The 72,089-nt window shown below is 42.2% G+C and overlaps 1 protein-coding gene across 1 annotated transcript; it reads left to right on the forward strand.

The window, feature by feature from the left end:
- The first annotated feature begins 792 nt into the window (after positions 1-792).
- Positions 793-38,745, forward strand: LOC110502510 (wings apart-like protein homolog). The gene is made up of 20 exons (XM_021580578.3): positions 793-1,493; positions 5,917-6,309; positions 9,042-9,771; positions 10,108-10,406; positions 10,611-10,732; positions 17,865-17,960; positions 24,276-24,440; positions 25,901-26,037; positions 26,235-26,346; positions 26,583-26,816; positions 26,916-27,027; positions 33,258-33,355; positions 33,519-33,595; positions 33,843-34,015; positions 34,273-34,388; positions 34,725-34,979; positions 35,101-35,314; positions 35,420-35,508; positions 36,469-36,564; positions 36,685-38,745. Exons 2-20 carry the CDS (start codon positions 5,943-5,945, stop codon positions 36,748-36,750), a joined length of 3,558 nt encoding a protein of 1,185 aa, XP_021436253.3. The 5' UTR covers positions 793-1,493; positions 5,917-5,942; the 3' UTR covers positions 36,751-38,745.
- The last annotated feature ends 33,344 nt before the right edge of the window (positions 38,746-72,089 follow it).

Consider the following 72,089-nt stretch of genomic DNA (forward strand, 5'->3'; position numbering starts at 1 on the left):
AAAGTTCATTAGAGTTACAGATACCAGCCTCAGAAATTGCAGCCCAAATAAATGCTTCACAGAGTTCAAGTAACAGACACATCTCAACATCAACTGTTCAGAGGAGACTGCGTGAATCAGGCCTTCATTATCGAATTGCTGCAAAGAAACCACTACTAAAAAACACCAATAATAAGAAGAGACTTGCTTGGGCCAAAAAACATGAGCAATGGACATTAGACTGGCGGAAATCTGTCCTTTGGTCTGATGAGTCCAAATGTGAGAATTTAGGTTTCAACCGCCGTGTCTTTGTGAGAAGCAGAGTAGGTGAACGGATGATCTCCGCATGCGTGGTTACCACCGTGAAGCATGGAGCAGGAGGTGTGATGGTTCTTAGCTGGTAACACTGTTGGTGATTTATTTAGAATTCAAGGCACACTTAACCAGCATGACATGGCCACCACAGCATTCTGCATCGACACACCATCTTATCTGGTTTGTGCTTAGTGGGACTATCATTTGTTTTTCAACAGGACAATGACCCAACACACCTCCAGGCTGTGTAAGGGCCATTTGACCAAGAAGGAGAGTGATGGAGTGCTGCATCAGGTGACCTGGCCTCCACAATCACCCGACCTCAACCCAATTGAGATGGTTTGGGATGAGTTGGACCACAGATTGAAGGAAAAGCAACCAACAAGTGCTCAGCATATGTGGGAACTCCTTCAAGACTGTTGGAAAAGCATTCCACGTGAAGCTGGTTGAGAGAATGCCAAGAGTGTGCAAAGCTGACATCAAGGCAAAAGGTGGCTACTTTGAAGAATCTCAAATATATGTTTAACACTTTTTTGGTTACTACATGATATGTGTTATTTCATAGTTTTATGTCTTCACTATTATTCTACAATGTAGAACATAGTAAAAATAAATAAAAACCCTTGAATGACTGGTATTGTATGTTTCAGTAAGATTGGATTTTTAGCATTTATAGGAATGGTTATCACCTGTACTTCCCATCCTTTCAGGCTGTTGGCCTGAAGTAGTACTAAATAGATTTAAATAGTGGAGTAGGGTGGTGTTATTTTGAATTATTATTACTTTTTTGTGAGTGTCGTGTTTGATGTTAGGGTATTTCTTTATTCAAGCAAAGTATAAGGGAGTTGTACTCCAGTCTAATAGGTGGCTGTAATGCAACATTTATTGGATGCCAACTGCAGTTAAACCTCATCGAAGAAGAAAGCGTCTAGTCTGCTGGAGAACCACACGAAGAAGAATCAGAAGAATGGGAGTCATTGGCACTAAAAAATAAATAAAGTCCAGAATCCGGAAAGAATTTAAAACAATACCGGTCATCTATGTACCGCTATAAGCGCAGTTTTTCCCATTGGTACATTCTGTATCGTGTTTGTAAACTGTGGCTATCTTTGCACGGAGTTAACGCTTGTTTTGTGTGATTACGCCGAAGTCTAAGAAGAGGCCTAGCCGGGTGCAGAAGAAGCGGTCCCACTGTCTGAGTTGAGTGTTTTTCCGGTGTTAGCGATATCGCACCATGTCTTGTTTTAACGTGTAACATTGCTAATGTTGAGAAATACATTTCCACACGTTTTGTTACAGAAAATAACCAATCATCTTCAAGGCTGCGTTTACTGGCTAGCTAACGTTAGAAAATGTAGCTAACTAGGCTAAAATGTAAACATGGCTAACTAACGTTAACTAACTAATGACAGCGTTTCTAAACCATCTTGCTAATGGCTGTTCTGTCGCTCTTCTTCACAACTGCCTAGCTTATCCTTGCATTGGCCCAATCAACCAGCCAGTCGTGCCATGGTTTGCAATGACTAACTCAGTCAAAGTTGTGTAGTTAGCTAACTAGCCAGTTAGCTGGCTATGCTACATCAATGAGGAAAATAACGACGTTACTGCTCAGTTACATTTAGAACTAGCTAAATAGCTATAACTGTTAGTGATAAATGCTAAATATAGTGTTAAAAGGCTAACGTTAGCTATATAACACCGTTAAGTATGTAGCCAGCAGATCCGACCCGTTTGCTTACAGCTGCATTAGGGTCGAACAGACTAATAATGCCTTATGTTTTTGCTGGATGTCTAGACCGTGTTTCCCGTACTTGATGCAGGACGGGTTGCATGCAGCATGTAAAAGATAATTTTCGACCATAGCTAATAATTAGAATGGATGAAGTTATTTTCATCTCTAGCAACATCAATACATTAAACTGGTTGTTCCCAAAGATAGTACTGATTTTTTTCAAATCACTAGCTTGCCCTGCATGATGGCATGCTAAATTACACACAGAACAGTTCTGTGCATATTCATTTTGCACGCCATTCTGCTGGATGGTTTTGTGAAAACTAGCCAACAGGGCACACTACCCAAGTGTAGTAATGTTGAATTGTGTCATTCTTACCAGAGACACATTTCCAGTCATTCAGCCAGTGTGTATCTTCTCTCTAACTACACAATAGTCATCATCATTTGGCCTCTGTATGGTTCCATCCCGATCATGGAACTTTTATGAACTTCTGTTTGTACCACCGCATGGAAATGCAGCGCATGAGTTGAAAATATTGAGCACACCACAGCCTAATGTGGCATCCCAAACGTAGCTTTGCGGACGGCTCCATTGACACTGAATGACTTCTGCCAGAATGCAAAGAATTTGACGAGTCTGGTGGACATGAAGCTTAAGTGGGTGTGTAGATTAAAGACACTGTAGAGCAGGGTTGCCAGGTCTAGCACAAATGTATATCCCAATTTGCAATTTGGGGTGCACCCTATTGGTTCCTGCATGAACCGCCTCGAGCATGGCATCCTCATGCTTGTGACACTTTTGAATGTGGTTCAAAAGGGAAATAAAAGTATTATCTGACTTTTTTTCTGCCCCTGCCTCCCGTAGTCCTCCCGCTAACACAACCCGTATGTTAGCTAGTTATGGACACCATATGCTAGCTAGCGTGCTAGTTAACTAGCTAGCACACAGTGTCGCTCCCGCCTGCTGTTTTCTGGTAATTGTGCCGTTATTATGTGCCAGATGTTGAGACTACAAAGTACACATTTTTGTAAATGTCCTGTTTGCGGGATTGACTTGTCAGTAGCCTATGCCAATGAAATGACAAAAGTGGGTTTATGATTGTAATTCAACTTTGATGGTTTGCTTAGCTAGATTCAGTTAGACTAGCCCCTGATTGGTCTACATTAGAGGTCTACCGATTATGTTTTTTTTTCAGCACCGATACCGATTAAAAAAGCCGATACCGATTAATCGGATTCATTTTATTTTTTTTATTTTTTTATTTTATTTTTATTTGTAATAATGACAATTACAACAATACTGAATGAACACTTATTTTAACTTCATATAATACATAAAAATCCATTTAGCCTCAAATAAATAATGAAACATGTTTAATTTGGTTTAAATAATGCTAAAACAAAGTGTTGGAGAAGAAAGTAAAAGTGCAATATGTGCCATGTAAAAAAGCTAACGTTTAAGTTCCTTGCTCAGAACATGAGAACATATGAAAGCTGGTGGTTCCTTTTTAACATGAGTCTTCAATATTCCCAGGTAAGAAGTTTTAGGTTGTAGTTATTATAGGACTATTTCTCTCTATACCATTTGTATTTCATATACCTTTGACTATTAGATGTTTTTATAGGCACTTTAGTATTGCCAGTGTAACAGTATATCTTCCAGGGCTCGAACCAGGAACACATCGACAACAGCCACTCTCGAAGCATCGTTACCCATTGCTCCACAAAAGCCGCGGCCCTTGCAAAGCAAGGGGAACAATTACTTCAAGGAATCAGCGAGTGACGTCACCCCGCTAACAAGCTAGCCATTTCACATCGGTTACACCAGCCTAATCTTGGGAGTTGATAGGCTTGAAGTCATAAACAGCTCAATGCTTGAAGCACAGCGAAGAGCTGCTGGAAAACACACGAAAGTGATGTTTGAATGAATGCTTACGAGCCTGCTGCTGCCTACCACCGCTCAGTCAGACTGCTCTATCAAATCATAGACTTAATTACAACATAATAACACACAGAAATACGAGCCTTAGGTCATTAATATGGTCAAATCGGGAAACTATAATTTCTAAAACAAAACATTTATTCTCTGTAAAATACGGAACCATTCCGTATTTTATCTAACGGGTGTCATCCCAAAGTCTAAATATTGCTCTTACATTGTACAACCTTCAATGTTATGTCATAATTATGTACAGTTCTGGCAAATTAATTACGGTCTTTGTTAGGAATAAATGGTCTTCACACAGTTCGCAACGAGCCAGGCGACCCAAACCGCTGCATATACCCTGGCTTCTTGCACGGAACGCAAGAGAAGTGACCTAATTTCCCTAGTTAAAATTAATGTTATGTTAGCAGGCAATATTAACTAAATATGCAGGTTTAAAAATATATACTTGTGTATTGATTTTAAAGAAAGGCATTGATGTTATGGTTAGGTACACATTGGTACAACGACAGTGCTTTTTTCACGAACATCACCTGTTTGGCGAAGTAGACTGTGATTAGATGAGAAATTAATGGGTACCGCATGGATTATATGCAACGCAGGACAAGCTAGATAAACTAGTAATATCATCAACCATGTGTAGTTAACTAGTGATTATGTTAATATTGATTGTTTTTTTTATAAGGTAAGTTTAATGCCAGCTAGCAACTTACCTTGGCTTCTTGCTGCACTCGCGTAACAGGTAGTCAGCCTGCCACGCAGGCTCCTCGTGGAGTGCAATGTAAGGCAGGTGGTTAGAGCGTTGGACTAGTAACCGGAAGGTTGCAAGATCAAATCTCAGCGCTGACAAGGTAAAAATCTGTCGTTCTGCCCCTGAACAAGGCAGTTAACCCACCGTTCCTAGGCCATCATTGAAAATAAGAATGTGTTCTGAACTGACTTGCCTGGTTAAATAAAAGGTTTACATTTTTTTTTTTTATATATAAATATATTTTTAATCGACCACAATCGGTGTCCAAAAATGCAGATTACCGATTGTCATAAACTTGAAATCGCCCCTAATTAATCGGCCATTCCGATTAATCGGTCGACCTCCAGTTTAGGGTAGAGGCGTCCCTAGGATCCCGGATAGCACTGACCATTGGACATGGGCATCTCTAATGACAAGCTAATTAGCCTACCTACTTACAACTGGTAAAAAGCTGTCACGATGTGCACGCTTGCTGCTCTGTCTCCTCTCACTCACATGACCTGAAATTGTCCTTTTCGTCCTCATGCTAGGTTATGGAAGTCACAGCAGCTCCTTTGTTGTTCAACTTGGTGCCATTTCATGATGGCTGCTGTGTATACTGCTAGCTAACATGAGGACTAAAATGGCAGTTTCTGAGAAAAACTAGCAGACGTTTTCTTCTTGGTTTAACACTAATGATAATGTGCCTTTCTCATTTATTAATATTTGTTTCGTATTTTACTTTTACCTGCTGTTGCTGACTCAGGCAGCGAAGCAGGCTGTTGCGTGAGTGGTGGGGAGGGGGGGGGGCATAGGGTGTGTGTGTTGAGAGAGCAGTGCAGTGGGCAGCAGAGTCACGTGAGTTAGAGGAGACTGAGCAGCACAATCATGATAGCTTTTTTTTTTTTTTTTCCCCAGTTGTAGGTAGGTAGACTATTTAGCATTTCTCATCGGCTCCGCTGTGCCTTAATCTACACTAGAAGGTGTTCCGACCCTAGTGCAGTTGTATGCAAGCGGGTCGGATCTGTTGGCTAGATAAATGCAGTATGTGACCCCCTCCAGTTTATTAGCTATCTGTAGGTATGCTAATTGTCTGATCACAAATAGTCAGGGAAAGACATTTAACCTATTTTGCCTGTAGACCTACACACCCTCCCCCAGCTTTGTGTGAGATAAATATTGCTAAACTAATATTGTTTTCTGGTGTTACAGAGAATATGTAACATACATCAATCACCATGACATCCAGATTTGGTAAAACCTACAGCCGTAAGGGAGGGGAGGCAAACTCCAAATTTGAAGAGGTCTTCTCCAACAAGGCCACACTTAGCACCAAATGGGGAGAGACCACTTACAAGGCCCAACTGGGCTCTAAGCGGCCCACTCTGAAGCCTGAAGTAGTCGAGTTACTCAAGAGGCCCCGGATTGAGGATGATGACAGCTCAGAAGATCCTTTTGGTTTTGACAGCGATGATGAGTCCAAGCCTGTCACCTCCTTCGGTCTGCCCCAGTCTAAACCGGCTGAGGGGGAGGCCAGTAAACTGCCTTCTGCTACAGCCACAGTACCAGTGGATACCAGTAGGAACTCCAACAGCACATCTACAGGTAAGAACTGGATGGCAGATAACTCTGACTGTTGGCCATAAACATGTTGGATATGTTCATTCGAGAGGATGCTCTCGGAAGTTTAGAATGAGATGTTGTGTGCACTTTGTCACGAGCTGGATTTCCATCCAATTAGCAACAGAGTTTCATGAGAACATTCTAAAATCTGAATAAAAACAATATGTGGCTTTTCCAGAGATGTTTCCATCAAATTGAGTTGTTGTGGATAAAAGGATGTGCTTGATGCTGTAGTGCACATAAAATTGGTTTCCATTGCTTTTTCAGCTCTACTGAGGGGTTTTGTTACAAAAAAAATGTTGCTTTTTTACAGGGCTCTAAAGTGCGACCAATTTGGTTGCATATGCAACAAAATATTTTGCTGTGCGATCAGGAGTTTTATTTTGGGAGCACTGAGCGACTAGGAAAAATATCTCCCAGGAAATAATTGTTGTGCTGATAAGGCTTCGCTGTACTGTTGTTTTTAGAAAAAAAAGTGAGTGCATATTTAATAGCGTCATGTTTGCACCATTACTAGAGCGAACATTGCTTACTTTAAAAAAAAATCTTAACCATGTCGTGGGCTGTTCTAAAACGACTTGTGTGTCGTTAACCATTTGTTTACACTTTGATCACATTACCTCATTGGCTAGCTAGCTGGCAACCTGGTAACCTTACCATTATATCCAAGCATTTGGGGGCACAAAAATAAAATAGAAAGGATAGCTCCTTCAGGAGATCAATGATCATAGCAATGAATGAATGACAGATCTCTTGCATGTCGTCACCACAAACCTGACGTTTTTAAAGAGACTACAATTTTAAATGTAATGCATCGCAATAGGAAAATTGTGCTTTTTTTTATTTATTACATTTTTTTATATTTTTTTTAACACAATGTGGACACAATTTTCCACAAATTACTTTGTAATTTCAATGACAGGTATTCGTATCAACATTTTAGATTTTATAATAAACAAATGTCTTTTACAGTGTTACATATTAGTTTCTAGGGCACATGTGCTTCAGAAGTAGCTAGAATTCATATAGTCCCAATAAATACTGAGTATACCAAACATTAGAAACACCTATCTAATATTGACTTGTCCCCACTTCAGAACAGCCTCAATTCGTCACTCTACAAGGTGTCAAAAGCGTTCCACAGCGATGCTGGCCAATGTTGAATACAATGCTTCACACAGTTGTCAAATTGTCTGGATGTCCTTTGGATGGTGGACCATTCATGATACACAGGGGAAACTGTTGAGCATGAAAAACCCTGCAGTTATTAATTACACTTTGGATGGTGTATCAATACATGCAGTCACTACAAAGATACAGGTGTATTCAGGGATTTCACCATGAGGCCAATGGTGACTTAAACAGTTACAGAGTTGAATTACTGTGGTAGAAAACAGGATGAATTGACAACATTCTAGTTTCTCCACAATAAGTGTAATTAATAACTTCATCATGTGCAGGGATATTCAATGTCTTCTTTTTTACCCATCTACCAATAGGTGCCCTTCTTTCCGAGGCATTGGAAAACCTCCCTGGTCTTTGTGGTTGAATCTGTTTGAGATTCACTATTCGACCGATAATTGTGTGTGGGGTACAGAGATGAGGTAGTCATTAAAAAAAATGAACGAGTGAAAAGAAGGAAGCCTGTACAGAATAAAAATATTCCATAACATGCATCCTGTTTTCAACAAGGCATTTAAATCATACTGCCAAAAATGTGTCAAAGCAGTTCACTTTTTGTCTTGAATACAAAGTGTTATGTTTGGGGCAAATACAACACACTACTGAGTGGTACTTTGTCCCTGAGTACCACTCTCAATATTTTCAAGCGTAGTGGTGGCTGCATCATGTTATGGATATGCTTATAATCATTAAGGACTGGGGAATTTTTCAGGATAAAAAAGAAACACATACAGAGCTAAGCACAAGCAAAATCCTAGAGGAAATCTTGGGTTTAGCCTGTTTTCCACCAGACACTGGGAGATTAATTCACCTTTCAGAAGGACAATAACCTTCTAAAACAAGGCCAAATCTATACTAGAGTTGCTCACCAAGAAGACAGTGAACGTTCCTGAGTGGCCGAGTTAGTTTTGACTTGTATGGTAATACCTGAACATGGAAGTCTAGCGATGATCAGTTTACTGACAAATTTGGTGTTTCCATCAGGCCTGTTGTGAAGAAAACAACATAATTATCCGACATGTACTATACTTGAATTAAAAGGTTGGATGGAAACCTGGTTTTGTTTCCACAGGTGCTTGTAGAATAATTGTGTCTGTGTGTGTGTGTGTGTATACAGTAGCTAAAGAACACCTGCCTGTCTCTTGTATTTCACTTTATTTATTGCGATTTAAAAATATATATATATATATATATTATGGAAGGAAAACTGTGTGTCTGTGATAATGGGATGTTTCTGGAGAAGATAAAGTGATGGGCTCCCCTGTGGGCTTTTAGTCTGCTGCCAGCTTCTGTGTCAGCTTATCTCGTCTCTATCTGTCCCTGACGGCTCACTAAAGATAAATCGGGCTTTACTGCAACGCCATCGTCTCAATAGGCCTGTACCCCTTTCATTTAGAATTAGATTACTGATTAGAAATGACACAAACCAAACAACCGTGTTGGAACAAAATCTGAAACAGTAATTTATAATGCTTGTCTTATAATGCTTCCTTTTTGTTAACATGCTCTTTTTGTCTCTTTTGTGCTCACAGGCAAGCAAACATTGTCCAATGAGGGTGCAGAAAAGAGTAGACAGTCCTTGTTCAGAAATAAATCAGAGAGTAACCAGAAGCCTATTGCTCAGTCCTCTGTTTCAAAGACTGTGCCCAAGGACCCCTATGTGGAATGGAGCCTAATAGGAACCCAGGAGTTTTCTACCTCCTCCCCTAGCATGGATCATCTCCAGGAAAAAGACTCAGCTGAGGCACCAGGGTTTAGTGGGGACTCCCAGTCCTCATCTTCCAAGGATGGGCTCTCCTCAGGTGGGATGAAAAGTGCTGAACACGAGTCTCCGGCCGAGCCGGTTGTTGACAACATCCCTCCCTCCCCGTTCCTCCTCAGGCCGTCCAATACTAGGAAATACATCCGGCCCAAGCCAAACAAGGTCTCCGATGTTCTAGATGCTTCTGCTACTAGCGACAGCAAACTGCCCTTAGCCACCAGCAGTCCGGCTGCACTGATTCCCAAAAGTGTGTCCACTGCCAGGGGTTGCACTAATGCTATCACAACAGTGGCCAAACCGGCGACTAAACCTGCTGGCAGGGGTCGAGTACGGGACTATACGGTGCTGCACCCATCCTGCCTGTCGGTGTGTAACGTCACCATCCAGGACTCCATAGAGCGCAGCATGGACGAGCTCATCACCAGCGCACCCCCTGCTGACCTGGGGGAGGCGGGACGGCTGAGGAAGAAGGCAGACATACCTCCAGCCAAACCCACCAGGTAAACGACTCCACTGGCTGTGGCCCAGACCGTACACTCAGGACTCTTGCCGTAGTTGCCTCCCACTGGTCCTTCATGACATGCTTGATACTGCTTAATATTGTACAACTGTATATTTACAGGTAAGCGCATAACGTCCCTTCTTATACACACTCAGCTCACCCTCATATGTGGTTTACCAAATGTTTCCACTATACCTAAACCTAGGTGAATCTGTTTTCTCGATTTAAGCACCTGTTCTGTTTAAGAAGACAATTAACCTTTGACTATTGTTTTCGTGTTTTTAATGTCAGCTGCTGATTTGAAATTAATCGATTCTCCTCTTGTAACCGTCAGGTCCCGAACCACCCAGAGTAAGACCAAGAAGGAGACCAAGCTGGAGTTCTTTGGCTTCGAGGATAAAGGTGACCAGGAGGGGGAGGAGGGAGTGGACCACGCGGCTGGTGGAAGCAGCAGCTACAAGATCAAGTACTTTGGCTTTGATGACCTCAGCGAGAGCGACAGTGATGAAGAGGAGGGCTCCCAGGCCAAAGAGAAGAGGAAGGCCAAGAAGGCTGCAGCAGCTCCAATGGCAGCTATTGTGGACAGCCCCCAGCCCAGCGACTCTCAGGACAGCCAGGGCAGCAGCAGTACAGGTGACATATACTGTTGATGTTTGTGTTTGTCTAAAGGCAATAAAGAGTTTAGCTCTATGAAAAACACAGGTGATTTGATAAGCTATGTCATATACAGTCTAAATAGGATGTGTTACTTTTTCCTTCAACATGTAACAGGATTTCTATTGTACATGTATTTCCATCATGTTGATTCCACCTTATTGTGCTGTTTCCCCCTCTCAGATATTCTGGAGTTTTCTGATGACTCGATCCCTGGTGGGTCTGAAGGGCAGAAGGGTCGCTCAGGAAAACAGGGGGACAAATCCATGGAGGCTGGCAGGAAGATCTTCAGTGGGCCCAAAAAGGTGAGGGATCTATGAAGTCTGATTTTTGTGTGTGTGTGTGTGATGGAGTGTGTGTATGGAAATAGTTGTTTGATTCACAGTGTATTTGTAGCGGTGCTCATGAGGTAACCCAGATAGAATTGCTTTCACTAAGGGGAGTGAGTACATGTTCAATAATGTTTCAAGCAGTCACGGGTGAGCAGTGGGAGAACGTTCCCAATAAAGGGATTTCTGTGCTGTGATATTGTTATTGATTCCTTCTGCTTTGCGTCTCTGGATATAGAACACTGCTTTTTTTTTTGCAAGGCAGATGAATGGGATAGGCATAATTACATGCATCTTCAGAAACATCACAAGAACCTCTCGCCTCAACTCAAGCATTTGACCAAATCAAGCGCAAAGTCACACTATTGTCATAGCACACATGTCTAGACTGACCATCAAAACGAGTGATTTTTAAGCCTTGAAAGAGGACCACTAGATTTGTTTTAATTCCAATAATAAGTATTAACTGCACTCCCCACAGTAGCTGAGTTTTTCAGGAACAATGGTTTTGGCACACACACACACAAACACAGTAAATGTGTCCACTCTGGTCTTGGCAGTGCGCTCTAGCCAACAGCTTGCAGATGCAGTGTAGAGATGGGCTACAGTTGAAGTCGGAAGTTTACATACACTTAGGATGGAGTCATTAAAACTCGTTTTTCAACCACTCCACAAATTTCTTGTTAACAAACTATAGTTTTGGCAAGTCGGTTAGGACATCTACTTTGTGCATGACACAAGTAATTTTTCCAACAATTGTTTACAGACAGATTATTTCAGTTAGAATTCACTGTATCACAATAACAGTGGGTCAGAAGTTTACATACACTAAGTTGACTGTGCCTTTAAACAGCTTTGAAAATTCCAGAAAATGATGTCATGGCTTTAAAAGCTTCTGATAGGCTAATTGACATCATTTGAGTCAATTGGAGGTGTACCTGTGGATGTATTTCAAGGCCTACCTTCCAACTCTGTGCCTCTTTGCTTGACATCATAGGAAAATCAAAAGAAATCAGCCAAGACCTCAGCAAAAAATGTATAGACCTCCACATGTCTGGTTCATCCTTGGGAGCAATTTTCAAACGCCTGAAGGTACCACGTTCATCTGTAAAAACAATAGTATGCAAGTATAAACACCATGGGACCACGTAGCCGTCATACCGCTCCGGAAGGAGACGCGTTCTGTCTCCTGGAGATGAACGAACTTTGGTGTGAAAGGTGCAAATCAATTCCAGAACAACAGCAAAGGACCTTGTGAAGATGCTGGAGGAAACAGGTACAAAAGTATCTATATCCACAGTAAAACAAGTCCTATATCGACATAACCTGAAAGGCCGCTCAGCAAGGAAGAAGCCACAGCTCCCTAACCTCCATCAAAAACCCAGACTACGGTTTGCATCTGCATATGGGGACAAAGATTGTACTTTTTGGAGAAATGTCCTATTATCTGATGAAACAAAAATAGAACTGCTTGGCCATATTGACCATCGTTATGTTTGGAGGAATATAATAACCGTAATAATAATAATAATAATAATATAATAACCGTGAAGCACGGGGGTGGCAGTATCATGTTGTGGGGGTACTTTGCTGCAGGAGGGACTGGTGCACTTCACAAAATAGATGGCTTCATGAGGAAGGAAAATTATGTGCATATATTGAAGCAACATCTCAAGACATCAGTCAGGAAGGTAAAGCTTGGTGGCAAATGGGTCTTCCAAATGGACAATGACCCCAAGCATACAAAGTTGTGGCAAAACGGCCTAAGGACAACAAAGTCATGGTATTGGAGTGGCCATCACAAAGCCCTAACCTCAATCCCATAGAAAATTTGTGGGCAGAACTGAAACGGCTTGTGCGAGCAAGGAGGCCTACAAACCTGACTCAGTTACACCAGCTCTGTCAGGAGGAATGGGCCAAAAATCACCCAATTTATTGTAGGAAGCTCATGGAAGGCTACCAAATACTAATTGAGTGTATGTAAACTTCTGACCCACTGGGAATGTGATGTGAAATCATTCTCTCTACGAGAGGTCAACCGATTTAATTAGGGCAGATTTCAAGTTTTCATAACAATCTAAATCTGTATTTTTGGACACTGGTTTATTTATTTTATTTATTTATTTTTTACACCTTTTTATTTAATCTTTATTTAAGTAGGCAAGTCAGTTAACACATTCTTATTTTCAATGACGGCCTAGGAAAGGTGGGTTAATTGCCTCGTTCAGGGGCAGAACGACAGATTTTTACCTTGTCAGCTCGGGGGATTCAATCTTGCAACCTTACAGTTAACTAGTCCAAAGCTCTAACCACCTGCCTCTCATTGCACTCCACGAGGAGACTGCCTGTTACCCGAATGCAGTAAGCCAAGGTAAGTTGCTGGCTAGCATTAAACTTATCTTATAAAAAACAATCAATCATAATCACTAGTTAACTACACATGGTTGATGATAGTGCTAGTTTATCTAGCGTGTCCTGCGTTGCAGCGTGTCCTGCGTTGTCCTAATCGATGCGGTGCGTATGGTTGCTCCAATGTGTACCTAATATTAACCAGGTGAAATTGTCACTTCTCTTGCGTTCATTTCACGCAGAGTCCGTGTATATGCAACAGTTTGGGCTGCCTAATTTGCCAGAATTTTACGTAATTATGACATAACATTGAAGGTTGTGCATTGAAACAGGAATATTTTAGACTTAAGGATGCCACCCGTTAGATAAAATACAGAACGGTTCCGTATTTCACTGAAAGAATATACGTCTTGGTTTCGAGATGATAGTTTCCGGATTCAACCATATTAATGACCTAATGCTCGTATTTCTGTGTGCTATCATGTTATAACTAAGTCTATGATTTGATAGAGCAGTCTGACTGAGCGATGGTAGGCACCAACAGGCTCGTAAGCATTCATTCAAACAGCACTTTTGTGCGTTTGCCAGCAGCTGTTTATGACTTTAAGCCTCTCAACTCCCGAGATTACGCTCGTGTAACCGATGTGAAATGGCTAGCTAATTAGCGGGGTGTGCGCTAATAGCGTTTCAAACGTCACTCGCTCCGCGACTTGGAGTAGTTGTTCCCCTTGCTCTGCAAGGGCTACAGCTTTTGTGGTGCGAGGGGTAACGCTGCTTCGAGGGTGGCTGTTGTCGATGTGTTCCTGGTTCGAGCCCAGGTAGGAGTGAGGAGAGGGACGGAAACTATACTGTTACACTGGCAATACTAAAGTGCCTATAAGAACTTCCAATAGTCAAAGGTTAATGAAATACAAATGGTATAGAAATAGTCCTATAATTCCTATAATAACTACAACCTAAAACTTATTACCTGGGAATATTGAAGACTCATGTTAAAAGGAACCACCAGCTTTCATATGTTCTCATGTTCTGAGAAAGGTACTGAAATGTTAGCTTTCTTACATTGTACATATTGCACTTTTACTTTGTTTTTGCATTTTTTTAACCAAATTGAACATGTTTCATTATTTATTTGAGGCTAAATTGATTTTATTGGTGTATTATTTTAAGTTAAAATAAGTGTTCATTCAGTATTGTTGTAATTGTCATTATTACAAATTTTAAAAAATCGTCCGATTTAATCGGTATCCGCTTTTTTTGGTCCTCCAATAATCGGTATCGGTGCTTTAAAATCATAATCGGTCGACCTCTACTCTCAACTATTATTCTGACATTTCACATTCTTAAAATAAAGTGGTGATCCTAACTGACCTAAGACAGGGAATGTTTACAATGATTAAATGTCAGGAATTGTAAAAAACTGAGTTTAAATGTATTTGGCTAAGGTGTCTGTGAACTTCCGACTTCAACTGTACATGATGAGACTATGGATCAGAGCGCAATAATTTTATTTGGCAGACAAGCACCGATAATCATGTCACCATTATACAAATTACGACTTTTATACATAATTATATTTCTGGGAAATGAGCACCAAGTTCATTGCTGTGCACTTTCACCATCCTGTTAAGTTCAACATCCATTTATTTCATATGTAGCCTAAATAATAAACTGTGCATGCTTTTCCATGTCCTAGTGGACCACACAACATAGCATTGTGTGACTGTAGTTTACTTCGACATTAAGGTTGTTCTAGGGCCGGGTCGATACCAGTATCGCAATATTTTTACCATGGAAAAATGAAGCTCACCAAACTATTTGGTTCTTTAAAAACCTGCTGTATGTAAAATATTGTGCTATAGCTTGGAAAATAAATAAATACATGTGAATCTGAATGACAACAGATGTTTGTTTCAAACATTAGGGCTGTTTTCCCAAAAAGTTAAATCTGCTTCATGTTTTGTTTCCTTGCCACGATACTAGTATCGCAATACTGGTATTGTCCCGACCCTATGTTATTTTACCAACAATTGCGCAAAAAAGCATTTTCAATGTTATTTGTCACATTATCTATTTAACAGACTAAATATTATCCAACCCTGTGTAGTGTGTTTTGTTTTGTCGACATTTGGGAAGTTTACAGATATTTGCTGTTTCCTTCAGGCCTGTCATGAGTTTCTGACATGTACTTAACTCACATTGTTGGATAGAAGCATGGTTTATGGGTTATATAATCATAACATCCTCTCAATATAGGCCATTTCCTATTCAGGACATGCTCTGGACTACTTCAAAAAATGTATGGTTTTTCATTAGAATGCAATGTTAGAACATACTGAAAGGTCTACCTAGGAAATTAAGATACTTTTATGTCTAAATTATCTCTGATTTTTGTATTCCTTCCATCACCATTCACCACTCTATCAGATCTAATGTTTTGATAATGACGAAGTGAGCTTCCTCAGACCTGGATAGGCTAGAACGGCATCCCCACCTGCGCCCTCAGAGCATGCGCAGACCAGCTGGTCGGTGTGTTTACGGACATATTCAATCAATCCCTATACCAGTCTGCTGTTCCCACATGCTTCAAGAGGGCCACCATTGTTCCTGTTCCAAAGAAAGCTAAGGTAACTGAGCTAAACGACTACCGCCCCGTAGCACTCACTTCCGTCATCATGAAGTGCTTTGAGAGACTAGTCAAGGACCATATCACCTCCACCCTACCTGACACCCTAGACCCACTCCAATTTGCTTACCGCCCAAATAGGTCCACAGACGATGCAATCTCAACCACACTGCCCTAACCCATCTGGACAAGAGGAATACCTATGTGAGAATGCTGTTCATCGACTACAGCTCGGCGTTCAACACCATAGTACCCTCCAAGCTCGTCATCAAGCTCGAGACCCTGGGTCTCGACCCCGCCCTGTGCAACTGGGTACTGGACTTCCTGACGGGCCGCCCCCAGGTGGTGAGGGTAGGCAACAACATCTCCACCCCGCTGATCCTCAACACTGGGGCCCCACAAGGGTGCGTTCTGAGCCCTCTCCTGTACTCCCTGTTCACCCACGACTGCGTGGCCACGCACGCCTCCAACTCAATCATCAAGTTTGCGGACGACACAACAGTGGTAGGCTTGATTACCAACAACGACGAGACGGCCTACAGGGAGGAGGTGAGGGCCCTCGGAGTGTGGTGTCAGGAAAATAACCTCACACTCAACGTCAACAAAACTAAGGAGATGATTGTGGACTTCAGGAAACAGCAGAGGGAACACCCCCCTATCCACATCGATGGAACAGTAGTGGAGAGGGTAGCAAGTTTTAAGTTCCTCGGCATACACATCACAGACAAACTGAATTGGTCCACTCACACAGACAGCATCGTGAAGAAGGCGCAGCAGCGCCTCTTCAACCTCAGGAGGCTGAAGAAATTCGGTTTGTCACCAAAAGCACTCACAAACTTCTACAGATGCACAATCGAGAGCATCCTGGCGGGCTGTATCACCGCCTGATACGGCAACTGCTCCGCCCACAACCGTAAGGCTCTCCAGAGGGTAGTGAGGTCTGCACAACGCATCACCGGGGGCAAACTACCTGCCCTCCAAGACACCTACACCACCCGATGTTACAGGAAGGCCATAAAGATCATCAAGGACATCAACCACCCGAGCCACTGCCTGTTCACCCCGCTATCATCCAGAAGGCGAGGTCAGTACAGGTGCATCAAAGCTGGGACCGAGAGACTGAAAAACAGCTTCTATCTCAAGGCCATCAGACTGTTAAACAGCCACCACTAACATTGAGTGGCTGCTGCCAACACACTGACACTGACACTAACACTGACTCAACTCCAGCCACTTTAATAATGGGAATTGATGGGAAATGATGTAAATATATCACTAGCCACTTTAAACAATGCTACCTTATATAATGTTACTTACCCTACATTATTCATCTCATATGCATACGTATATACTGTAATCTATATCATCGACTGCATCCTTATGTAATACATGTATCACTAGCCACTTTAACTATGCCACTTTGTTTACATACTCATCTCAAATGTATATACTGTACTCGATACCATCTACTGTATCCTGCCTATGCTGCTCTGTACCATCACTCATTCATATATCCTTATGTACATATTCTTTATCCCCTTACACTGTGTATAAGACAGTAGTTTTGGAATGGTTAGTTAGATTACTTGTTGGTTATTACTGCATTGTCGGAACTAGAAGCACAAGCATTTCGCTACACTCGCATTAACATCTGCTAACCATGTGTATGTGACAAATACAATTTGATTTGATTTTAGAATGATAAGATAGGATGAACATACATGTCTCAGAGTGGAAATGTAGGGGATGTATGTATTTATTTTGGAAGCCGTCTAGTTTCTGGTAAATGTTTAAATAAGTGTCCTAGGTCTAGTTGACCATTTTTGTCCTGGAGTCTGATTCTGAAAGCAACTTGTTGATGAAACGAGCCATGCAGGGTCATAAGTGTAGACGTTATGAAGTTGCGTTCAGCAGTCTCCACCATTCCGCTCGTATGGTGATTATGATGCTAATAATAACAACACGTCAGATGTGTGTCTTGCTCACTGTTCCCAAAACTGAGGACACAGGTCAAGTATGTCTTTGGTTTTAGGCCTTCATGTTGAATTATATCCACTGCTACTGAAACCTCTGTCATCATTCCTACTGCTACTGTACTTACCCTGGATCTGTGGTTGTTTTTGTTGTGTGCAGTCCCCTGCTAAAGCTGTGTACAATGCCCGCCACTGGAACCAGCCCGAGCCTGAAGAGATGCCCATGCCACCCCTGGCCCGCGCGCACACTGCTCCGGTGAGTACTACTCTAGGACACTAGCAAGGCACACACATTCTCTCTCTCTCTCCCTCTCTCTATTGAATTTGCTATCTCTAGCACGAAGATAACCATGTGTTGTCTAACAATGTGTTGTCCTAGAATAATGCATTGACCTAGGGCTGCGCGATATTGGAAGGTAATTACATTTTTACTTGCAATTTTAGATCAAAACAGCTTGAGTAAGCTGAAATAGAATGGTCATTCAAATTGTGTGGTTGGACAAGTGTGCACTTGGAATGCTGTTTTTGTTTGGCATTACAACAAATAAAAAAACTAATGGAGGAGAAGGTTGTAACCATAGAGATCCTATATGAGAGATCACAATGTCTCACAACGGATGTAGTTCCGCATGGAGAAAGTTGCATTCTGTGCATGATTCTCTGTATGGTTGTGCTCTGTATTTACAAATCAGTAATCACGTAGGTAAGGAGCCGGCAAAACCGACTTTGACAATGGATTATGTTATTGCAATGTCGCAGTGCTATTTCATGGTGTAATCTTGAAATGATCAAGCAGATAGTTATTTATTGAACCTTTATTTAACTAGGCAAGTCAGTTAAGTTAAGTCAGTTATTTTACAATGACTGACTACCTCGGCCAAACCCTAACCCAGACGACGCAGGGTCAATTGTGCACCGCCCTATGGAACTCCAATCACATCGAACCAGGGTCTGTTGTGACGCCTCAAGCGCTGAAATGCAGTGCCTTAGACCACTGTGCCACTCGGGACACACAGCCTCACATTAGTTGACTAAGTCCAAAACCGGTTTGTTTTCAATAAACAACGAACAATGGTAGCCTTCCTGTTCACTCATTCATATATGGATATTACAGTCAAGAAATAATAATATTTTAAACAGAGGTTATTTTCTATGTATAACATTCAGTTACTAGCAATTAAGCAGGCAACTAGTCCAAACCTGGTAGCTAGATGGCTAGCAGAACAAAACAGTCAAATTGCAATGATTATAGGTCAACATGTAGGCTAGGCTTATGCCAGACAAGTAGATAACTAGTCCACTTCCTGATAACCTCGTAGCCCCAGCTCAGCGAATGGCAGGCTATGGAACCATCATCGACACTGGGTAAGGATATATTTGTGTGGCTACCAAGCCATCTTATTAATTGAAAACGAGGGTAGTCTTTGCTTGCTAACTTTACATGACTAACATCTGCATTCATCCATGCGTGCTGGCAAGATAGCCAATGCAATGGCAAGGCAGGACTAGCTAGCTACTGCACCCACTGGCAGGCAGCTTATGGTCATTCGGTGTTCCAACAAGATGGCTGAAAAATAACGACAATAACTGGAACTTGGCTAGCTAGCTAACTAGCTAGGTAGTTGAGGGCTACAGATGGGCTAGCTAACATTAACTAGCTAACGTTACTGTTTTTGAGTAATGGATGCTGCAAAGTGCCAGTGGCTGAAGATTGGGTAAGTTCAAATATGGTGAGATAGATGGAACCGATTTTAGCTATCCAACATTGTAATTAGAGCTAGCTGGCTGGCTATGTGTTTGTTTATTTATTATTTAAAAAATGTATGCATATAAATACATGTCCCTGGCTAGCATACAGGTCAGCCGCAATGTAGCTAGCTAGCATTTCCTCCATGAACGAAGCAAACAAGCTATCTGGCTGACCTCCAGAAAAATGGACACTTGATAACAAGAGTAGTGTTGATGATTGTATATAAATGCTAGAAAACTGACTAGATTCATTATGCATTAGATAATCTAGCTAGTCCGGCGGTGGTCTGCATATGATTTCCTATGCTTTGACACGCGGAACCCGAAACTACCAGAACGGCTTTGTTAAAAAATATTCTGATTTGGTCTATTAAATTACTAGAGGGACTATGTCATAAACCTTAAAAGTTCAGGGATAAATCCCAACCAGTCTAATTGGAATGAATGGCAGTAGAGGCATAATCCAGTTTTTTTTTTCTTATGCAGGAAAATAATAGTAAGGCATGTGATATATCAAATTGTGTAATAGAATTGTCAACCTAAAATATGGTCATATAAATGTTCTGTATAAATAGCCTTTTTTAAATATATGTAAACTGACCATAAATGTCTAATTTTTTGATTTCTTGGAAAGTTGAGTGCTATTTGATGATACAATATCAGTACTTGTTGCATTTACAACTTGTTTTATGTCCTACCATCAACTGATTTCAGCCAGTGTATGGCATTGTTTGAATGGAATGTTGGCACATTGGCAGTTCATTTGAAACATTAATGGAATCATTCCTCTTAAACTGGCTGGCTAGCTAGCTAACAAACATATAGTGCAGATACTTTCTTAAAATGCATTATTTTACACGTCTCACAGCTTTGGAAAACCATGATTGACCAAAGGGATGACCTTTTGACTATCATAAGGTTCATGTCCATTCTAGTATTTTAATTCTATAGTTTTGACAGAGTAGGAAGCAAAGTGTTGGTCAGTGTTTCCAAGGGGAACCTAATTAGATTTAAATAGGTACATTCAGACAGATTCTTTAGAATATTCTTTGCCTTTTCCTTTCTAAGAACAAGTTGTTGCACAAACAATGCTGATATACTCCCACAGATACTGGCCTGAATATTAGAGCAAAAGTTTCTCAATGGATTTAGTGAGCCAGCTAGTTAGCCCCTAATACTAATCATTAGCTATCACAATTTTTGGCAACATCTGCAGCTTGCTAAAATCAACTAACTAGCGTTTTGCAGAATAAGCAAAGTGAAAAGCTGCGTCGTTCTTGGTTTGAAAAAATCTTGACTGCATGCTTATTTTTGCTCAATGTATGCGGAGTGAATCTTGAGCACGAGTGACTGCCTGCTTGAGTGACAGTGGGTGGGGCTTGGTGTGTGGGACTGGGAAGCAGAAAAAAGAGGAGCAATGAGTGGGAACTCGAGCAATAAAGTAAAACAAAACAAACGGGTGTTAGACAGCTAAGTGTCATTTCAAAATAGGCAGGGATCTTATAGTCCAGATCTTATATTTCTGAGTCTCTGTATCCAAGTGTGCAAATTCTTGCAGTATCTAGTGGGAATTTGGAAATGGACTCATTTCCTCATGCCCAAACCGGATTAGATACATACCGGTAGTTAAATGCCAAAAATATGATATTCACAATGTCACTAAGCAAGAAACTTGATTTTGACATGCGTTCAGTACCATTTTCTTGATTTTGCATATCCATGACTATGGTATTAGCTAGCTAGTCATCATAGGCTTCTTGATCATTGGTTAGAAAGATGGCTATGACAGTTAGGCTACCAGTGTGCATGCACAAACGAATGACGACACATTGTATCGAAATCAAGAAGGCATGCAGAACGGACAGCCTCTGGAACTGGACCTCCCCATCTAGCTAGCTAGTAGAGGGGTACAAAAACGGCAGTACACAGATAGCTCATACAATTATATTTTGTTTGTCAATGACAAACATGTTGCAAAGTAAATACCCGCTTCAACTATATCTCATTGCATGCTAGTGCATAAAATCTCTAGTTGGTTTTTTTTGGGCATAGGAAAGGGGACCCATCCAACATCAAGTTTGTGAAGAGGGGATACACATTTATGATGGCTAGTGACCAAGGATGAAAAACCCGGTGACCACTAGTTGTTCTCGTATACCCATATTTAGGTCAATGTTCTAGATTTTTCATCAGTACTGTGTAAATTACATGCCCATTCAATCTATTTTGGGGTATAATTATCTTCATTTTTTTATGATCAGCAGGTACTTCAGATAATTTTTTTAATGACTGGTTTTATGTAAGATGGGTTGCATTCTCCCATCTTCGTGTAAGAAGACATTTTATTTCACAAAGTATGTTCTATTTCAATATCTACTGGATTGCCATTTCTTATGTTAGCCCCACCTCACCCCAGAAATGCAAATCAGTTTACAGAGAATGTCTGTCTCTGTCTGTCTAACAGATTCATAGATTTCCCAGATATGTTAATATTTACAAGTCATATGCAATAGTGACATGTTACACCAGTGCAGTAAACTAGTGGACTCTTATCAATACTGTTAAAATCAATTTGATCTGTGGGTATACGATGACACTTTGTAGTGGTCGTATGGTTGATTTCTCCCTAACCATTTTTATCTACCCACGCTGTTTACTGTTTGTTGTGTTCTGGTAGGCCCCTGAAAACTGTCCACTACGAGCCAAATGTCTGAGAGATTGTGGACAAAAAATGCTGTGTATTGAGACATATTGTTGTATGCATTTCTTTATGTGATGGCTAGATGTATAGCTAATGGAGATGACACATCTAGCTAGCTACTTTACAGTTTACGACATGCTCGCTCATGGCTATGTGAATTTATGTGTACTGACTATTATTAACTGCAGATAATAAAAGGTCTTTGCATTGCATGAGAGCTGTGTCTGTGCCGGCGTTTTAGCTTCCCATTGGACAGTCCGTCCTGGTTGTAATTAGAGGTCGACCGATTAATCGGAATGGGCGATTTAATTAGGGCCGATTTCAAGTTTTCAAAACAATCGGAAATTGGTATTTTTGGACGCCGATTTGCCGATTTAAAAAATATATATATATATATATATATTTTTTAAAAATTTTTATACCTTTATTTAACTAGGCAAGTCAGTTAAGAACACATTCTTATTTTCAATGACGGCCTGGGAACGGTGGGTTAACTGCCTCGTTCAGGGGCAGAACGACTGATTTTCACCTTGTCAGCTCGGGGGATTCAATCTTGCAACCTTAGTTAACTAGTCCAACGCAATAACGACCTGCCTTTCTCTCGTTGCACTCCACAAGGAGACTGCCTGTTACGCGAATGCAGTAAGCCAAGGTAAGTTGCTAGCTAGCATTAAACTTATCTTATAAAAAACAATCAATCATAATCACTAGTTAACTACACATGGTTGATGATCTTACTAGATATTATTGAACGTGTCCTAATCTGACTGAGCATACAAGTATCTGACTGAGCGGTGGTAGGCAGAAGCAGGCGCGTAAACATTCATTCAAGCAGCACTTTCGTGCGTTTTGCCAGCAGGTCTTCGTTGTGCGTCAGGCATTGCGCTGTTTATGACTTTAAGCCTATCAACTCCCGAGATGAGGCTGGTGTAACCGAAGTGAAATGGCTAGCTAGTTAGCACGCGCTAATAGCGTTTCAAACGTTACTCGCTCTGAGCCTTCTAGTAGTTGTTCCCCTTGCTCTACATGGGTAACGCTGCTTCGATGGTGACTGTTGTCGTTGTGTTGCTGGTTCGAGCCCCCTGAGGAGCGAGGGGAGGGACGGAAGCTATACTGTTACACTGGCAGTACTAAAGTGCATATAAGAACATCCAATAGTCAAAGGTTAATGAAATACAAATTGTTTTGAGGGAAATAGTCCTATAATTCCTATAATAACTACAACCTAAAACTTCTTACCTGGGAATATTGAAGACTCATGTTAAAAGGAACCACCAGCTTTCATATGTTCTGAGCAAGGAACTGAAACGTTAGCTTTCTTACATAGCACATATTGCACTTTTACTTTCTTCTCTAACACTTTGTTTTTGCATTATTTAAACCAAATTGAACGTTTCATTATCTACTTGAGGCTAAATTGATTTTATTGATGTATTATATGAAGTTAAAATAAGTGTTCATTCAGTATTGTTGTAATTGTCATTATTACAAATAAATAAATAAAAATCGGCCAATCAATAGGTATCAGCTTTTTTGGTCCTCCAATAATCGGTAACGGTATCAGCGTTGAACAATCATAATTGGTCGACCTCTAGTTGTAATGTTGACATGACACCAGAGATGGTCTAACTTCTTTGACAACGCTGGTCCTGCCATGCATGCAAAGCTAGCTAGAACCTCTTTGATAACTGGTATAACTTGCTAGCTAACTTAGCTCATCAAACAGTATTTTCTTTGCTATTTCTACACAATGGCACTTTATTAGAATCTCATTTTGAAGTCCCAAATTCCCACGAGATACTGCGAGAATTTGCGTGCTCATGTGTATAAAATCTTGTCACGGATTAGGAGCCACTCCCTTCAAAATATCACAGCCTCTTGTGATATGGATATTGCACATGTCAATATCGCAATGTTTATTAAAGTTGGAATAATCGTGCAGCCCTACATTAACCCAAAAGCAGCCTCACCTAAATTACATTTCAGAGGAGGAAATCTAAATCAATATTAACCATATTCTGTTTAGTCAAGACCTGACAACAATTCAGATAAGGGCAACTGGAATGAAAGTTGTTTGTCTTTTTAACTTTTTCAAATGTTTTCTGCTTTTTGACTCTCCAGGCCAGCGTATTGAGCGGAAGCAGCAAGGACACCAACTCCCACAAGGATGACGGTCTGTTCAAAGCTCCTCCCCCACCGCCCAAAGTCATCAAGTCTGTGACCATCCCCACTCAGCCTTACCAGGACATCGTCACGGCCCTCAAATGCAGAAAAGAACACAAGGAGGTGAGCCAGCCATGCTGGGGGATACTTCACGCCCTCAAGACAGTCAACATTATCTTTTCACTGTAAACATCCCCCAAACACTCATCTGCTATTTTCACAACTTGTTTGCATGCTGTTAGAGATTTATTAGTCTCATTATTCATTTCAGACACAGTTTAGCCTGTTAATGTCCATTTGGAGCGCAGTGTAAAGCTTGTCTTTGTTCATTTAAAACACAGCATGGGCTGGTCATGGCCTGAGGAGCATCTTGTTTTATTAAAGCACCACTGCCCCTACAAAGAAACTTCTCGTTTAAAAAATGGCCTATGTGGCATCGTTATGAGTGTACGACAAAGTGTAAATAGGATAACTTTGGTCATGAAGTCAATCTCGTCCTAAACAGAGATTTGCGAAATGATAGGAAAAAAATGTTATGTCACGAAATGAAGGGTACTGTAACAGTTTTCCTTGGGTTGGGTTTATTTCAATCCTGACCACAGCTGGAATCACCTAAGTATTCATCAAGAGGCTGCATTTCTTAATAACCAAGCCGAATCGGGAAGTTCAGCCCCCCTTTAAGGCCTAGCTATAGCTAGCAGATCTGCCTTCTGGTTCTTGACCAGACGGTTAGCTGCACATCCCCCTTGCCAATTGGGACTGAAGCTTAGCTATCTCGTTGGGCAGTTCCTTGGCCACACACACAATCGCGTGCCTAGGTCCAATCACTCGCCAGTAAACACAGACATGGTCTAATCTCTAGGAAGCAAACACACACAGCTGATCAGACACTTCCACTCCCAGCGGTGTTCTTGATGAGGGGGTATTATCCCAGTCAGCTAATAGAACTGATGGAGTGGAGCTGCTTTGCATGCTGGGTGACTTTTCTTTCCTTCTCTGGACACACATGAATACACAGAGAAACATTTTGGAACTTGCATTTGATAATATTCCTTCTATTTTAAATATCGTTTTTTTTTCTGGATCAAAACGAGTCTTAGGTGGTTGGACGTGGCAGAAGGCATGAGGGGGGCGTCGCCGACCAAACATTGTAGAGGCCCTCCTGTTGGCCCAATGACAAAATATAGCCGTTTTTAAGCTAATTTCCTGCAATTCTACGCATTTTGCCATAACTTATGCTGTCCTTATAACAAAATCAATGGGAGCCCATGCCATGGCAAAAATCCTGCCGAATGCATCCTTTTTAAATTTGAGATTCTTATTGACTAAACTTTTATTTTGGGGATTTTTACAGTTCTCAAATAGGATGTTTTTTCAAAATATATAGATCAATTATCTTTTCTTCATACTTTATATCTAAACAGTTTTCCATCCCTGAAATGTAAAAGAAAAAAAAAAAGGATTTTACTGTTTGGACATAGGCAGCCCGAAAAAAATAAATAGGCGGTTATTGTTGCTCTATGCTCGGTACCATTTGCTTGTGTAAATGTCACTCATCATGTCATTATTGCTCCCCCTTGCAGCTGTACACGGTTGTGCATAATGTGAAGCACTTCAACGATGTGGTAGAGTTTGGTGAGAACCAGGAGTTTACTGACGACTTTGAGTACCTGGAGACTGGCCTGAAGAGCAGCCAGCCACTCAACACACGGTGCCTTAGGTAAGACAAATCCACTCAAAATTGTCCACGTTGGGGAAGGATCTTACCTGATTTAACATCTGTTCAATACATTTCCAAGTCTAGAAGACATGAGCAGATTTAGTATTAGTTATACTTGTCCACTTAATCTTCTATGTACTCTTCTCCTCCTCCTGAACTTCTTTAAACAACCAACCCCTCTCTTGCTCTCTGTGTAGTATAATCAGTCTAGCTGCAAGGTGTGCAATGCCCAGTTTCCGGATGCACCTACGGGCCAGAGGGAAGGTGGCTCAGGTCTTCAAGATGTTGAATGATGCCCCGCAGCATCCGGTAGGAATCTGTTCTAATCTACAACCGCAATTGACCCAAAATAAAGGGCTTCAGTAGGGTTACAATTAACCTCACTCTGCTTATTTGTGGTGGTAGCATGCCCTACTATTTGTCTTGTAGATACTTAAAAGTTCGCTATTTGAATATATAAGGGAACGATTCAAGGACTTCCCCTGCCACCAGTTGCTTCTGAACTCATTGTTGCCCCTACCCGCTCTCCCTTCACTCGTCTCCAGAACCTTGCCCTGTGTACGGCCTCTCTAATGTACATCCTAAGCAGAGACCGGTTGAACATGGACCTGGACCGGGCCAGTCTGGAGTTGATGATCAGACTGTTGGAGCTCGAGCATGATCACTCGGGCCACCACCAGGACCAACTGACTGCCAAGGAGATAACCAAGGTCAAGGAGAAGATTCGCAAGTTGTGTGAGACGGTCCACAACAAGCACCTGGACCTGGAGAACATCACGGTATGCAGGGACAATCAGAATAATGATTATGTTTAATATTTATATTGATGATGATTGTGGGTTGGAGTTCTACAGCACTTTATTTTGTTTATTTTGCAGTCGTGTCACTTGGCCATGGAGACCCTGTTGTCGCTGACCTCAAAGAGAGCCGGCGACTGGTTCAAAGAGGAGCTGCGCTTACTGGGAGGCTTGGACCACATTGTAGACAAAGGTGGGTGTTTGTGTGTGTGCATGTTCTGTTGAACTGTCGGAGCAGCTTTCTGCGCCAGAAGCATACTTTTTTTTTGTTGTCCTAGTTCCTTTATTTGACAGTTGCATCTTCTCAAGTTCAACTCACTTTGTTAGGCTATATTCATTGGCATATACACTACTGTTCAAAAGTTTAGGGTCACTTAGAAATGTCCTTGTTTTGAAAGAAAATCATTTTTTTTGTCCATTAAAATAACATAAAATTTATCAGAAATACAATGTAAACATTGTTAATGTTGTAAATGACTATTGTAGCTGGAAACGGTAGATTACTTTTATAAATGTATGAAATATCTACATAGGCGTACAGAGGCCCATTATCAGCAACCATCATGCCTGTGATGGTGCCAATGGCATGTTGTGTTAGCTAATCCAAGTTTATAATTTTAAAAAGCAGCCAAGAAGTGCTCAGCATATGTGGGAACTCCTTCAAGACTGTTGGAAAAGCATTCCAGGTGAAGCTGTTTGAGAGAATGCCAAGAGTGGAAAAGGGTGGCTATTTGAAGAATCTCAAATATATTTTGATTTGTATAACACTTTTTTTTGTCTACTACATGATTCCATGTGTGTTATTTCATAGTTTTGATGTCTTCACTATTATTCTACAATGTAGAAAATAGTAAAACTAAAGAAAAATCCTTGTAGAAGTAGGTGTGTATATGTACAGTTGAAGTCGGAAGTTTACATACACTTGGGTTGGAGTCATTAAAACTTGTTTTTCAACCACTCCGCAAATGTCTTGTTAACAAACTATAGAGTTGGGAAGTCAGTTAGGACATCTACTTTGTACATGACAAAAGTAATTTTTCCAACAATTGTTTACAGACAATTCCAGTGGGTCAGAAGTTTACATACATTAAGTTGACTGTGCCTTTAAACAGTTTGGAAAATTATGTCATGGCTTTAGAAGCTTCTGATAGGCTAATTGACATAATTTGAGTCAATTGGAGGTGTACCTGTGGATGTATTTCAAGGTCTACCTTCCAACTCTGCGCCTCTTTGCTTGACATCATGGGAAAATCAAAAGAAATCAGCCAAGACCTCAGATTTTTTTTAATCACCTCCAGTTGTCTGGTTCATCCATGGGATCAATTTCCAAACGCCTGAAGGTACCACGTTCGTCTGTACAAACAATAGTATGCAAGTATAAACACCATGGGACCACTTAGCTGTCATACTGCTCAGGAAGGAGACGCGTTCTGTCTCCTGGAGATGAACGTACTTTGGTGTGAAAAGTGCAAATCAATCCCAGAACAACAGCAAAGAACCTTGTGAAGATGCTGGAGGAAACAGGTACAAAAGTATCTAAATCCACTGTAAAACAAGTTTGTACTTTTTGTAGAAATGTCCTCTGGTCTGATGAAACAAAAATAGAACTGCTTGGCCAAATGACCATCGTTATGTTTTGGGGGAAAACGGGGAGGCTTGCAAGCCGAAGAACACCATCCCAACTGTGAAGCATGGGGGTGGCAGCATCATGTTGTGGGGGTGCTTTGCTGCAGGAGGGACTGGTGCACTTCACAAAATAGATGGCATCATGGGGAATGAAAATTATGTGGATATATTGAAGCAACATCTCAAGACATCAGTCAGGAAGTTAAAGCTTGGTCGCAAATGGGTCTTCCAAATGGACAATGACCCCAAGCATACTTCCAAAGTTGTGGCAAGTTGGCTTAAGGACAACAAAGTCAAGGTATTGGAGTGGCCATCACAAAGCCCTTACCTCAATCCTATAGAGAATGTGTGGGCTGAACTGGAAAAACATGTGCGAGCAAGGAGGCCTACAAACCTGACTCAGTTACACCAGATCTGTCAGGAGGGATGGGCCATAATTCACCTAACTTTTTGTGGAAGGCTACTTGAAACATTTTACCCAAGTTAAACAATTTAAAGGCAATGCTACCAAATACTAATTGAGTGAATATAAACTTCTGACCCACTGGGAATGTGTTTAAAGAAATGAAAGCTGAAATAAATCACTCTCTCTACTATTATTCTGACATACATACAGTTGAAGTCAGACTCCAGAGACGGGCACATCGTGCACCACTCCCTAGCATTCTTCTCGCCAATGTCCAGTCTCTTGACAACAAGGTTGATGAAATCCGAGCAAGGGTAGCATTCCAGAGGGACATCAGAGACTGTAACGTTCTTTGCTTCACGGAAACATGGCTCACTGGAGAGACGCTATCGGAATCGGTGCAGCCAGCTGGTTTCTCCACGCATCGTGCCGACAGAAACAAACATCTTTCTGGTAAGAAGAGGGGCAGGGGGGGTATGCTTCATGGTTAACGTGACGTGGTGTGGCCACAACAACATACAGGAACTCAAGTCCTTCTGTTCACCTGATTTAGAATTCCTCACAATCAAATGTCGACCGCATTATCTACCAAGGGAATTCTCTTCGATTATAATCACAGCCGTATATATTCCCCCCCAAGCAGACACATCGATGGCTCTGAACAAACTTTATTTGACTCTTTGCAAACTGGAATCCATACATCCGGAGGCTGCATTCATTGTAGCTGGGGATTTTAACAAGGCTAATCTGAAAACAAGACTCCCTAAATTTTATTAGCATATCGATTGCGCAACCAGGGCTGGAAAAACCTTGGATCATTGCTATTCTAACTTCCGCGACGCATATAAGGCCCTGCCCCGCTCTCCTTTCGGAAAAGCTGACCACGACTGAGGTCTGTTCAACGCTGGTCCGACGAGTCTGATTCCACACTCCAAGACTGCTTCCATCACGTGGACTGGGATAGGTTTCGTATTGCATCAGACAACAACATTGACGAATACGCTGATTCGGTGAGCGAGTTCATTAGAACGTGTGCTGAAGATGTCGTTCCCGTAGCAACGATCAAAACATTCCCAAACCAGAAACCGTGGATTGATGGCAGCATTCGCGTGAAACTAAAAGCGCGAACCACTGCTTTTAATCAGAGCAAGGTGACCGGAAACATGACCGAATACAAACAGTGTAACTATTCCCTCCGCAAGGCAATCAAACAAGCTAAGCGTCAGTATAGAGACAAAGTAGAATCTCAAATCAACGGCTCAGACACAAGAGGTATGTGGCAGGGTCTACAGTCAATCACGGATTACAAAAAGAAAACCAGCCCCGTCACAGACCAGGATGTCTTTCTCCCAGGCAGACTAAATCACTTTTTTGCCCGCTTTGAGGACAATGCAGTGCCACTGACACGGCCCGCAACTAAAACATGCGGACTCTCCTTCACTGCAGCCGACGTGAGGAAAACATTTAAACGTGTCAACCCTCGCAAGGCTGCAGGCCCAGACGGCATCCCCAGCCGCGCCCTCAGAGCATGCCCAGACCAGCTGGCTGGTGTGTTTACGGACATATTCAATCAATCCCTATCCCAGTCTGTTGTTCCCACATGCTTCAAGAGGGCCACCATTGTTCCTGTTCCCAAGAAAGCTAAGGTAACTGAGCTAAACGACTACCGCCCCGTAGCACTCACTTCCGTCATCATGAAGTGCTTTGAGAGACTAGTCAAGGACCATATCACCTCCACCCTACCTGACACCCTAGACCCACTCCAATTTGCTTACCGCCCAAATAGGTCCACAGATGATGCAATCTCAACCACACTGCACACTGCCCTAACCCATCTGGACAAGAGGAATACCTATGTGAGAATGCTGTTCATCGACTACAGCTCGGCATTTAACACCATAGTGCCCTCCAAGCTCGTCATCAAGCTCGAGACCCTGGGTCTCGACCCCGCCCTGTGCAACTGGGTACTGGACTTCCTGACGGGCCGCCCCCAGGTGGTGAGGGTAGGCAACAACATCTCCACCCCGCTGATCCTCAACACAAGGGTGCGTTCTGAGCCCTCTCCTGTACTCCCTGTTCACCCACGACTGCGTGGCCACGCACGCCTCCAACTCAATCATCAAGTTTGCGGACGACACAACAGTGGTAGGCTTGATTACCAACAACGACGAGACGGCCTTCAGGGAGGAGGTGAGGGCCCTCGGAGTGTGGTGTCAGGAAAATAACCTCACACTCAACGTCAACAAAACTAAGGAGATGATTGTGGACTTCAGGAAACAGCAGAGGGAACACCCCCCTATCCACATTGATGGAACAGTAGTGGAGAGGGTAGTAAGTTTTAAGTTCCTCGGCATACACATCACAGACAAACTGAATTGGTCCACCCACACAGACAGCATCGTGAAGAAGGCGCAGCAGCGCCTCTTCAACCTCAGGAGGCTGAAGAAATTCGGCTTGTCACCAAAAGCACTCACAAACTTCTACAGATGCACAATCGAGAGCATCCTGTCGGGCTGTATCACCGCCTGGTACGGCAACTGCTCCGCCCACAACCGTAAGGCTCTCCAGAGGGTAGTGAGGTCTGCACAACGCATCACCGGGGGCAAACTACCGGCCCTCCAGGACACCTACACCACCCGATGTCACAGGAAGGCCATAAAGATCATCAAGGACAACAACCACCCGAGCCACTGCCTGTTCACCCCGCTTTCATCCAGAAGGCGAGGTCAGTACAGGTGCATCAAAGCTGGGACCGAGAGACTGAAAAACAGCTTCTATCTCAAGGCCATCAGACTGTTAAACAGCCACTAACATTGAGTGGCTGCTGCCAACACACTGACTCAACTCCAGCCACTTTAATAATGGGAATTGATGGGAAATGATATAAAATATATCACTAGCCACTTTAAACAATGCTACCTAATATAATGTGTACATACCCTACATTATTCATCTCATATGTATACGTATATACTGTACTCTATATCATCTACTGCATCTTTATGTAATACATGTATCACTAGCCACTTTAATTATGCCACTTTGTTTACATACTCATCTATATATATATATATATATATATATATATATATATATATATATATATATACTGCACTCAATACCATCTACTGTATCTTGCCTATGCCGCTCTGTACCATCACTCATTCATATATCTTTATGTACATATTCTTTATCCCCTTACACTTGTGTCTATAAGGTAGTAGTTTTGGAATTGTTAGCTAGATTACTTGTTGGTTATTACTGCATTGTCGGAACTAGAAGCACAAGCATTTTGCTACACTCGCATTAACATCTGCTAACCATGTGTATGTGACAAGTAAAATTTGATTTGATTTGAAGTCGGAAGTTTACATACACCTTAGCCAAATACATATCAACTCAGTTTCACAATTTCTGACATTTAATCCTAGTAAAAACCACTTTATTTTAATGTGAAATATCAGAATAATAGTAATGAGTGATTTTATTTAGGCTTTTATTACTTTCATCACATTCCCAGTGGGTCAGAATTTTACATCATGCTTCATGATTGGATGGTGTTCTTCGGCTTGCAAGACTCTCCCTTTTTCCCCCAAACACAACGATGGTCATTTGGCCAAGCAGTTCTATTTTTGTTTCATCAGACCAGAGGACATTTCTCCAAATGTGCAATTGCAAACCGTAGTCTGGCATTTTTATGGCCGTTTTGGAACAGTGGCTTCTTCCTTGCTGAGCAGCCTTTCAGGTTATGTCAATGTAGGACTTGTTTTACTGAGGATATAGGTACTTTTGTACCCATTTCCTCCAACATCTTCACAAGGTCCTTTGCTGTTGTTCTGGGATTGATTTGCACTTTTCGCACCAAATTACGTTCATCTCCAGGAGACAGACCGCGTCTCCTTCCTGAGCGGTATGACGGCTGTGTGGTGCCATGGTGTTTATACTTGCGTACTATTGTTTGTACAGATGAACGTGGTATCTTCGGGCGTTTGGAAATTTCTCCCAAGGATGAACCAGACTTGTGAAGGTCTACATTTATTTTCTGAGGTCTTGGCTGATTTCATTTGATTTTCCGATGATGTCAAGCATAGGCACTGAGTTTGAAGGTAGGCCTAGAAATACATCCACAGGTACACTTCCAATTGACTCAAATTAGGTCAATTAGCCTATCAGAAGCTTCTGAAGCCATGACATTATTTTCTGGAATTTTCCAAGCTGTTTAAAGGCACAGTCAACTTCTGACCCACCGGAATTGTGATGCAGTGAATTATAAGTGAAATAATCTGACTCCATTAATAATGACTCAAACCTAAGTGTATGTAAACTTCCGACTTCAACTGTATGTATGTTCATTCATTCAGTCATTCATTCATTGTGTGTGTCTCCTGCAGTAAAAGAATGTGTCCAGAACCTGAGCCAAGAGGATGACAAGGAGAAGCTGGTGTCGTCGCTATGGGGGGCAGAGAGGTGTCTAAGAGTACTAGAGAGTGTAAGTACAACATCAAGGAGTGTTAGTAGGCTCAGATGTTTTAAATCCATTCATTGAGTACAAAATGGGAAAGTAAATGAACTGCACTCTCAGCCTCATCTAACCACTTTTTATTTGACCATTTTAAAAGGCATTTCTATGTCTTCCTGTCCTTCCATTGCAGGTGACTGTCCAGAACCCAGAGAACCAGGGCTACCTGATCGCCTACAAGGACTCTCAGCTCATAATGTCCTCTGCCAGGTGAGAGCGACTGGAACACATGCTCATCTTTTGGTGACTGAGCCCTGATCTTTCACTCCACCTCTTCTCGCTCTGCCCAGTCCCCACCTCTAGTATACTAGTATAGAGACCAGTCCCTGTAAAGGACCCTGTGTTAAATCTCTGTGCCCTCAGTTTTTCTGGGACCCTAAGGCTTTGACACCCTTAGGTGGCCAAGGAAGTCCCATTTAATTTGTATGATCTAATCTCATTTCTCTCTCTCACTCAGAGGTTTGCGGTACTGTGTGGACATGATCCAGCGCTACAGCCGGGAGGTGAACAGCTCTTTGTGTTCGTCAGGCACGGCGCTGCCCCACTCCAGCTTTAGCAACGTGGGCAAGGCCGTGGAGGACTGCATGAGGGCTGTCATAGGGGTTCAGCTCAACCTCACCCACGACAATGGTAATATCACTGCATCAGCACGACTTCTACATTCGGCAACACTGTAGCTAGCGCATTGCGGTCCCTAGCTAGTGCCTTGTGCTCTCTGCTCTCCGTTGTCCCACGAACCTCATCACAGCTGTGCTTAGAGTCCCCATAACACACACCTTCTTGGTGTGTTCGGGCTGTAGTACTTAAGCCTGACTGGTCTCAGGCCACAGCTGACTACTGCAGGGTGGAGGGAGTGTGGTAACTATGGACTGTACTGTGGTTTTTAGAGTGGGGAAGCACTAAGACTGGAGAGCAGGACCAGCTCATCATCACAGCACTCAACTGCGTCCTACGGGTCCCACGCTACATACCTCAGGAACAACGCTTTGACATCCGAGTCCTGGTGAGCGTGTGTGTGTGAGAGGCCTTTATGTAAATGATTACACAAATCCAATTACCTGTACGATCTCTGAAAAATGTGGGTCCTTTGTACCCACTTTATTTGAAGTGCCCACAGGTTGAGGAGACCTTGAACGCTGACAATAGCTTGAATGCCGAAATATTTTGTCAGTCCTCTAATCTTAATGAATGACTAAGTAGTTAGTAAAACCGAAGCTTCAATGTAGTAATTTCAGGGTTGTTTGTACTCACAATGTTTTGTTATGGATCTTATTGAAGTGTATGTCCTTGAGTGCTTTTTTTTAACAGCATCTCTCGTCCGGTGTGTGTGCTGGTACAGGGCTTGGGGCTGCTGATTAACCTGGTGGAGTACAGTGCAAAGAACCGCCACAGTCTGGTGGACATGGAGTTCAACACAACCAGCCCTGAATGCAGCCAGGGAGAGGCAGGAGGAGATGAGACCCAGACCCCTGAACCAGTCCCAGCCTCTACAGAGATCGAGAACGGGGCAGAGCCACCTACAGCAGCCCCTTCAGAGGGTGCTGAGGAGAAGACCAAGGACTCTTCCTCGGGTGCCCTGGCTGCTCTGGTGCAGGTAAGAGTTTTGTTATAACTACATCACGACTTCAGAATAACTTACAGAGAAATGAGGCCAAATAACACAGGAAATTGAGTTACTCTTGTGATTTTGTGTCTGTCTTTTCCTCCGTCCACAGTTCTTCCTGGAGCGGGAGCGAGCGGCCATATTGGCCGAGGCGCAGACTGATGACCTCATCAGTGAGGCGCCAAAACCCCAGGACCAGAGCGGGGAGTGGCAGGAGACGTCAGGCGAGATCCAGTGGGTCGCCACGGAAACGAACGACAGTGAAAATGACAAGGAGAAGGACACAAAGAAAGAGGAGGAAGAGGAAGAGCTGGACCTCAACAAAGGTAAAGATGTGTGTCTCTGTGTGTAAAATCCTATTTTTGCAACAGCAATTTTCAATGCTATCATTGCTCCATGTTGAGTGTTGTTCTCGCTCTGTGGTGTTGTAGCTCTACAGCATGCTGGGAAGCACATGGAGGACAGCATCGTGGCCTCCTACACAGCTCTGCTCCTGGGCTGTCTGTGTCAGGGCAGTCAGGTAAGCTTCTGGCAAATTAGCTATAACCCTGTTCCTCGATCCTGCCATTGGGGGTGCAGGCTTTTGTTCCATCTCAGCACCCACACACCTGATTCAATGAATCAATTAAGGGCTTGATTTCTGAGCATGCAGGATTGAAGTATAGGCTTCTGCAAACCAGTGCCATTCTTCTGTCTTGATCACAGATCTCTTAGTGTGCTTCACACTTGTGCGTGAAGTTGAAGCTTGTCAAATCAAATGTATTGGTCACATACGTCCACGTGTTTAGCAGATGTTATTGCGGGTGTAGCGAAAGGCTATTACAATATTAGTTACAAAATAAATAAAGTATACATATTAACAAATAAGTGAAAAGGTAAGGCAGCTGCAGTGCGGTACTTTGTTCATGGTGAATTAAAGAGGACATGATCGTGGTCTAAGACGCTGCTTCCATATACCGCTGCAGCATATGTTCGGATCCGGACCACTTATTTCAGCAACTCTCTCTTTCCTCTTTACCTCTGTCCTGTCCAATGAACAAGTACAAGAGGAGTGGGACTTTAGAAGGAAACATTACAAAATAAAAGTGAACCTGATCACTGATGCATAATGCTGTATCAGAATTCACTTGTGTTAATAGTTAGCTATTAAACAGAACACAATGAAACAATACATTCACATTAAAACAACCTGTTTTTGGAATTTAAGAAAAAAACCTAGTTTGAAGCTTAAGTGTCTCGTTGAAGCCTATTGCTAAATTGAAATCTGTGGGAAAAGCTAGTATCCTACTCCCCTAAACATCTCATTGTGACACTGATATTCTGGTCCACCTACATCGGTGCAGAGTTGACCAAGAGCTCTCCGGACTCAAAAACCAAACTTGTTATTGCTCAGGTTTTGTAGCTGGCTGCACATATATTTTAGGCGAGAGGAAAATGTTGCAGATTGACCCTTGATGTGTATTTGCTCATCTCTCCTCAGGTTAATGTGATTCATGTGCGGGGAAACCTACCCAAGGGAGATTTCTCCATCATGACGGAAATGCTGAAGAAGTTCTTGAATTTCATGAACCTCACTGTAAGTGGGGAATGTCTTTTTTGATAATGGCCTAGCGTCTCACATGACGTAAAACAATATATACCAGACACACAAACACAATACAAGCTAACTTGCTTTCCACCCTCTCTTTTTCAACAGTGTGCATTTGGAACCACAGGGCATAAATCCATCTCTCGTGTCATAGACTACCTGGAGCACTGTTAGCTAATCCTTCTTTGCACTCTCGACTGCACATAACGGTCCTGCTAGATCTGGCAACCCCAGCAGGAGGGGCTGTACAGAGAATCCACCAGAGGTCAACAGTGTTCCCCGGCAACGCTTCAACCTGCGTCCTCATTCTGAAGAGCAAGACACACAAACTCAGCACTTTCTGAACCAAAGCCACGTAAACATGTACCATTGATTTGAATCAATGCTGTTTTAAATCTTCACACCATCCAACTACTGGTAAGATTCCTAGTTGCAGAGGACAGCTTGAGACTTCTGGCATGTAGAGTGAGTTTTTGTATTTTTTATATATATATATATATATATTGAATCAAGGATGTAATCATTGATTAGCTTGAAAATAGCACTCATGGACACGTGTCAACAATGTCTGTTAAGTTGTGTGGAATGGTTGAATGCAAAAGATCAGTGTAGCCATTTACATGTTTGCCTCTGACGGTTGTAGAAAAGGGAAGGTCATTGTGGAAGACCCCTGTAGTTCTCTCTAAGCTAAGCTTCAGCTCTGAATATGTCCAGTATCTGTATAAGCTTACTGTCATGTCGAAATTCACCTCTGTTGAAATATGTTTTTCTTCAGTGCATCATGCTTGTTTAAGTTTTTAGAATGGCATGTCATTTAACAATCTAAATAGATTTAAAAGAGCTCAGCAGCTCTGGATGACTGTTAATGTTATTTAAATCTTTTGTTTTTAAATAATGGCACTTGGCATTGTTTTCCTTCCTGCCTTTCCCAATTTGACTTTACAGTAAAGAAATTGAGTTTTGTTTGTTTTTAAAATAGCAGTTCAGATGATTTTAATGATTGTGGTTTTCATGTATTTATTTTACCATTAATGATCCAGATCTGATGCTGCTTAATATGTTTCAAGTCTCTTTACCTTTTACATGTTCCACCGAACATGTCACTTGAAGTGGCTGGGTATAATAACTGCTGTATATACGGTTTTATTAGACTCGGAGAGTCCTTGGTAAACCGGCCTGACATTAATAATAACCAAACCTCAGCAAACTGGCATAATCCTCACTGAAAAGGATTGTTCTTTGCCTATTATATTGTAACATTTGTTCTGTGGGCATTGTATCTAACCACTTCAAGTAGTGCCTATCCGGAACGAACACCTAGCCCAGGGTTCACCTCTGGTCCTGGAGAGCTGCAGGGTCCATCCAGTCCTGCAATAACACACCTGATTAATATATATATAATAAAGATCAAATCTAATCAATTGTTACTGCAAGGCTGGATTGCAAGCCTATATACACAAGCATTTCGCTACACTCGCATTAACATCTGCTAACCATGTGTATGTGACAAATAAAATTGGATTTGACCTAGTACCCTGTGTTGGTGACCCCTGTCCTAGCCCCAACCCCCTAGGTACTTGTGGAGGTCTGAGAGGACTGGATGGTAAAATTCTACCTAGCCTAACAGAGGGAAAAGTGAAGTTGCTACCACATCTTTTTATGCATATCCTTTCGGCTCTACACAAGTGGTGGCAGTGGTTGGCTTTGTGTCTTATGTCTAGTTGGACCTGACCTTCCTACTCTGAGCGGTGAATCCCCTTAACATCCTTCCAGCTATACTATAACTAGTCCTTGTCCTCCAAGAAGATAGTGTTTGACTGACAGCTATACTGAGAGCCGTTTCATGTAATTTCCCTCTGATTTGTAGAGCTGCAGTTGAACAGACATGTTTCTTGCGAGTTGATTTGAAAATCTGGTCGTGGATGGAATTTCAGAATGTAAATAAAAACATCTGTAAATAGTGGTTAATGGATGTTAGAATGCTAGACTACTTTTCTGAAGCTGATATTTTTATTTTATACAACATTTCTCAGTTGTCATTTGAAGTAAAAACAAAAAATGTATAAAAAAAGACAACTGCAAGGCAAAAAATGTTTGTACTGGTTTTGAGGACATTCTTTGGCTACAGAATTGTAACTCAAATAAAAAGTTGCTACTTTCAGTATACTACTATCTTTCTCATGTATTTTTTGAGAAATACTTGTGTATGCATTCTGCCATTACCATACTGATGTGCTTAGCCTCAGGTGGCAGACACTTTAAAAAAAAAAAATGTAATAGAACTTGATATTGGTATTTGTGTGAAGAAGAGACCGTATGCATGACTGTATTCTATCTTGTTTATCCTTATTTTCTCACCCCTATGAGGCCATGCCTCTGTTTTTTTGGCAGTGTGCGTGTGTGATGCTTCTCTTCTCACTCGCCCTCTCTCTCTGTTTCTCTGTGTGTGTTCATTCACCCTGACAGACTCACAGAGCTGACTTCGACTGTACACAGACCGAGTGAGTTACACAATAGAAACAAGCGTTTTATACTTAGCAAAGCACCACATATTGACAGTTGGCTTTCTGCTTGACTGGCAGCTGTTTAATCGAGACATATGCTGGTATATGTTAATACCCCATTCTCTTAAACCAACAAAATGCTAAAGGAAGCCTTCTGGGAATTATTTTAATATCTGGTAACCTGACAGACAAATACACATGATTATGTCTGAACCTGACAAGACATGGCAACATAAGCTGTGAAAATGTAGCCATGCAGCACAACTACCTTGACTTAATGTACGAGGCCAATGTGAGATCATGGAGTGCAACGTCTCGATGGCGACAGTATGTCAATGGAAGGGATAGACAGGAGTTCCATGTGTTCTCTTTTTTTTTCATAGCTCATTATTGTGTTTGAATTCCAGGCAGGCAAGAGAGAGATCTATTCTCAATTCAAATGTAATCAATGTCAGAAGTGCTGGATACTTAAGTGTAGAAAACGTGGATGAATATGAATGGAGAGGTAGTATTACCAAAGATGGCAGATAAATTAAGATGTCTTACTCAGGCTGTTTACCATAGACACCAATGTGATTGCAGCGGGGTCTGGTCTGGTTAGTTCAGTGACCGTATATGAACCAGAAAAAAAGGAGCGAGTGAAATGTCTCGCTTCCTCTTCTGTCTCTGGTTTTACCCAGAGGCTAATTGGATTGATGTTAATTCCCTCAATGAGCATCGAGATCCTGCTGGGAGGATGGGGAGGGGGGGAGAAAGGAAAATCATCATCTCTCCTGTCTCTCCCAATCAGCCCATTATTCTCCGTTCATCTCTCTGAGGGGTTTTCAATTGGGCAGAATGGCCACCAGGTGGCGAGAGCACTAAAGCACTGACCATATGTGCCTCAATATACCGGTGAACAGGTAGAGAGAGACACGCTCTAGATTTGATCTTACACTGGAAGACTTGAGTTTCTCATTTGTGCCTTCAAAAAAACACGCAGCAGCCTCCTCATCAGTGGTGCTACCTGCCTTTTCTCTCACAGGCCGAAAACACCAAATGAAGAAGACAAAACACAGACGCAGAAGTACACACACACTCTAGGAACCAGGGGAAAATGTACACTTTCCCATGACCGTCATCAATGCACAAACACACACACTTGGGGGCTCTTTAATCTTGCACCTTAAATTATTGACTGGCACAGCAGAGTCAATAGCACATCTGTATTCCTGAGTGTGTATGACCTGCACTGTAATGGATGGCTTTCATGTCTTCAGACCAGCCCAGATGACTTATTTGAAGGCAAGGTAGATACAGTGCCTTGCGAAAGTATTCGGCCCCCTTGAACTTTGCGAACTTTTGCCACATTTCAGGCTTCAAACATAAAGATATAAAACTGTATTTTTTTGTGAAGAATCAACAACAAGTGGGACACAATCATGAAGTGGAACGACATTTATTGGATATTTCAAACGTTTTTAACAAATCAAAAACTGAAAAATTGGGCGTGCAAAATTATTCAGCCCCTTTACTTTCAGTGCAGCAAACTCTCTCCAGAAGTTCAGTGAGGATCTCTGAATGATCCAATGTTGACCTAAATGACTAATGATGATAAATACAATCCACCTGTGTGTAATCAAGTCTCCGTATAAATGCACCTGCACTGTGATAGTCTCAGAGGTCCGTTAAAAGCGCAGAGAGCATCATGAAGAACAAGGAACACACCAGGCAGGTCCGAGATACTGTTGTGAAGAAGTTTAAAGCCGGATTTGGATACAAAAAGATTTCCCAAGCTTTAAACATCCCATGGAGCACTGTGCAAGCGATAATATTGAAATGGAAGGAGTATCAGACCACTGCAAATCTACCAAGACCTGGCCGTCCCTCTAAACTTTCAGCTCATACAAGGAGAAGACTGATCAGAGATGCAGCCAAGAGGCCCATGATCACTCTGGATGAACTGCAGTGATCTACAGCTGAGGTGGGAGACTCTGTCCATAGGACAACAATCAGTCGTATATTGCACAAATCTGGCCTTTATGGAAGAGTGGCAAGAAGAAAGCCATTTCTTAAAGATATCCATAAAAAGTGTCGTTTAAAGTTTGCCACAAGCCACCTGGGAGACACACCAAACATGTGGAAGAAGGTGCTCTGGTCAGATGAAACCAAAATTGAACTTTTTGGCAACAATTCAAAATGTTATGTTTGGCGTAAAAGCAACACACCATCCCCACTGTCAAACATGGTGGTGGCAGCATCATGGTTTGGGCCTGCTTTTCTTCAGCAGGGACAGGGAAGATGGTTAAAATTGATGGGAAGATGGATGGAGCCAAATACAGGACCATTCTGGAAGAAAACCTGATGGAGTCTGCAAAAGACCTGAGACTGGGACGGAGATTTGTCTTCCAACAAGACAATGATCCAAAACATAAAGCAAAATCTACAATGGAATGGTTCAAAAATAAACATATCCAGGTGTTAGAATGGCCAAGTCAAAGTCCAGACCTGAATCCAATCAAGAATCTGTGGAAAGAACTGAAAACTGCTGTTCACAAATGCTCTCCATCCAACCTCACTGAGCTCGAGCTGTTTTGCCTCTCGATGTGCAAAACTGATAGAGACATACCCCAAGCGACTTACAGCTGTAATCGCAGCAAAAGGTGCCGCTACAAAGTATTAACTTAAGGGGGCTGAATAATTTTGCACGCCCAATTTTTCAGTTTTTGATTTGTAAAAAAAGTTTGAAATATCCAATAAATGTCGTTCCACTTCATGATTGTGTCCCACTTGTTGTTGATTCTTCACAAAAAAATACAGTTTTATATCTTTATGTTTGAAGCCTGAAATGTGGCAAAAGGTCGCAAAGTTCAAGGGGGCCGAATACTTTCGCAAGGCACTGTATGAGCCATGCTAGAGTTGTTTCTACTTTTCTATTTTTTATTTCACCAGGTAGGCTAGTTGAGAACAAGTTCTCATTTACAAGATAAAGCAAAGCAGTGCAACACAGAGTTACACAACCAAACATACAGTCAATAACACAATAGAAAAGTCTGTACAGTGTGAGCAAATTAGGTAAGATTAGGGAGGTACGGCAGTAAATAGGCCGTAGTGGCGAAATAATTACAATTAAACACTGGAGTGATAGATGTGCAGAAGATGAATGTGCAAGTAGAGATACTGGCGTGCAAAGGAGCAAAAAATAATAATAATACGGGGATGAGGTAGTTGGATGGGCTATTTACAGATGGGCTATGTACAGGTGCAATGATCTGTAAGCTGCTCTGACAGCTGATGCTTAAAAGTTAGTTAGGGAGATATGAGTCTCTAGCTTCAGTGATTTATGCAATTCGTTCCAGTCATCTGCAGCAGAGAACTGGAAGGAAAGGCGGCCAAAGGCGGAATTGGCTTTGGGGGTGACCAGTGAAATATACCTGCTGGAGTGCGTGCTACGGGAGAGTGCTGCTATGGTGACCAGTGAGCTGAGAGAAGGCGGGGCTTTACCTAGCAGGGTCTTGTAGATGACCTGGAGCCAGTGGGTTTGGTGATGAATATGAAGCGAGGGCCAGGCAACGAGAGCATACAGGTCACAGTGGTGGGTAGTATATAGGGCTTCAGTGACAAAATGGATGGCACTGTGATAGACTGTGAACAGGCAGTGGCTCGGGTGGTAGTCCTTGATGATCTTTATTACCTTCCTGTGACATCGGGTGCTGTTGGTGTCCTGGAGGGCAGTACAATTTGCTGAGTAGAGTGTTGGAGGCTATTTTGTAAATGACATCGCCAAAGTCAAGGATCGGTAGGATAGTCATTTTTACAAGGGTGTTTGGCAGCATGAGTGAAGGATGCTTTGTTGCGAAATAGGAAGCCAATTCTAGATTTAATTTTGGATTGGAGATGTGAGTCTGGAAGGAGAGTTTACAGTCTAACCAGACACCTAGGTATTTGTAATTGTCCACATATTCTAAGTCAGAACCGTCCAGAGTAGTGATGCTGGACGGGCGGGCAGGTGCTGGCAGCGATCGTTTGAAGAGCATGCATTTAGTTTTACTTGCATTTAAGAGCAGTTGGAGGCCACGGAAGGAGTGTTGTATGGAATTGAAGCTCGTCTGGAGGTTAGTTAACACATTTCTCACGCCAGAGGTGAGTCAGTCTTGAGTGAGGAGGAGAAGAAGAGGGATGTGCGTGCATGTGTGTTTGCGTTCATGTACAGTATAAGAGTGTTGATGTGAGATGGTCAACCCAATGGAGTGTCTTGGTTCAGCCTCAGCAGATTATCTGTGGGATTGAACACACGTAGTTTCAATGCATTGTAAAAAGGAACACTTTAGCCTTCAGAAAGTATTCAGACCACAATTTGTTACATTACAGCCTTATTCTAAAAATTATTATTATTTTTTTATAATCTCTTTAGTAAATGTATTAAACATTTAAAATAAATGCCTTATTTACATAAGTATTCAGACCGTTTGCTATGAGACTCGAAATTGAGCTCAGGTGTATCTTGTTTCCATTGATATTTCTTGAGATGTTTCTACAACTTGATTGGAGTTCACCGGAGGTAAATTCAATTGATTGGACATGATTTGGAAAGGCACACACATGTCTATATTAGGTCCCACAGTTGACAGTGCATGTCAGAGCAAAAACCAAACCATAAGTTTGAAGGGAATTGTCCAGAGAGCTCCGAGACAGGATTGTGTCGAGGCACAGATCTGGAGAAGGGTACTAAAAAAATGTCAGCAGCATAGAAGGTCCCCAAGAACACAGTCGCCTCCATAATTCTTAAATGGAACAAGTTTGAAACCACCAAGACTCTTCCTATAGCTGGCCTACCTGGCCAAACTGAACAATCGGGGAAGAAGGGCCTTGGTCAGGGAGGTCATCAAGAACCTGATGGTCACTCTGACAGCACTCTAGAGATCCTTTGTGGAGATTGGAGAACCTTCCAGAAGGACAACAATCTCTGTAGCACTCCACCAATCAGGCCTTTATGGTAGAGTGGGCAGACAGAAGACACTCCTCAGTAAAAGGCACATAACAGCCCGCTTGTAGTTTGCCAAAAGGTACCTAAAGACTCTCAGAACACGAGAAACAAGATTCTCTGGTCTGATGAAACCAAGATTGAACTCTTTGGCCTGAATGCCAACCGTCACATCTGGAAGAAACCTGGCACCATCCCTACGGTGAAGCATGGTGGTGTCAGCATCATGCTGTGGGGATGTTTTTCAGAGTCCGGGACTGGGAGACTAGTCAGGATCGAGGAAAAGATGAACGGAGCAAAGTACAGAGAGATCATTGATAAAAATCTGCTCCAGAGTGATCAGCACCTCAGACTGGGGTGAAGGTTCACCTTCCAACAGGACAAAGACACAGCCAAGATAGCTGTGCAGCAACACTCCCTATCCATCCTGACAGAGCTTGAGAGGATCTGCAGATAAGAAATGGGAGAAACTCCCCAAATGCAGGTGTGCCATGTAGCATCATACCCAAGAAAACTTGAGCCTGTAATCGCTGCGCAAGGTGCTTCAACAAAGTGCTGAGTAAATGGTCTGAGTACTTATGTAAATGTTATTATTTTTAAAATATTTTTTACAAATAAATTAGCAAACATTTCTAAAAACCTGTTTTTGCTTTGTCATTATGGGTTATTGTGTGAATATTGATACGATTAATAAAAAAATATATATGAATAAGGCTGTAAGGTAACAATGTGGAAAAAGTCAAGGGGTCTGAATACTTTCCGATTGCACTGTACATGTTAAATACACAGACTTTCCGTTCCTCTCTGATATAATCCTAGTTGACCCTGACAATTGTCTCCCTGGACAGAGGTTAAGCGTGTGGATAGGGTCTTAAGGGAGGTGAGAGACTTTATAATTCTTATGACAGTATGTGTGGGAACATGGAATAATCTTAGACATAAAGCCTCATGTACTGAACAATACCATACAGGGACCAGAGAGTGCAGACTGTCGTCTAGATCTTTCTCTCTCTCTCTACTCAGTATTATTTTACTCTTTGCTTATGCTATTTGTTTCACTCTTTCTCCATTTCTCAATCAATGTCTGTCTCTCTGTAAGCTTTGTCTCTTGATCCCTTCTCAACTCGGTCCTCTCTCCTCCATTTTCCACTGTCTGTTTAATTTACCCTGCATGTTTTGGAGATGTTTCTGATTGACTGCCAGTACACCACATCTGAAGGCCCAGCTACTAGCTTGACTGTATGAAATAGCTGAGGTTCTACTGACTTCAGAGGGGCTGACAGTCAGAAACATATCTCGGGGCACTCTTGAGTCTCAGAAGTAATACACAGGGAAGTGGACTCATCTGAACAGGACATTCAGTGGGACGAGCCTTGATGGCAGCAGAATGTTTGATATTGAGTTCTGTTAGAAGCCAGTGCCAGATATTCGTTGTATTATGTAGCATTAGCACCGGTAATACCCCTAAGATGCTAGCCCCCCTTTAGTGAGACACTTCACAGAGAAGCCCATTCGTTCCCATGTCACACGAAGTACAAAGAGAAAAGTGTGGGACTAAAGGATGAGCAGCTGTGTCAGTTATCCAGGGGATGCTATTTAAAGAGGTGTATTTCTGAGAAGAAAAACAGACCTGAAAGGCCTTGTATTTGCATTATCTTGCATAATTGAATCTGAGTAATTCAAAAGGAAATTCATACTAATCCTCCCCTCTGCCTGGTGCCCTGTGAAGCTGCGCTGCCTGGGGGAGAGGAGACAACCACACATGGGAAGGCCAATGGAAGTTTCTTTCCATCTTAACTAGCAGGGGGTGGACAACTTTCCTCCAACCTTCCTCCTGGAGAGCTACTGGCGTGCAGGATCTTCCTCCAACCCTGCTCTAACACACCTTATTTTGTGCGGTGCTGGAGCAAAAGCCTTCATACCCAGACGCTTTCCAGTGCAGGGTCAGCCACCCTCTGGGTGGTAGCTAGTACTGTATTTGGTATGGAGGTCATGTAATGGGACGGAGACATTAATCAGAGTGAGATCCTTAATGTTGCCCATTGTGGAGCTATACTCCCTGCCCTTAATGCATTAAAGTATAGATGGAAGTGAATATACTGATATTTGACAGCGTACATTAACCTTAAAGAATATGATGTGAATTTATTTGGCATTAAAGGGATCTTGTAGCACAGGTCAACAATAAACTATTGTGCTCCTGGAGTCATATGAGATCAAAACTTTGCTCGGAAATCCAAAATGCGTGCCTCTCCGTTTTTTGCTAAGCTCTTGGTTTTATTAAGAATGCTCGGTAGAGTATGGAAAGTTCACTTAGATGTTCTTCATTCTGTCTAGTCCAATTTAACAACCTCTTCAGGTACAACTACACCTGAACCACAAATAAGTATCTTACATGGAACAAATTAACCATCAAGCAGAGCAGATATCTCTGCTTCTCTCCTGTCATGTCTATCTATTCCCCCTTCACCCCTGCTCACATGTTCAATTCCTCTCATTCTCTCCATCTCGGACCCATACAGAATGTAGATGGGCAAATAGAAATGGGAACAAAGAATTGCTTATTGATCTGTTTTATTCATTGGAATGTCGTGGAGAACGTTACTCAAGGTGTGATGCAAACAATTACATTGTTTGTGTTCGCATGTGTGTGTTCATGCAGAACAACTCATTTGGCCTTGTGTGCGTGGTTGTGTTTGTGTACAGCTGCCTGGTCCCCTGAGTGTGTAGTCAGCTGGGGATGACAGAGTGTGCTTAACACTGGGCATTCAGATTCAGATTTTATTCCTATTAATGAAGCTCTCTCTCTCTACGTTTACTTACCTTCATCATTGTAGCGCCGGCCCAGCCTGGACCACATGGTCCTGGGACTCTACAGCCCTCCTGGGTGGATGTGGCGTCTACTTTTAGGCCTGCTGCGCTGTGAGGGCATCACAACAGTGACTGTGCGCTAGTCGTCCTGGGCTGTTTTTGTGACGATTTCATTGGCCAATGGATGGGGATGTGAGCCCTGTTCTGCTTCAGCAGGATGAGAGCGGTGTGGACCTCCGACTTGAGCTGATTCAGACTCGAGTAAACACTGTGGGTTTAGTCATAACCCTTCAGAGATACATTTTATTGTAACACCTGCTTTGATCCAAGATGGAAATATACAGAGCAGGGTTCTATTTCAATTATTTTTTTTCTCAACATCTCACGTGGGGGTTCGCTAGGACTGCCTACTCTCTCGGAAGTACCTATCGAAAGCGTCTGTTGGAGACAGGAACCACTCTCCCACCCTCTGGTTATTCTCGCTTCTTTTCCTCACAAAGAGTCACTACTCTAGCTCTCCTCATATCGACTAGATACCTGTTTGTCTGCTTAATCTAATAGTGAAGGATATCGCTGTCGAGCGTAGGTCTTCAGAGCTTGTCAAGAGGTTGAGTACTAACCGAAAGGCTTTTGTTTTTGAGTATAAATTCCTTTCCTACTTCTCAGTCTCCATTGGTAGCTAGCGTCACTGCTAGCTATTGAGAACTAGTTGGCCTGCAATACTTTTTTTACATTTGAGTCATTGAGCAGATGCTCTTATCCAGAGCAACTTAGTTAGTGCATTCATCTTAAGATCGCTAGGTAGTACAACCTAGCTCTGCCAACAGCGAGTTGCAGTAGACCAGATTAGGACCTCTGACGCTTCCTGTGTGAGGTAGGGTTGTACACTACGGAGGTTGTAGAGCATGAACCTTCAGGAGCGAGTTACTGCTTTGATGTTTGCAGAGAATGACATGATGTTGTCCAGGGTCACGCCAAGGTTCTTTGAATTCTGGGAGGGTGACATTGGAGTTGTCAATCAGGATGGAGAGCTCTGAGCGGGCAGGCCTTCCCCGGGAAGAAGAGCAATGCCATCTTGTTGAGCTTGAGGTGGTGGGAGAAAATCCAAGCTGAGATATCTGCCAGGCACACAGAGATGCATGGGGGGGGGGGAGAAAAGTAGTCGAGTGTCATTCGGATAGTAATGATAGGAGAGACCATGTGAGGATATGATGGAGCCGAGTGACTTGGTATATAGAGAGAAGAGGAGAGAGCCAAGATCCAAGCCCTGGGGGACACCAATAGTGAGAGTACATGGTGCAGACACAGATCCTCTACACGTCACCTGGTAGGAAAGACCTGCCAGGTAGGATGCAATCCAAAAGTGTTCACAGCCTGAGACGCCCAGCCCTGAGAGGGCGGAGAGGAGGATGTGATGGTTCACGGTGTTGAAGGCAGTGGATAGATGTAGGAGGATGAGAACAGAGGAGAGAGAGTCAGCTTTGGCAGTGCGGAGAGCCTCTGTGACACAGAGAAGAGAGCAGTCTTGCCTGCGTGACCCGTCTTGAAGTCTGACTGGTTAGGGTCAAGAAGATCGTTCTGAGAGAGATAACGAGAGAGTTGATCAGAGACAGCACACACAAGTGTTTTGGAAAGAAAAGGATACAGGTCTATAGTTTTTGCCGTCAGATGAGTCAAGTGTTGGTTTCTTGAAGAGGAAAGTGACTCCGGCCATGTTGAAGTCAGAGGGGACACAGCGAGTGGTCAGAGAGGAGTTAATGATGGAAGTGAGGAATGGGAAAATGTCTCCAGAGATGGTCTGGAGAAGGGAGGAGGGGATGGGGTTGAGCGGGTAGGTTGACAGTCGGCCAGATCTCACTAGTCGCAAGATTTCATCTTGAGAGAGGGGAGAAAGAGGTCAAGGCGCAGGGTAGTTCTTTGTGAGTGGGACAAGTGGACTCAATAGGCTGAGTGAATGAGGAGCAGATGTCGTCAACCTTGTTTTCAAAGTGGGGGAGGGAGAGGGTGGAGGATTAAGAAGGGAGAGGAAGGTGTAAAACAGTTTCCTCTGGTTAGAGGCAGAAGCTTGACATTTAGAGTGATAAAAGTTGCTTTAAAATCAGCAGATACAGAGGAAGTGAAGGTAGAGAGGAAGGAGTGAAAGGATGATAGGTCCTCCGGAAGTTCAGTTTTCCTCCATTTTTGCTCAGCTGCCCACAGCCCTGTTCTGTAAGATTACAAGTCACACAGCCACAGAGCAAGAACGGAGGGCCGAGCCGGCCAGGATGAAAGGGGACAGTGCAAGTCATAGGATGCGGAAAGGGAGGAGAGTAGGGTCAAAAATGCAGAATCAGGAGAGAGAAGGATTTAACATAAGGGGGAGATATCATAGAAGAGGAGACAGCAGTTCCACTCCTTCATTGTCCAGTCAATGAAAAACAACAAATTCACAACAAATGAAAGCAACTGTCCAAGCAGAAAGTAACTCTCATTGAACAAGCAAATATGAGGTCAAGCGTATTGTCTGCCTTGTGAGTTGGAGGGGATTGGGAAAGAAATTAATTGAAAGCAGACGTCAGTTGAGGTTACCAAGCACGAAGAGCAGTGAGCCATCGTCAGGAAATGAGCTTATCAAGGTGTCAAGCTCATTGAGGAACTCTCCAAGGGCACCTGGTTGGCGGAAGATGACAACAGTGTTAAGCTTGAGTGGACAAGTGACAGTGGAAGCATGGAATTCAAATTAGGAGATGGACAGGTGAGAGAGGGCAAAAAGAGAAAATCTCCAGTTAGGAGAAATGAGCAACCCTGTGCCTCCCCCGTTACCAGATGCTCTTGGACTCAGAGAAAATGTAGTCAGATGAAAAGAGAGCAGCTGTAGTAGCAGTGTTCTCTGGGGTGATCCATGTCTACGTCAGGACCAAAAAGTCAAGGCACGGAAGGGCAACATCGGCTGAGATGAACTCTGCATTTTGACCGCAGATTAGCAGTTCCAAACACTGCCAAAGACCCAGAATTCTACATGGTTTGTGCACGCAGGGTACACTAAATTAGAAGGGTTGCAGCCAAGGGGTGGAAAAGCCTACAGGGAGAGGAGTGAACAGGTATAGAAAACACATAGTTGCCAAAGCTACTAAATAGCTAATTAGATCATCAGAAAATAACTAGGTAAGATACTCAAGTGCGAGAGTGATGTGGAGCTTTCCTTTCAATCCTTGCTCGAAGAACTTGACTGCCGCTTATACGGCTGTCGCTGAGAAACCTCTGCTAGGCATATTGCCTGCACTAACTGTACTAATTGCTGATTTCCTAGGAGAGAAGAAACCACTCCCCCTCCAATTAAGCCACTGATTACCAAAACAAGTCGCAGATTTCCCTGCCCCTTAACCTTGTATGATGTGTCAGCAATCATCTGCAAGTTATGAGCAGTCAGCAGTTCACACACCATGTACTGGGAAGACAGGCAGCACTTAAAGAAGATGGGCCCCAGCTAGCAAAAATGCAATACTAGACAACAGATAAAGACAAAAATTATACTTATCACTCCTGGAGATATCAGGAGTCTCCTAGCTACAGAATGAAGTAACTCACTACCATACCCTATCTGCAATATGGTAGAATTGTTAGCTCCCTTCTCTAGTCTAGTTAACCTACACAAAAGTATGTGGACACCTGCTTGTCAAACATCTCATTCCAAAATCATGTGCATTAATATGGAGTTGGTCCCCCCTTTGCTGCTACAACAGCTTTCACTCTTCTAGGAAGGCTTTCCACTAGATGTTGGAACATTGCTGCGGGGACTTGCTTCCATTCAGCCACAAGAGCATTAGTGAGGTTGGGCACTGATGTTGGGCGATTAGACCTGGCTCGCAGTCTGCATTCCACTTCACAATAACAGCACTTACAGTTGATCAGGGCAGCTCTAACAGGGCAGAAATTTGATGAACTTACTTGTTGGAAAGGTGGCATCCCATGATGGTGCCGCGTTGAATGTCACTGAGCTCTTCAGTATGGGCCATTCTACTGTCAATGTTTGTCTATGGAGATTTCATGTCTGTGTGCTCAATATTATACACCTGTTAGCCACGGGTGTGGCAAAATAGCTAAATTCACTCATTTGAAGGGGTGTCCACATACTTTTGGCCATGTCATGTATTTTCACCTATTGTGTTAACTAGACAGACCATCTCTTCCTTCACAGCACTGTTGGTCATGGGAGCACTCTTTCTGAAAGCTAACTCAGTCATTCGGTTTCTTTAAGCCAGCACTGAGCTAGCCATGGCATACTTTCACCAAGAGGTAGCTTCTAGCTAGCGAGCTAATGCCCCACTAGCCTCACTGCTATCGGGTTATATAGTGCTCAATACTGTTACAGTAGATGTTAGCCACAAGGCTCCTAACTATATATTTTGGTAAGCCATTTACACAAGCTAATATTTTACATTGAGTGGCCGTCTTCTGTAGGGGCTCAGCGCCCTTCAAGGGACCTATACGATGGGAAGAGACTGCAGTCCCATTCCGCTAAAAGAACTGCTCCCTGCAGTACTAGCTTGCCTCAGGGAAGCTAAGAGCTTGTGTGAAAAACTAACTAGAAGGATTCTTGCTAACGGTACCCCAAGCCTGGACATGCATAATCCTGGTTTGGAAACCCCCCCATGGTGGAGCCGTCACTGGATTACCAGCACCTCACTCCTTGGGAAGGTGGAGCGCTTTACTGCCTTCGTTTTTCAGAAGACGCACAAGGCAACAGCCCAAGAAATTAGAGCTCTCAACGTGACCTCTTTCTTGTTGGCATATTAGACTGAGTTACAAGAGAAGGTGGGGAAGCAACTGTACTCGGAAACCCAAGACCCAGATACTTGGGAGGAGATCTGTATGATTACAGACCTGAGCCTCCGGGCCTCCTGTTGTGTCATCCAAAAAGGACACTTTGGCTGAGCTTATCCAGCTTAACAGACAAAGTGTTCCTCCTGGATGCCCCAGTGACACCCAATGAGTTGTTCTGTCGCCTCCAAAAAGCAAGGCGAAGCCTTCAACTTCTGCTTGCCTCGCAGACCCGGGCTCCTTGGCAGCCCGTCGGTTCCTGAATTTCTCCCCAGCCTCACAGCTGGTAGGGGGCAACAAGCTGGCCTTGGTGGACCGAAGACTCAGGCTAGGCCCCTGATCCAGGCCGAACCTGTAGGGAAGCAGTCATACACGCAGCAAGGATCCACCCTGCTGTCCCTCCAAGGGGAGGTAAGAAACTCTCTCTTTGGGTTTAATTGTTGCTTCTCCTTCCCCTCTCCGAGTTTTCGCAGCAGTAAGAAGGCAGGGCTGTGTTAAGACAAAACCCTTTTTTAAGACAAAACAGCTCACATTCGTGACCGTGCTCACATGAGAAAATGAAGGAAACATACTTTTTGTTCCCCGGGAGTGCCTCCCTCCCTCAGCCTCTCCCCTCGCACCTTCTCAAGTTTATGGCCGGGGCAGAAGTCAACATGTCAGCCCTCCCTTTGGTCTCAGCAACACACGGAGCAGGATGGCAATCTGCCTTTCACCATGCACTGTGGCCCTGTTTTGCCTATGGCCTTTTGCCTCTGACTGATATGGCGAGAGCTATCACAGTAAAGCCAGTTAGGGTATGTGCTGCTCCAGTTCTCTCGCCAGAGGGCATTGCTACTCTGTACAAGGTAAGGGGACCTTAACCATTCCGCTCCCCCATTTCATGGGATGACAGGTTTCCAGCGTTCACTGTCAAACCCCCTCAGCCCAGGATTCTGAGGGGCGCTTTTTCCTCTACTTGGCAAAGACGACTTGACTTCTCCATTGAGCTAGTGATCAGTTAGTGTAGTAATTTATTCCTTACGTTCTGTAGAAGGACTGAGAAGCGTAGTTCTGGTGACTTTTTAATAAGAGGACAGTCCAAAATTCATTTAAAAAATGTTGCTGACACCATTTCAAATAGAATTTCCACGTCCTGATATGAGCCAGTAACATATTGGTAAAATTATTTGTTTAAATTATGCATGTAGCCTATGCATGGTTCATATTATCAAGTATGCTATTGGCAATAAACATTATGACCTGTAGCCTAACTGAAGCAGCATAATGGCTCTAGAAAAATTATAGGCTGAAGTATGGGGTGGCCTATCTGCATTTTACATAATTGTCTAATCATTAGCTAGAACCCAAATGTGATCTTTTAACTAGTTAACATCCTATTGATGAATTATATGTCCCAAAAACCCAGTGAATATAACATAGCTTGGGTCAATTGTAGGATAACTTGGGGTAAACAGCCAAATGGGGTAACACACCCTTTTCCTCTATTTCATGTCACAATTTTCCCTGGTTGCCACTACTCTTGCTCAACAAAAAATGTAATCTGTCTGTCCAATAAGGTCTTTATGGTAGAGTGGCCAGACGGTAGCCACCCCTCAGTAAAAGGCACATGACAGCCCACTTGGAGTTTGCCAAAAGGCACCTAAAGGACTGCTAGTTAGTCTTTTCAGTGTCATCTGTTAGCTAGTCTTTTCAGTGTCATCTGTTTACAGCAATAGCCATTTGCTTTCCAATCATTTTTTTCGCAATTGTATTTTAAAATATTGCAATATGCGTGGCTGGGTCTCTGATTTTCTCTGACAGTTGCAACTCAACAATCATCTATTTGGCTACCCAAATTGAGGGCCTTTCTGACTATAGTAAGTGAGATTTAGAACAATCCACATTTTAACAAATAAAAGAAGCCTAATGATCCTCTGTAGCCAAATGATGTTTTCTGGTGTAGAAGTCTATTTGAATGATTTGATATATTTATGTATAGATAGGAATAATCTAATTAGGGCATATCATTTGGGCTATTAAATTCAATTTACTTAAAGGGAAAGCTTCCTCTAGCCTTATGGACATGCCACCTGTGCCTTTTAATGTGGCATGAACACAACCAGTCATGATGTTTTCATCTGGTTGTCAAACAATCACTTCACAAAGGCACCCCACGTCCACAAATAATTTCAGCACCCAAACCCCAACAGTGTACTGTGCACCTGCAATTTGATGCACGGAAAGAGACATCTGTTAGAAAACACCTACGTGAATTATAATGACATTCTGCGATTGTCATTAGGCCTACGGTACACTTAAAGACTGAATTGAATCCACTGTTGTGTACGTGTTCTCGTCGAACCACAACTCAATTTGAAGCGTATAGCACCAGATTTCCAGTAAATTTTTACATTTTTCATGCGGCTGACATGCAGTAATAGTGGTGTAATAGCCTAGTCATAGGTTGCAACTCTGTCACTCGGTCGCGTCATGCCATTGTTATGAATGTTCTCAAGCTGCCGTTCTCAAGTCTGTTGGCGGCGCCATAGTGGTGCCCTAATGTGGTGATAAGCCCAGTCACCCAGGCACATTTTTATAGTGCCTGGAAATACTATGACATTGTTAAAGTAGTCAACTATTTAAAACACCAGATCATGACCTCTTTACTTTCACCCCTGATTGTAGGAGAGCAATATAAAGCATCTAATTATGAGTTTCTGTAAAATAGTGGCCTGCTGTTAACCAAATGAGGTATCATTGAATGGAGCCAGTGAAGAAGACCAAAGAGCTGTATGATTGAAAGCCTCCTCTCTCTGTTTCCATGGCGGTGTCGAATCGCAGATTGAAATGTAAAACCCTGTGTGATGTAAGCTGGTTGCTCTGTACTATGTACATTATGTATGCCTTCATCTATCTCTCTCTCTCTCTCATAAGGGAAAATCAAGTCTGACATTTCTAAGTGGAAATTACAAACTTTAGAAGACTTTTTAAACCTTTTTACATTTCTCCTGCGACAGGGTGATCAAATTAAGATCCTACATCTGTATATCTGCCTCTCTCTCCCTTTCCTCCTCTCTCTCATCTTTTTCTCCATCTCTCTCTCTCTCTGTAACGGGATTCTTCCGTCGAAGGAGAGGAGGACCAAAATGCAGCGTGGTTGAAATTCATGTTTGTTTTTAATAAGAAAATCATACATGAATAAACTACAAAAACAACAAACGTGTAAACCCGAAACAGTCCCGTGTGGAACAAACACTGACACAGGAGACAATCACCCACAAAACCCAACACCAAACAGGCTACCTAAATATGGTTCCCAATCAGAGACAATGACTAACACCTGCCTCTGATTGAGAACCATATCAGACCCAAACACAGAAACAGACAAACAAGACATCCAACATAGAATGCCCACTCAGATCACACCCTGACCAAACAAAACATAGAAACATACAAAGCAAACTATGGTCAGGGTGTGACACCCTCTTTCTCTCTCTCTCACTCTCCATCTCTCTCCGTCCCCATCTCTCTATCTATCATAGCGCTCCCATTGTGGGTGTGCTGACCGTTTCTGAAGCCTTTCCAGACAATAACCAAAATATGCCCTCCACCAGGCAGACCCTTTGAAATATGCATTGTGCTTACAAAATCCAGAATTGTGCTTACAAAATCCAAAATGTCCAGTCTCCAGTAAACTGGGGTTTGAGTGAAAATCCACTCTGATTTGCTCTGTGTGTTGTGTTTGTGTCTGTGTGTGTTGGTTTTAGACGCCAATTCCAAGGCTGCTTGGTTAACATTGTGATGTAGAAGGATCAGTCACTTCTGTGTGTTTGTTGCACTTCTATGGTGAATGTGTCATTTTGGCTGGATCAGTTAGGGCCTCCTCTTGTTCGGTGGGATGCCTTTGGTTTTCCCTAAGTAAAGCTACTGTTTACAGCTATGATTTTTGGGGGGCATAGTAGTTGTCCGTACTTTGGAATGTGAAGTATGAAGGATTGGCCATGACACACATCTGTACCATAAAACCACTGGAAGCAAGTTTGCTAGTCTTGCAAAGTAAACATACAGAAATCAAGGATCGCAACCAATCCTCATGTACTATAGGGGGAGTAGGTAGCCTAGCAGCTAAGCTCGTTGAGCCAGTAACCGAATGGTCACTGACCCAACATGTGCCCTTGAACAAGGTACTTAACCCTAATTGCTTCGGTAAGTCGTTCTGTATAAGGGTATCTGCTAAATTACTAAAATGTCAATGTAAATGGTGTAGGGGATAGAGTCAGGTTTAGGGGTGGTGGAATGATCAGGAAGGTTTGGCCCTGTGAAGGGTGTTCAATCAAAATCTCTGTCTCCAATGACGGGTTGTGAAATTGACTTGCAAGCTCTTGACCCTGCCAGAGCCAGACCACTTTGATGTATGTGCTTCCTGGCATCACTGTATGTAGTAGATATTCATTTGATGTCACGATAACGCTTTACATGAAGTTGCGTCTATTACTATGTAGCTACACAGTAGTAACTGTATTAACAACATAGTAGTTATTTAGGTGTTACTATGTAACTACACAGTAGTAACTGTATTAACAACATAGTAGTTATTTTGGTGTTACTATGTAATTACATGGTAATAAGGTTGTAGCGCTATCAGTTATTACACAATTGGAACAAGAAATGTGTAATTACAAATCCACTTGATGTTATTATACATTTTCTCTTGTTCCACTTTGTAAGTCATCTTTTCTAAATACATGTTGAAAAGTCACCTGTGAATTACAATGTTAATAACTCATACCAAAATCTGACTTTCTTAGATGTAACTTGGTGCCACTACCATTGAATCCACATGTAATACCAGAGTTGATAATTAGGTCAGGACCTGGTGACAACAACTGTAACAAGGCACACCCTGTCGTTAACTACTGGTCATTTTCAATAAGTTTATTTCTATGTTATGACCTGGCTCAAAGGCTATACAGAACCAAGTGTAATGTTAGAACAATGTAGTTACCATGTACCTAGTGACGAGCAAGGAACTTAATGTCAAGTGAAACCCAGTAGGGTATAACTTTTATAATGACTATGTGGTTACAATGTAACAACCTTTGCAGACAATTGGCTTACCAAGAGAAATTAGGAGACAGGAAAACAGTACTAGGTATAACCCTTTTAGTTACATTGTACTTCCAAAGTAACAACCAACTCTGTAATTACAATGTTGCTACAAGGGATACACATGTTTTTACAATGTACTTCCCCAGGAGCAAGCGACTGTAATGTAAAGCAAAGTGACATTTCTTATTACACTAGGCGAAAATGGTCATTATCAGGGGATATCTTGATCTATATATTTTTTTCCAGATATCTGACATTTTATTAGATATAAAAACCATACATGCTCCAGTTATGCACGTGCTTCATTTCATAGAAGGAGCTAAGATACTCTCCGTAATGGAACAGTTTCTACATGCAACCAATCCGGACCTCCAAAATCTCCCTGTCTCCATGGACGTATCTGGGGTGAGATACGTGTCAACATGCTGACATATCTAAGCCTTTATATTCAGAAGTGTATCTTATCTGTAGTCATTACCTGATCAATTATGTATCCGTATTTTTAAACAAATTACCAGCGCAATAGATATCTTTACATGATATGCGAGTCATAGATATGTTAATGTTTCACCCTGTCCAATTTAAATTGGGCTAAATCCGACTCGTGAAATGTTCAGCAGAAAAGATTTGTTCTGGTGGCGAAAATCATTGTGCTTCTTTACATGAAGGGACATATCAGAGCATACATTTTCCACCTATTGAGTAGTAGGCAATACAAGGCACGGAAAGGCAAACATCGTCATATTTAATCCAAGTTGCATCTCTGCTATTTTTGTTTAAAAATGCTGCAAGGCAAATCCTGAGCTCCAATTACAACACAAGTTTGCTGGAAAGATGCAAACGTAGGCTAATCTTTGCGAAAATGTTATTTAATTTATTTAACAGAAAATAAAAGTTGCACACCCGCAAGGTAAAAAATGACAGTTGGAACTCTGCAACCGAAAACATGTGATTCATGTTGCTAAGCTACCAGTTACAGTGCTTTCAGCTTGCGTCTTTACTTGTGTTTTATCTAGACCTGTCACTGGTGTAGAGAGGAGTAGGCAGGAGGCAGTCGCAGGTTTCGAACTACGGAATTTATTTAAGCACCATAGATCAAAGTGGGAAGAAACCCAAATGCTGTTGTGCTCAAAAAATATCTTCATAAACAAAAAGGCACAGGGCGAACCCAAAGTGCAAAATATAAAGTACTCAGGAAATAGTAGCAGAGATTCCTCTCAGAAAAACAAGTAACATTTACAATGACCGACAAAGACAAATGGCAGAGGGAGGATACACTACAATTCAAAAGTTTGGTGTTGCTTAGAAATGTCCTTGTTGTTGAAAGAAAAGCACCCCAAAAAATCCACTAAAATAACATAACATTTATCAGAAATACAGTGTAGACATTGTTAATGTTGTAAATGGCTATTGTAGCTGGAAACGGCAGATTTTTTATGTAATATCTACATAGGCGTACAGAGGCCCAATATCAGCAACCATCACTCCTGTGTTCCAATGGTGCGTTGTGTTAGCTGATACAAGTATATCATTTTAAAAGGCTAAATGTGAATGGGATGGCACCGACAGAGATGGTCGCTTCGCGTTCTTAGGAAACTATGCAGTATTTTGTTATTTTATGTATTATTTCTTACACTGTTACCCCAGGAAATCTTAAGTCTTCTTACATACAGCAGGGAAGACCAGGATTATGACCAGGAATACGACTTTCCCGAAGCGGATCCTCTGTTTGGACCACCACCCAGGACAATGGATCGGATCCGAGTAGGCGACCCAAAACTATTCGCCAATGTCCAGTCTCTTGACAACAAGGTAGACGAAATTCGAGCAAGGGTTGCCTTCCAGAGAGACATCAGAGATTGTGATTAACGAGTCGTGGTGTGATCATAACAACATACAGGAACTCAAGTCCTTTTGTTCACCTGACCTAGAATTCCTTACAATGAAATACCGACCGCATTATCTACCAAGAGAATTCTCTTCGATTATAATCACAGCTGTGTATATCCCCCCACCCCCAAGCAGACACCTCGACAGCAAATGGAAAACATATATCCTGAGGCTGCATTTATTGTAGCTGGGGATTTTAACAAGGCTAATCTGAAAACAAAACTCCCTTAATTTTATCAGCATATCGAATGCGCGACCAGAGCGGGCAAAATTCTGGATTATTGCTACTCTAACTTCCGCGACGCATAAAAAGCACTCACCCGCCCGGCATATCTTACCACGACTATATTTTGTTGCTCCCAGCCTATAGACAGGAACTAAAACAGGAAATGCCCGTGCTCAGGTCTGTTCAACGCTGGTCCGACCAATCTGATTCCACGCTTCAAGATTGCTTCATTCACGTGGACTGGGAAATGTTCCGGATAGCCTCAGACAACAACATTGATGTATATGCTGATTCAGTGAGTGAGTTTATTAGCAAGTGCATCGGTGATGTTGTACCCACGGTGACTGTTAAAACCTTCCCCAACCAGAAACTGTGGATTGATGGCAGCATTCGCTCAAAACTGAAAGCACGAACCACTGCTTTTAATCAGCTAAGCGTCAGTAGAAAGTAGAGAGACAAAGTAGAGTCGCAATTCAACAGCTCAGACACGAGACATATGTGGCAGGGTCTACAGTCAATCACGGATTACAAAACGTCTTGCTCCCAAACAAACTAAACAACTTATTTGCTTGCTTTGAGGACAATACAGTGCCACTGACAGGGCCTGTTACCAAAACCTGCGGGCTCTCCTTCACCGTAGCCAACGTGAGGAAAACATTTAAACGTGTTAACCATAGCAAGGCTGCCGGCCCAGACGGCATCCCCAGCCGCGTCCTCAGAGCATGCGCAGACCAGCTGCCTGGTGTGTTTACGGACATATTCAATCACTCCTTATCCCAGTCTGCTGTTCCCACATGCTTCAAAAGGGCCACCATTGTGCCTGTTCCCAAGAAAGCTAAAGTAACTGAGATAAATGACTACCACCCCGTAGCACTCACTTCCGTCGTCATGAAGTGCTTTGAGAGACTAGTCAAGGATCATATCACCCTCTACCCTACCTGAAACCCAAAGCCCACTCCAATTTGCTTACCGACCCAATAGGCCCACAAACGACGCAATTGTAATCACACTGCACACTGCCCTAACCCATCTGGACAAGAGGAATACCTATGTAAGAATGCTGTTCCACGCCTACAGCTCAGCATTTAACACCATAGTACCCTGCAAACTCGTCATCAAGCTCGAGACCCTGAGTCAGTCATATATTGCACAAATCTGGCCTTTATGGAAGAGTGGCAAGAAGAAAGCCATTTCAAAACGTTATGTTTGGTGTAAAAGCAACACAGCTGAACACACCATCCCCACTGTCAAACATGGTGGTGGTAGCATCATGGTTTGGGCCTGCTTTTCTTCAGCAGGGACAGGGAAGATGGTTAAAATTGATGGGAAGATGGATGGAGCCAAATACAGGACCATTCTGGAAGAAAACCTGATGGAGTCTGCAAAAGACCTGAGACTGGGACGGAGATTTGTCTTCCAACAAGACAATGATCCAAAACATAAAGCAAAATCTACAATGGATTGGTTCAAAAATAAACATATCCAGGTGTTAGAATGGCCAAGTCAAAGTCCAGACCTGAATCCAATCGAGAATCTGTGGAAAGAACTGAAAACTGCTGTTCACAAATACTCTCCATCCAACCTCACTGAGCTCGAGCTGTTTTGCAAGGAGGAATGGGAAAAAATGTCAGTCTCTCGATGTGCAAAACTGATAGAGACATACCCCAAGCGACTTACAGCTGTAATCGCAGCAAAAGGTGGCGCTACAAAGTATTAACTTAAGGGGGCTGAATATTTTTGCACGCCCAATTTTTCAGTTTTTGATTTGTTAAAAAAGTTTGAAATATCCAAAAAATGTCGTTCCACTTCATGATTGTGTCCCACTTGTTGTTGATTCTTCACAAAAAAATACAGTTTTATATCTTTATGTTTGAAGACTGAAATGTGGCAAAAGGTCGCAAAGTTCAAGGGGGCCGAATACTTTCGCAAGGCACTGTATCTATTCAAAATGTTGTATCAAGACTGCCCAAATATGCCTAATTGGTTTATACACACATTTGTGCACTCTCAAACAATATCATGGTATTCTTTCACTCTAATAGCTACTGTAAATTGGACAGTGCAGTTAGATTAAAACCTCTTTGGGCTAGGTGGCAGTATTTTCACATCCGGATGAAAAGTGTGCCCAAAGTAAACTGCCTGTTACTCAAGCCCAGAAGCTAGGATATACATATGCATGGTAGTATTGGATAGAAAACACTCTAAAGTTTCTAAAACTGTTAAAATAATGTCTGTGAGTATAACAGAACTGATTTGGTAGGCAAAACCCCGAGCAACAATCCATCCAGGGAGTTCCTATGGCTTCCACTAGATGTCAACAGTCTTTAGAAATTGTTCAATGTTTTTCTTTTGAGAAATTAATAAGAAGTAGTCCCATTCTTTCCATGTGTCACTCAGATAGACTCAAGTCTTTTGGTATGCGTGAACAGGAGCGCGCTCCTCGTTAATTCTCTCCGGTTTTGGAAACAGTTTATCTCATCTTAAATGTGAGTGATTATTTACATTTTAGGGTACCTGAGGTTTGATTAGAAACATTGTTTGAAATGTTTGGACCAAGTTTACAGGTAACTTATTAGATACTTTGTAGGCATGTTGAGCGAGTTGGAACCAATGTATTTCTGAATCAAACGTGCCAAATAAATTGACATTTTGGGGATATAAAGAAGGAATTTATCGAACAAAATTACATTCATTGTGTCACATTTGGGATTGCAAAAAGATGAAGAACTTCAAAGGTAAGGCGTTTATTATATTGCTATTTCTGACTTTCGTGCCGCACCTGCCTGGTTGCAAAATGGTTTTCATGTTTTTGTACGCGGGGCGCTGTCCTCATATAATCGCATGGTCTGCTTTTGCCGTAAAGCCTTGAAATCTGAAACAGCGGCTGGATTAACAAGAAGTTAAGCTTTATTATGATGTATTAGACTTGTATTGTATTAAATGTTAAATATTTATATTTCTGTAGTTTGAATTTGTCGCGCTGCAATTTCACTGGATGTTGTCAAATCTATCCCGGTAGCGGGATTCGAGCTTAAGGGATCCCTAAGAGGTTTTTAATCACATTAACCTACGTTAGCTCAACCGTCCCACGGACGGGACACCGATCCTGAAGAAGTTTTAAATAGTACCCACAAAACACCAGTCTCAACATCAACAGTGAAGAGGCGACTCCGGGATGCTGGCCTTCTCGGCACAGTTGCAAAGACAATAAAAAGAAAAGATTAAGATGGGCAAAAGAACACAGACACTGGACAGAGGAAGGTCGGAAAATAAGTGTTATGGACTTACAAATCTAAGTTTGAGGTTCACAAAGAAGAACATTCGTGAGATGCAGAAAGATGTAAAGATGCTGGAGAAGTGCCTGATGCCACCTGTCAAGCATGGTTGAGGCAATGTGATGGTATGGGGGTGCTTTGGTGGTGGTAAAGTGGGAGATTTGTACATGGTAAAAAGGATCTTGAAGAAGGAAGGCTATCACTCCATTTTGCAACGCCATGCCATACCCTGTGGACGGTGCTTAATTGGAGCCAATTTCCTCATACAACAGGACAATAACCCAAAGCACAGCTCCAAACTATGCAATAACTATTTATGGAAGAAGCAGTCAGCTGGTATTCTGTCTACAATAAAGTAGCCAGCACAATCACCGGATCTCAACCCTATTGAGATGTTGTGGAAGCAGCTTGGTCCATCAAGCCAATACAATTTGTGGGAGGTACATCAGGAAGCATGGGGTGACATCTCTTCAGATTACCTCAACAAAATGACTGTCACGTTCTGACCTTTATTTCCTTTGTTTTGTATTTATTTAGTATGGTCAGGGCGTGAGTTGGGTGGGCAGTCTATGTTTGATTTTCTATGATTTGGGGATTTCTATGTTTCGGCCTAGTATGGTTCTCAATCAGGGGCAGGTGTCATTAGTTGTCTCTGATTGAGAATCATACTTAGGTAGCCTGGGTTGCACTGTTTGTTTGTGGGTGATTGTCTATGTTAGTGGCTTGTGTCAGCACAGGTCTCATTTGTAGCGTCACGGTCGTCATTGGTTTATTGTTTTTGTATAGTGTTGCAGTGTTCAGTGTTTTCTTTATTAAAATTCACTATGAACACATACCACGCCGCATTTTGGTCCTCTGATCCTTCTCGCCTCTCTTCTTCCGATGAAGAGGAGGAAGACCGTGACAATGACAACAAGAATGCCAAAGGTCTGCAAGGTTGTGATTGCTGCAAATGGAGGATTCTTTGACAAAAGCAAAGTTTGAAGGACACAATTATTATTTCAATTAAAAATCATTATTTATAACCTTGTCAACGCCTTTCCTATTCATTTTGCAAATAATTTAATGTGCAGTTTAATCGGAAGTTTGCATACACTTAGGTTGGAGTCATTTATACTTGTTTTTCAACCACTCCACAAATTTCTTGTCAACAAACTATAGTTTTAGCTAGTTGGTCAGGACATCTACTTTGTGCACTACACAAGTAATTTTTCCAACAATTGCTTACAGACAGATTATTTCACTTATAATTCACTGTATCACAATTCCAGTGGGACAGAGGTTTACATACACTAAGTTGACTGTGCCTTTAAACAGCTTGGTAAATTCCATTAAATTATGTAATGGCTTTAGAAGCTTCTGATAGGCTAATTGACATCATTTGAGTCAATCGGAGGAGCACCTGTGGATATATTTCAAGGCCTACCTTCAAACTCAGTGCCTCTTTGCTGGGATATCATGGGAAAATCAAAAGATATCAGCCAAAACCTCAGAATTGTTTTTTTTTTAGACCTCCACAAGTCTGATTTATCCTTGGGAGCAATTTCCAAAAGCTCAGAAGGTACCAGGTTCATACGTACAAACAATAGTATGCGAGTATAAACACCATGGAACCACGCAGCAGTCATACCGCTTAGGAAGGAGATGTCTTCTGTCTCCTAGAGATGAATGTTCTTTGCAAAATGTGCAAATCAATCCCAGAACAACAAAAAGGACCTTATGAAGATGCTGGAGGAAACAGGTACAACAGTATCTATATCCACAGGAAAACAACTCCTATATTGATATAACCTGAAAGGCTGCTCAGCAAGGAAGAAGACACTGTTCCAAAACCACCATAAAAAAGCCGGACTACGGTTTGCAACTGCACATGGGGACAAAGATCGTACTTTTTGGAGAAATATCCTCTTGTCTGATGAAACAAAAATAGAACTGTTTGGCCGTAATGACCATTGTTATGTTTGGAGGTAAAAGGAGGATGTTTGAATGCCGAAGAACACCATCCCAACCGTGAAGCACGGGGGTGGCAGCATCATCTATCTCAAAATAGATTACATCATGAGGAAGGAAAACAGTACTAAAAGAGACTGAAGACGAGAAGTCAATAGAGTAATAAAGATGAATGGAAATAGTGGTATTTCTGTAATCGGGGATTAATGCAGGGAGAAGTAGGGAGAAGGTTGTCGCTACTGGACAGAGACATCAATCAACATAATAAACCGGCTGTTATCATAGTTGTGCAGGTTCCCGAGTGAAACCAACAACATTATTTGTTCAGTAGAAGAGAAACCTGGTCAATGTCTTTATTGCGGGATTTCTGGTGACTGGCAAATAGAATGTCGGCGAAGAAAATGTGTTTTTATGAGAAGTTGTCGGGAGAAGCAGACGGACCGTCTAAGGAAAATGGAAACGGGACGCCAACCCCAATGATACAATGCTGATGCATACATTTTGGAAGTTCTCCACGACTAAGCAGTAGTGTTTGCTGGATGCTCCGGAGGAAAACTAATAGACCCCTTCTTACATCCCATCTCAGCTTGTGTACAATGACATTGGATGGAATATGTGAACATGATGGTTAATAACTTTGCAGTCAATTTTTTAGTAGATACTACATGTTTTGTATGTCCTCAGTACACGTATGTCCTAAGTACACATATGTCCTCAGTATGTAAAACATATATATCCTCAGTACATGGGCAAGAAGATGAGAGCAACAGGAGTGGGGGGAAGACAGATATGAAACAAACCAAACCATTATCAATTTATATTGGTCCAATGAAGATTGATGCAGGGGTGAGAATAGGCTCATTTGAACAACCTATTTTAAGCCTTGATGTTATTATGCTACTTGACTGATCATTTCTGAAGGGAAGGTGACGTGACAACTGACAATTAGACAACTGCAGGGCTCTACAGTTCAGAACCATCCTACTTGGACTATGAAGAATAATTAGTGTGTAACTTTGGATATGTTACCAGTGTGCTTGACAGGTGTTGCCCCACCTTGCACAAAACAATATCCCATTAGCAAAGAAAGCTATGGCCGCTACTAAAGTAGTGAAGGCTCCTAACATCATCATACAACGTGGCACACCATGTAATCCAGCTACTCTGATGCTTCCTCCAGATTCCACATTTCTTGAACACGACTGTTGTGAGTTGGTTTTGGATCAGCTCTCTGATGGGTTTATTAAGAGTCATCCGTTGGAAAACCCTGAGTTTATCTTATACACAGACGGTTCAAGCAATGCAAGGTTGTCCATTTTGATGACAAAGCGGATCCTGCAGAATAAAGAACTGATTGATTAGCAATTGGGGGCCAATTTCAGGTGAAGAAGCATAGTAAGATGATCAGAACCTGATAAGCATCTATGTTGTACACCACAGTCATCATATTAGGGATATGTAGGTGAAATGTCCAACTTTTCCCTGAAAATTTAGACATGCTTTCTTAGGGAAATCTATGTGAAATATCAATTTCTCTTGAAACCAGGACATGTTGTCGTGGAAATTTCCTGTATTACTAAATAAGGAGAGTTACAAATCACACACCAGTCAGAGTTATACATAAACTTCATATTTTAATTAAATGAGCTTCACCATAGTCCTGTGACTCTCAGATCAATTCAGTGTCTATAAATGAATTCTGAGAGAGTCAACATAATGGCAACTGAGATCTTTTATAGCAAAGACACACCCCTCTCAACTCACAATGACGAACCACAGGTCTTAGGAACTTCAAAAAGTGCCTTTTACTTGAAAGAGGAGTATCCCATAGCCAGATAGCATTAGCTATAAATTATTGTTCAGTTTGGTCTCCTAAACCAAGATTCTTATCTCGTTCTTGGTACAACATTGTAACAAAACATTACCTCATCCAATGGCATAAATCAATTGTCAATTCTAGATACTCCCATCTCAAATACCCTCCTCCTGGATAAACTCACAGAGGGGAGTGACTGGCACACATACATTGTGGAGCCCTTCACATGGTTTAACAGATACCCTCACATATGAAGACAATCCTGACCTCTCCCCTCTCTGGGCTCCAGGTGACTTTTCCCTGGAGAAGAGAGAGGAAAATGCAACTGCCAACAGTATTATCCAAAAGAAGACATTCTAATGACAAATATCTCACATAAGCATTATTATGTAAATAAAACATTGTATTTATCAATGTTACCTAACTAATTCTGATTCTGCTACGATAAATGTTACTTTCACTTTTTTGTTTCCTTTCTTACAGGTTATGAGAATCTACAGTCTGAAGCTGAAGCAATATTTCTTGACCCAAGGACTGTACCTGAAATGATACCGGTGAAGATCACCGGTGAAGTGTTTGTTAGAAAAGTGCAAACAGTGGAACGGAAGAAGAAAACCTCACTACCGGCAGAATGTCAGATCATCATTTCTAATAGTTATCTATGTGGGACTGATACCAGTGAGGAGGAGCTGGTCACTTTTAAAGGACTTGGTGAATGATTACCTTGCCATTCAGACAATTTAATATTATTGTCTTGTAGACAATACTTTTTTTTGTGAGTTTCCTCCTAATACAGGATGTGGTAGGAATCGTAAGGGACATCATCATTATACCTGTTAATACTTTTCTATAACTTTGTTTGAAATGTATTTCTTATTGTAACAGCAAGTACAATATGCGCTTTGTGTTTTATAGAAATGCAAGGTGTTTAATGTAAATGATTTTATGCTTACCGCTAATGACTTATACTGTCTATGTTTTCATGTTTTCTATTGTTTTCTAAAAATACATTTGAAGTATATCTCTTTTTAAAATGGTATATATATAAAATATATATAAAATATAAGAATATTTTTAAATACACAACGCAGAGACAGAGGACGAGAGGTCAATAGAGTAATAACGATCAATGGAAATAGTGTTTTTTCTGTACTAGGGGATCAATGCAGAGAGAAGGTAGGAATTAGTCTATATATTGAGTCTGAAATTGGATACTTGTTATTTGGCCATTGGCCCAGTTTCATTGCAAGGCATTCTAATTGGCCAACCACAGGCTAGGGATGGGTTAGAAAACTACATGATGACCCTTTGTTCTGTGGAGAGAACACAGGAGAGAGAACTGAGAGAGCATCCCTGAGGACAGGGGAGAATGACCATCTACTTCCAAGCATGATTTGTCCTATTTGAATAAACCCATTTTCCTCCCCCTGATTTGCTTTGGGGTCTGTGTTATTAAAGAATAACATAAACTGCTAACAGGAGCATACATTCTACAATTGTAAAATATTAAATCATTTTTCAAGTTAAAACCCATGTATATTATCCAACCACATGAAGGTCCATTATCTGCTACCTGGACTTTAATCTTTTTTTGTTCACTCTTTAGATGACTAAAATTGTATGTTGGCACATTCAAATTAATTAAATGAGATCACACCGACCTCTCACCTCTCACATGCTCCTCTGCAGCCAAAATGGAAGCCACATGCTATTTCTGTCTCTTAATGTTTTGTTAAAGACTGTTACATTGTAAGAACAATGTAATTTAAAGGGTCATACCTAATGTTATCCTGTCTACTAATTTCTCCTGGTCAGCCTATTTTCTGCAAATGTTGTTACATTGTCACAATATAGTAATTATAAAGTTGAACCTACTGGCTTTACATTAAGTTGCTTGCTCGTCGGTAGGCACATGGTCATTACAAGTACATCCTAAGTAACTACATTGTTCTTACATTACTCCTCTTTCGGTATAGCCTTCGAGTCAGGTCATCATATAGAAATAAACTAAATGAAAATGACGGGTAGTTCATGACAGGGTGTGCCTTGTTACAATTGTTGTCACCAGGTCCTGGCCTATTTATTATCTCTGGTATTACATGTGGAATCCATGGTAGTGGCACCAAGTTACATGTAAGAAAGTCAGATTTTGTCATAAATATTTGGACAAATTCACTTATGCGTATTAAAGTAGCAAAACTTTAGTATTTGGTCCCATAGTCCTAGCACGCAACGACTGTATCAGGCTTGGGACTCTACAAACTTGTTGGATGCATTTTCATTTTGTTTTGGTTGTGTCTGCTAGGCTGGTGTGGTTACACGTGGTCTATGGTTGTGAGGCCGGTTGGACGTACTGCCAAATTCTCTAAAATTACGTTGGAGTCAGCTTATGGTAGAGAAACAAACATTTAATTATCTGGCATCTGCTCTGGAGGACATTCCTGCAGTCAGTATGCCAATTGCATGCTTCCTCAAAACTTGAGACATCTGTGGCATTGTGTTATTGTCCCAAGCACAAGGTGCACCTGTATAATGATCATGCTGTTTAATCAGCTTCTTGATATGCCACACCTGTCAGGTGAATGGATTATTTTGGCAAAGGAGAAATGCTCACTAATAGGGATTTAAAGAAATTTGTGCACAAAATTTGAGAGAAATAAGCTTTTTGTGCATGTAGAAAATGTCTGGGATTTTTTATTTCAGCTCATGAAACATGGGACCAACACTTTACATGTTGCGTTTATAGTTTTGTTCGGTGTATATTGTGTCACTTTTATTGTAAATAAGAATATGTTTCTGAACACTTCTACCTCAATAACGGATAATCATGAATGAATAGAGAATAATTATACGTGAGAAAGTTGCAGAGGCACAAAGATCCCCAAGACTTTATAACCTCTCACCATTACCAATAACAGGGGAGGTTATCATTTAAAAGGGTTTGATATTAATGCTGATATTAATGCCTCTAACTTTCTCACTCATCATTTAATCATGATCCGTTCATGATTATCCGTTATTAATGTAGAAGTGTTTAGAAACATATTCTATTCTTAATTACAATAAAAGTGACTACAAAATGACACAATTTATTATTTACAATTAATTTCTACTGGGCAGAATATAATCTGAAACACAACCAAAACAAACTGCAAATGCATTCAACAAGTTTGTTGAGTCACAAGCTTGACTTAGTCATTGCGTGCTAGGAATATGGGACCAAATACTAACCTTTGACTACTTTTATACACATATAAGGGAATTTGTCCAAAAACTTATGACACCGTCAAATTGGGGGACTGGATATGTAAAGTGCCCCTCAAATAAAAGTTGACATTCTATACTGTCGCCTCATATGAAACATTTGATCTGAAATCCAAAATACTGGAGTGTTGAGACAAATGTAAAATACGTAGGGGAGTGTACCTGTGACAAATTTAAATACACATGGCCCATGCAGAAAACTGAATTCATAGGTTTTTACATCTGTTTCAGATTTACCTAGGGGATGATGGCAGAAAGAATAGAATATTCCAGCAGGTGGAGACGGGATCCTTTGTGTTGGTATGCTGGTGTTGAATACAGATCAGGGGATAGCAGGCTTGAAGAAACAGCTATATACCAACATAAAATGTTGCAGATTTGTCTTTGCTCCCATTCTGAAGCCTGAGATGCTACACTGTTAGAGTGAAAGAGGCACAGCAATCTCTGGGCTCATTGGCTGTGGGGCCGTGGGGGTTGTGATAATAGTCAAGACGCATTAGCGCCACTCAGCTAGCTGACCCAGACCAGTCCCTGGGCACAGAGCAGCTGCTCCAGGCTCACTCAGAGGGATCCATACTGGGCTGTATGGGCTCGCTGCCTGGCCATTCTGGATCAACATCCATGGTACACCCAGAGCAGAGATGCCATGATGACAGTCAGGTACCCAGGACCCAGGCTTCAAACTGTTCAGGAGGCTTTTGTGGGACATTATCTTCCTCTCTTCTCTGCCCTCTATGAAAAGCTTTGTTTCCTTCTCTATGTAGGTGCCTGTCTGTGGTCTTTCTCTTTATCTCAACATCTCTATAAAAAACGATAAGGTATTGGATAGCATCCGTCTTACGGTTCCTGACCAATTCTGTCAGCGAGCAAATTTGCCCTCTGTTCTATTGGCAAACGTGCAGTCACTGGAGAACAAACTGGATGAGCTTAGTTCGAGACTATCCTATCAATAGGACCTGAAAAGCTGTAATATCCTATGTTTCTCAGAGTCGTGGCTGATTGTGGACATGGATGTACATCTTGCTAGTTTTTCTATGCATCGTCAAGACCGGACAGCAGACTCTGGTAAGACAAAGGGAGTAGAGGTGTGTCTCTTTGTTAACAACATCTGGTGCGCAATCTCTAATGTTAAGGGAGTCTCAAGTCTTGCTCGCCTATTTACCACCACTAACCGATGCTGGCACTAAGACGACACTCAATAGGGCTGTATAGGACCAGAAGTAAACAAGAAAATGCACATCCAGAGGCAATGTTTATCACGGACAGCGATTTTCATGTAGGGAAACTGAAATCCGTTGAACCTCATTTTTACCAGCATGTCACCTGTGGAACTAGAGGCAACAAACTCTAGATCACTTTTACTCCACACACAGAAATGCATAAAGCCCTCCCTCAATCAGAACATAACTATATCCTGCTGCTTTCTGCGTACAAGCAAAAACTCAAATAGGGAGTACCAGTGACATGCCAAATACGGTTGTGGTCCGATGAATAGGCTGCTAAGCTACAGGACTGTTTCCCTAGCACAGACTGGAATATGTTCTGGGATTCATCCGATAACATTGAGGAGTTTACTACATCAGTCACCAGCTTCATTAATAAGTGCATCAACGCCGTCATCCCCACAGTGACCGTATGTACATACCCCAAGCAGAAACCATGGATTACGGGCAACATCCGCACTTAGCTAAAGGCTAGAGCTGCCGCTTTCAAGGAGTGGGACACTAAGAAACCCTGATATGACCTCCGACGAGCCATCAAACAGGCAAAGCGTCAATACAGGACTAAGATTGAATCCTACTATAGCGTATCTGACACTCGATGGATATCGCAGGGCTTGCAAACTATCATGGATTACAAAGGGAGACCCAGCCGTGAGCTGCCCAGCGACTTGAGCCTACCAGATGAGCTAAATGCCTTCTATGCTCGCTTTGAGGCAAGCAACACTAAACCATGCATGAAAGCACCAGCTGTTCTGGACAACTGTATGATCTTGCTCTCCGTAGCCGATGTGAGTAAGACCTTTAAACAGGTCTAAATTCGCAAGGCCATGGGGCCAGATAAAGTTCCAAGACACGTACTCACAGCATTTCCCAACGAGCTGGCAAGTGTCTTCACTGATATTTTCAACCCTTCCCTGACCCTGTCAGTAATCCCAACTTGTTTCAAGCAGACCAACATAGTCCCCGTGCCCAAGAATGTCAATGGAACCTGCCTAAATGACTATCGCCCCGTAGAACGGACTCGATAGCCATGAAATGCTTTGAAAGGATGCTCATGGTTCACATCAACACCATCATCCCAGACACCCTGGAACCACTCCAATTCGCATACAGCCCCAACAGATCCACAGATGACGCAATATCTATTGTACTCCTCACTGCCAGCAACCACCTGGACAAAATTAATACCTACAGTGTGTAAGAATGCTGTTCATTGACTACTGCTCAGCATTCAACACCATAATCCCCTCCAAGCTCATAACCAACCTCAGGACCATGGGACTGAACACCTCCCACTGCAACTGGATCCTAGACTTACTGACGGACCACCCCCAGTGGACCACCCCACGCCACAGGGTGTGTGCTTCGTCCCCTTCTGTTCTTCCTGTTCACCATGACTGCATGGCCGTGCACAACTCCAACACCATCATGAAGTTTGCTGATGACATTACAGTGGTAGGACCTATCACTGACGACAATGAAGCAGCCTATAAGGGGAAGGTCAGAGATCTGGCAGTGTGTTGCCAGGACAATAACCTCTCCATCAACGTATGCAACACAAAGAAGCTGATCAGGGACTACAGGACATGGAGGGGCGAGCACGCCCCCGTTCCACGGGGAATGGGGAGCGGGTCAAGTTCCTCTGTGTCCACATACCTAAGGAATTGTCCACACATGGTCCACACCCACACAGTTGTGAAGAG

The sequence above is a fragment of the Oncorhynchus mykiss genome, chromosome 23 (genome assembly GCF_057628025.1).
Source record: "Oncorhynchus mykiss isolate SJ-2025 chromosome 23, ASM5762802v1, whole genome shotgun sequence".
NCBI lineage: Eukaryota > Metazoa > Chordata > Actinopteri > Salmoniformes > Salmonidae > Oncorhynchus > Oncorhynchus mykiss.

Coding starts and splice junctions, on each gene's coding strand:
- LOC110502510 (XM_021580578.3), top strand. CDS start 5,943: ATGACATCCAGATTTGGTAAAACCTACAGCCGTAAGGGAGGGGAGGCA. Junction 9,772..10,107: donor CCTCCAGCCAAACCCACCAG/GTAAACGACTCC, acceptor TGTAACCGTCAG/GTCCCGAACCACCCAGAGTA. Junction 33,356..33,518: donor GTCTAAGAGTACTAGAGAGT/GTAAGTACAACA, acceptor CTTCCATTGCAG/GTGACTGTCCAGAACCCAGA.